At 40.0% G+C, this 59,984-nt stretch overlaps 1 protein-coding gene across 1 annotated transcript; it reads right to left on the bottom strand.

Annotated features, from left to right (window-relative positions):
- Positions 1-281: 281 nt before the first annotated feature.
- PGRMC2 (progesterone receptor membrane component 2) lies at positions 282-13,210 on the bottom strand. The gene is made up of 3 exons (XM_074905103.1): positions 12,844-13,210; positions 2,249-2,404; positions 282-1,498 (listed from the first exon to the last, which is right to left on the bottom strand). The coding sequence occupies exons 1-3, from the start codon at positions 13,208-13,210 to the stop codon at positions 1,401-1,403; spliced, it is 621 nt and encodes a 206-aa protein (XP_074761204.1). The 3' UTR covers positions 282-1,400.
- Between the last annotated feature and the right edge of the window lie 46,774 nt (positions 13,211-59,984).

The raw sequence follows: 59,984 nt of genomic DNA, 5'->3' as shown, positions 1-59,984 counted from the left end.
ATTACACAATTTCCTAAAATGCTTCTCCTTTATTTACATCACTTATTTTTTTCCACCATAGCTGCACTGGCATAGGTTTATTGTCTTAAATACAGCTTACCTGAGTAAGTCTTCAAGATTCTTCAAAAGCTGGGACTTGAAAGGCAAAACACCACCAGGAGGACAAGGAACAGTATTAACAGCAGTGGAGGGTTCACATCCAAGACTTCCTCCCCTTACTTTGTATTCCACCACATTCCAGCTCTGCTCAGCAGCTTCTACACACAGTCTGACAGCACGTGTGGTATTGTACATGCTTTATTAAAATGGTACTCGTATTTACAATATCTGCAGAAACAATCCCTCCCAAGTCTTGCATTCAGACAGACACGCACACATACACACGCGCGCAGGCCCCTCCACTCTACGGGGGTGTGAAGGCTATGCTCCCAAAAGTTAGGCAGCTTCTGGAAGAGGAGGAAGGGTGAATTTTTTTGTGTGTTTGTAATTACTTAAAAAGAAGCATGGGAGTATGCGTTTGGCCATCACAATGCTAATTTAAGTATATGGAGTATTAACATATGGCAGTAACACTGAGTATTCCTCTTTTACATTCTATACACAGAATGACATCAAGGTTTTCCAGTCAACAGAACATTCTAACTTCAGTCTCAATGCTGCTTGTAGTGACCATGAAACTGCAATTTTGGGGCTGTCCCTTAAAACAATTCAAGTCTATGTAAGCGAAATAAGGCACAATTAATATTTGATTTGATTTAGAGGATGGGAAAAGGGGGGAGAGGCAGGCTTCAGATAATAGTTGTTGCAGAGAAAACAGTTTTACCCAATCCTTTTGAGCAAAGGATGAATTTTACCCCCATCCTAATCTACATGGACTTCTCTTAGAGAACTGAAGTATTCTGCCAGGGTTCCTAACACCCACATACAAAACAAAACTGGAAATTCACATTTTAACACCAGCTTCAGTGGTCTAACCTACTGATACTGATGTACATGAGTACATCTTTCTTTAATGCTGAAGGAAAAGACACACATGAAACAAGATTCAAACCTTCCACTGAGCTTGAAGACTCATGTCTTTTAGAGGACTTGTAATATATACTAGTTGAAGGCTTCAGCTTACTGATAAAAAGGAATAGCATTTTTGCCTTTAAATCCCTGGCCCCTCTTCACTAACGAACCCTAACCAGACATTACAAATAAACTGCAACAAAAAGTTTGGCAGCACAAATAATGTCTAGTGTTCAAATCTTCATTTGTGAGTATATTATTTTCCTTGTACAAAATCTGTTGAATGTTTTTCGCAGCGGATGAACTGTACCCAAAGATGCAGGACATTCTGTGATGGGGAATAAGAGGTTGCAGTTCCGAAGGCCCCTGACTTTGGTTGTTTACAAAGTTCATTCCTGTTTAGTGTGATCCTTGGTATCTTCCTCATCTGTGTATTCTGATGGTTCCTCCCCTGGTTTTAGGAGTCTACCTACGTAGTCATATTTTTCTGAAAAAGATTTATGATTCCGTTACAATCAGATACAGCTGCATTTGCTAGTTAGCCTGCACTGCTGCAAATTCACTTTTTCTCCCACACACTAAGGTTCTGAACCTGAATCATGGATGTTGATGGCAATTTGTCAGCAAGCTCGGCCTCCTAAAACAGTCTTGCTACCGCTGCTGCTCACGTCTTTCTCTACTCTGAATACTTTGTTTCAAATCTCCCGCAACTCATCAAGTTTTATCACACAATGGCTGAAAACACAGTGCTATTCAAACCAGCACAAATTTCCCTCACCCTGTTTTGATTTCAATTAATGTAAAAAAGGACTCCCCCTCCCTCCAGAGGCATACTTCCATACTTTTGAGAAATTATTTCAAGACAAATTCGTTCAACCCTTCATTGCCAAAACAACTCTTTGGATGCTGTGGGATTACAATTAGGACCAAAGCCAGCAACCTCTGAGCAGGAATTCCATCAGCTAAGCTACACTTTGATACCAGAGTGAAATTCTGCACTGAAGAGCTAGGAAGGGAACAGCTTTCTTGTATAAAACTAAGAGGTTGAGAAAGCTGGAGTGGGGTATAGTGGAATCCTCTTTATGGAAGAAAGGCCTGGTCTTTTCCCAAGAAAGTCACACTGCATTATTAATGTTACTGGCAACGTCTCTTTAAAAGCTGCCCCGAGCCCAAAGCAGTCATTTTTATTAAAAGCATTTCCTTAAGCTAAAGATGTGCTCCTGACTTGAGAATTTACCTTTAAATTGCATTTCCCACTCTCTTACACTTTCCATCTGTACAGCATTTAAGTCCGATAGGTCATCGTATTCATCTCTGAGTGCATCTTTATCTAGACAGAAAGTTGCTAGTCCCCTGGAGGCATCTCTGCCAGCAAATATTCCATATGGACCCTCTGAAAACAAAAAGACAAAATCGATACCTTCAAGTCTTTGTTTATGGTGACCAATCTCAGTTCTTTATACAGGCTGCCGAAGCCATACATTAAACTTCTGCAGTGATGGGAACAGCAGCAGTTTCAACGCCATGGCTGTTCAACATTCAACAGCACTGCAACTCAATCTGAAGTACCGCTAGGAGATAAAGTCTGCCCAGAGAAGCAGAACCAGAAAAATAGCTTTGAAGGGATATCTGGAAAAACCCCTGCCATTTGATGCAAGTCAGCTGATGTAAACTCCAAAGGGACTGGAGGCTGGAATTCAAAAGAAACGCACTTCTATTAAGCAAAACACAGAATATTGACAAGTCAGACACGAATAAAAGCAAATTGTACAGACATCTTAATTAGAAATCCATTGCATTTAATTGATAAATAGAACTTAAGAATGCTAATGAGTAATTTCACTTCACTTACAGAACCACCACAACTTTCTACATACTTGACAGTGTGTCTTTTGACACATTCTGTGAAAATAACCTCATTTATTTTGGGCAACAGATCACCCATACACCTATCCTGTATTGTTCTTGATAACGGCACAAATCTTCATGCTAAGAACGTAAAGCTTCTTCTGTACTTTTTGACTGATGCAAAGCAGCATGAATGTGCTAGTAAAATTTTAAGCAATGACTGTCAAATATTATTACAAAGAGAACTGGATGATTTGAAAACCAACAACTTTCAGAATGAGGTTGGTAACTAGCCTTCCCAAATTTTAATTAATCTAAAGAACTTGAAACACAATGTTATCTTCAATTTTCTTGACCTAAAAACAAATACTTTAATTCGGCTCAATTAAAACAAAACAAAACAACACAACACTTTAAAGTTTTCTGCACTAACTGCAGCTGCTAAGCAACAGGGAAATGCTCAAGGCATTCTAAAGAGTGCTCCCTACAAAGACAAACAGGCCAGAACCCTTCTCTGGCTTACCTCTCAGAGGACGACAGTGGCCATCAGCCTGAAGAAAAGGCAGCACCCATGGGCAAAAATGAACACAAGCAAGCGGCAACACACCGTCTTTCACCCCCTCTATTGCCTGCTGCAGCACCTCAGACCTCTTCTGCACCAGGACGAGCCACAGGAAATCATTCAGAGAGGCTGGTTTCCTCCCAGGCCGCTTGCTCCAGCCACCACACCTATCTGCTCTTGCCGGGCATTTGACTTCAGGGTTGAGCCAGAGGCTGAATGCAGCAGGAAGAACTCCTGAGGCAGGGAACCTCAGTACCGTATGGAGTAGAAGAAACTACGTCCTCACCAGAACTGGTGCCGTCTCTCCACCCCAGAGTGCTTGGCATGGTAAGTTGCTTACAGTCAAACCTGAGAACAGAAGGGTGTCTTGTGTGCCAAAGACAATTCCCTTGTATCTCTGGAAATAAACCAACTGATTTAAAAGCAAAATTTCACAAGAAGTAGACATCAGAGAAAGAACTATCAACTGGAAGCTTGCGCTGTACAAATCTGGCCATAAGAGACAACCATGACGATGAACAGCATGTCCTTCCAGATACTGTGCTCTGGGAACAGCATTTGCAATAACTGCCTCTGGGACCGGGGGCTACATTTATGCTACTTAACAGAAACAAAGTCAAGAGAGCTTGTGAACTCTTATCTTTCCTACTTGCCTCCTGATTTAGATGTTTATTTGAAAAACAGGATTCAGAGGCTGAAATCAATCCTATACCAAGCTATTTGATCCATGCGTTTTGCATGCCCCGTCGCTTCCCATAAAACAGGATAAGAGGTAGCAATGGCCGTCATTTGCAATGTAACATAGAGCTTCTTCAACCAGAAAGTCTTGCTTCGCTCCAACACAGCCATCATTCAACTGATCTAGATTTTGATGTTCTGAGTGAAGCACATAGAAGCTATAAACAGCTCTTACAAAGACTACACACCATCAGTAAATCCTTAAGAGCAATTATAAATTGCTACCTAACCTCCCCACCAATAGTATTTTGTCCTCAGTTTTTCCTTCCTCTGAAGTGTTTAAAACAAGTATTTTCATGAACACTGCCAGCTATTTGCGTCACGCATTTTCAAAATTCTGGCTAACCAGAGTGAGAGAAGCGCACTGTTGCCCTTCCCTTCTACCCTGCAGGTAATGGTTTACAGAGTTTTACAGCACTTGCTGAGATGCCATCTCTTTGTCCACCAGCTTGATCTCAATTAATTCTATTAAAAAGAGAATTACATTATATTTATCCGTATAACCCTACCTCTCAATAATATATAGTTGAAAGCACGAATGCTTTTAGAGCCTATCAGTTTGCATTAACTGATATAAAATTTCTGCAAATATACTGTAATGTCAGATGCTACTATATCAGTATTTTTTAGTCTCTTCTAAAATTGAATCTATATGTTAACATTCCAGCACATTTACCACAGAAATATTGGGGTGTCACAGAGAAACCATCAAGCCAGGTCCAAGCACTCAACAGAATGCTAACTGGTTAAAAACAGCCTTTGGACTTGGTAGACAGCATCTCAAATTCCAGCTCTGCAAATGTAACTTAGAAATGTGTCCCATCCTTCAATCCTTTACTAAAAGGCAAATATTGAATTATGATTTTTTTTTAAAAAGCACAAGCCTGGCTTCACTGTAGTTGCAGGGTTGCTAAAGCAGAAGTTCAGAGATCTCAGTATGAGCAATCAATTTCAAGATTTAAGGCTTCCATTCAGATACTTTTACACAGAGGTTAAGTACAGTATTTTATATTAATATAGAACCTAGGTCTGGGGGGTTGCTATAAGCCCAGGTCTATTATTCACTGGTGCAAGTCTTAAAAAGGTATTTTGCGTATCAGATTTTGTTGCGCTTGGAGCATCATCTGGGAAGGTGGTAACATGGAGAACCATGGGGAGAAAAATATGCTTCAAGAACAGGATTCTGAGGTAGAGACATTAGTGCAATCCTAGACATACTCCCACAGAGCTCTTTCATGACCAGATGCAATTTACTCTACAAGCCCTACCCACAGTCCTTCTTTTCTTTCCTTTTGTCTGCCTACCTATTTAGACTGTCTCCTGTTCTAAATAATTGATTGCCCCGTGACACAATATACATACTGCAGAGATTGCAAGAGGAGATGCCATTAGGATAAGAATGTATGCCAAACTTATTTTCTGAGACCCTATCACAAAATTTTAGCCTTTTTCTTTTTGCTGTATCCCTGAATTAGTTATTTCGTGGTCAAGTGTTTCCTTAAAAAGTTCTCCTCCCACTCCTATTTGGCATCTTGAAAAAACAAAAGGAAAGCCAGTGAAGTATCAAAACCCATTAAAACATGTAGCTACCAGCCTTACATGAAGGAAAACTTTGTTCCTGGAAGAATGCTTCCCATCATTGCTTTCACATAGTAAAGCACTTTTGTTTCAGAGCCTTTGTTTATTTTAGCCCTGACACCAGTTATCAAGACCATGAATTTGCTTACATATCTCCATATCTTCACCATCACATTTATACACTGCCTTTTTCCCCCTGTATAAAGCCCTCATCTACCTTTCAACTCTACCCTGTATAAAGTATGCCCTTCTAAGCTACCTTGCTACCCACCACCTGCAGATGTTCACTTTCTTTCAGAATTCAGATAAAAATCTGGCCGTCTTGATGAATCTGACATCTTGTGTCAGCCTGACATTCATCTTTATTCACAAATGAACTGGGTAGCTTGAGAATCAGCAAAACCAAAGTCTCTTCAGCCAGTAAAATTAACTTTCCAATTCCTGCATCTCCTAGCCCTGTTCTGGTTCTCAAATGAAGATTTCACTTTGCAGACACCTTACAACAGCAGACAAGGAAAAATAACATTACAGCACTGTATTTAAAAGTTTGATATATGAAGCTGTTCAAGCTGAAGTTTTTATTTGGTGCTGCTTCCAGTCATTTGCTCCAGAACAGGCTAAACTGGATCTTGGAACAGCACGTGTTTCAATTTTCAACCGGTTTGGCCAATGGTTCCCCCAACAAAACCTATGCCTGAGTTCAACTTTTGAGCAGATGCTCCCAGTTTACCACAGCGGCTATCTGACCAGTTCTGCAGTAGCTTTGCAGAACACCCCAGACCGTTGCTCCAAGACTAGTAACAAAGGTGACCGCTGTACACTGAACTTTGGATTGCTCCAACTGTCACCACAGAGAGCCAGCGCATGTGGACTTTATATCTAATGGGCTGATTTGTAATCTAAGAACTGTGTTCATTCCCACAAGGCCCACACAAGTTCTCTGAAGAAACTGCACAGGTTAATAAGGTTCAGTTTCAAACCAGCTTTGGTTTCTTCAGGTAGGCAGAAAGCACTTCCAAGCAATCACCAAATATGCAAAGCATACCCAATGCTCTGTGCATCTGTGGGGTCCATGCAGCCACTGGAAACAAAACCCAGTTTTGTTTGATGCTCAGAAATTCATGGACAACATTTCTTAAACTGCAGACAAGAATAAAGACTAATCTCTCCTTTAATGTAAGCTAAAGGAACAACGGGAGACAGATCACAAAAATTACTGACAGCTGCACTATTCTACCACTTTACCTTTTGCATGCACTCAAAATCAAAACAAAATCTTCACTGTCTAAAATTTTTCATCTGAATCCTGACACATGTTTGTTCAGTGTTGCATCTTTTATGCGTGAATGAAAAAGTTACAAATCGGACAAAGCCGTTTTGAGATGCAACTTGCAAGCAGCAGCTTTCTAATAACGTTTATGACTGGGAATTCAAGGTGACATAGTTTTAACATTACTGCTCCAGATTTACATGAAAGGAAAGATGTGGGTCAATTTTAAGTTACAATTTGTGTGGAAAGTAAGCGTTCTTAGGAGAGAAATCCACAAAGTCTACATGCTAAGATGGGAACTGCTTAGAAACAAGGGTCTAAACCTGACCTGTTCAGCACAAAGACCAGAGGGCCTCTCTCTTGCTTGCTTCCTTTTCTACTCTGGGAAAAAAAGTGCAAGAATCAGTGACCCAATTTCAACTACACAGGCAGGCTAGGAGAGCCTGTAGCTCTGTAGTCAGAAGATTCCTGGAAAACAGCTCCATACTTGAGGAGGACCTAGATCCCGCATCTTGATTTGGTGGGAAATGCTCTGGCCACTAGTTTATTTCATAATAAAGGAAGCAACGCTGGCCAGCTCTTTGGATTAAATGAAAGGGAGCTACACTGCTGTGTTCTGGATTTAACATCTATATGTCCTTAACAATGATGTCACTATCACATCCTAATATATCTTGCTTTGAGCATACCTGCTTGATCAGGCCCCTAAAACTGCAGGTGAATGGAACCCAAATGGCTTAAATAGGAACTAGGGATTTACACAAACCTTTTATCAAACAATTGTTCAAGTTTTAAGGAATATATTCAGGTTATTAAAAAAGGAAAAAAAGAAAAAGAGAGAGCTGACAGACACACAAAGCAGAAGCAGAGGAAGACAGAGTGATGCATCTTCCTACATAAAACCGCTTTACTGACCCCTGCTCTCTGTGAACGTGGACTGAGGGTTTAGAAAAACCCCTTCATCCTGGTGGCAAGGGCGCTACTCCCTTTCGTCAGAAGTACAGAAACAATCTCTTGCCAATATGCACACATACACCCTGTTAGTTTTACTACTACCACTAGGAACTTAGCTTCTTTATCCAGAAACACTGTTTCTTTGAAAAGCTGAGTCCCAGCACCAGAGGCACCTCCATTATGCAGACAGCAAACAGCTGACAAACATGAAGAACACAGAGAAGACACACACCTTACAGGAAGCACCTCCTTCCCCCCAGTCTCATACTCTGTACTTATCCATAAACCCCTGGCCCATTGTGTTGTTAAGATAAGGCCACCCTTAACATAATTCTCCAGACACAACATATAGGATATCCCGCCTGCAACATTTCCCTCTAACCATACCCTTGTTAAGGATGTACTGAAAAGCATCAGTGCCATCTTTTAGAGACACAATCAAGTTCACAGCACTCAATTCCAAAGGAAGTCTAACAGCATCAGATTGTTTTTATACAAATGAAGGGAAAAAAATGACAGATGTTTACTACAGAATTTTTCAAAGTATTTAACATCAGACATCACAGTTCTTAACTGGATTTGCAACATGAAATAAAGGTAATTTTCCCCTCATGAAAAATGAACTATGATGGAAATTTCTGTGCAAATTACTTACTACCTAATCTATTCCTCTTGGCAAACCCAAAAGCAGAAATCTGTATGACACTTTGAAAGACAAGAGTGGAATGAGAAATGAGTTGACAGTGACAACGTATTGCAGCAAAGGAAAGTCAGGAAATTGATTTTTTAAAAATCATGAAACATTAAGAACCAAGAAGTGATGTGGAACCATTGCATACACCGGATTGCACATAATCCTGCTTTGTCATGCTCAAAGCCATACATTTTTCATATCTGTTTACAGCATTAGCTTGGCATGCCAATTTAAAGGCTAAATATTAAGGTTTGCTAACAGTACTTTTAACTCTTACTATCTCCTTCTATTGACCAATATACTACCAGAAATCTTGACACAAACAAACATGAAATTAAATGTTGTGATAAATGAACCAGTAAAAACTGTCTCTCATTATAGGGATATAAACCAACCACAGCACGCACTAAAGGTATTAATCATCAGATTCTAAGTCATGAGATGTGACTACAGATGGGGAAATCACCCCGAAACAGCTTCTGTGAGATCCTGGTTAAGTGATATTTTTAATAGTGAGCCACTAATTGTTTGCTTTATTTCTTTTAGAGTTTGCAGTGATAAAGGAAAAGACAATTAATTAAAATTAATAACGAAGCTAAGCATGCTAGGAGTCTTACTCATTCGAGCACAAACAGAGGTGGTATTTAATACAAGTAAAAGTCCAGTGTTGAAATAAAGGGTATACTCGCAGGAGAGAGGACTATCCCTGGAGGCAGCATTTTGGAAAAGAAATTGGTAAGTAAAGTTTTAAATGAAGAGTTCAGTGTAAGAGAAGTGATCTTTAGAGGCACAGACAGTTAGATGTGTGATATAACCTTTTGCTCTTAGTTAAAATGCAGTAGACATTTCAAAGACTAAATTGTGGCAAGCTTAAAGAAGACAACATGAGAAAATCCCAAAAATTTGGAAAACATTTTGATTAAATGTTCAGGAAACTTAAGTTTTCAATCATGGCTCTTTGAAAGGATGACTTCAACAATCTTAGCAATTTTTTAAAATATCTTAACTGTATGTATGTAAAGGTCTCTTGAATGAAACAGACCAAAGTATAACAGGATTCAGTGGATAGGAACTTAAAAACGGGAGAGCTTCTAATAAAGTCATAAGCTTGGTGGGAATTTTAATGGAATCTCAACTGCTAGACAAAACTCTAGACTAGATGACAGTTCTATGCATTTTTAGCTTTCTGCTCCAAGTAGAAAAGTAAGTAACACCTCTGCATCCAAACTACACTAAAGAAAAAAAAAAAAAAACACCTTAATTTCAAGACATCAGAAGACTTCTGAGACAGCCACATTATTCAACATTAACCCAGTGGTCAAAACATACTTAAGATTTGATAGTGAGCCCTCAGACAATGCTTTTTGCCACCTTCAAAGCAAACCATTACTATTTCACATCAGTACCTCAACGTAAAAAAGGCTCACAGCCCAAGCCTGAAATGTCAGCAAAGCCAGTGCTCTCAACTCTTTCTTCTGTTAAACAAAACTTGGCAACAGCTTTGTTGGTATGCTTTGCACTTTTGCTATACTCCAGCTACACGGCATAAAAATACCAAGAGAGCTGCTGTGGACATCAAGCTACTCTGACTGAAGTCCTTCTGAAAAGGTCTCAACCAGCTGTAGAAGACTTTTCCACCTAACTTCTCTCAGATCTTTTAAGGCCTGCAAACCACCTACTAGCTTTTTTTCCTTTTCAGCCACCAAACAGTTGCAAGAAAATATTCCCTGACATGCACTTGTACAGGAAACCACATCAGCACAATTCAAAAAATCAACACGTTTGTCAGAAAATACTCAGCTGGTGATGCACAGGTTGAGCAATCGCTATCCTCATGTACATGGCCCCAAGTGAGAGAGATCTGATAGACAAAGATGTTAGTTCTGTTATAAAAAGGCAATCTTTCACTACAGGCAGGAAAAAAAAAAAAGCGCACTTTTGTCCCTTTCCACAAAAAGCTGGAAGCACTGCTTTAGGGAAACCAGCTGCTGCCAGCTATCAAAAAAGCAGAGTGATGTCCTAGAACATAAACCTTTAGCTTCCTCACAATAGAGCTCCAGAGGTTGATGATGTGAACCAGTGATATCTGAGAGAGTTTCAGAGAGTTGGGGTTGTTCAGCCTGGAGAAGGCTCTAGGGAGACCTTACAGCCTCCTCCCAGTACTTAAAGGGGCTACAGGAAAGCTGGGGACTCTTTTATCAGGGGGTGTAGGGACAGGATGAGGGGTAACGGTTTTAAACTGAAAGAGGGTAGATTTAGATGAGATATAATGAAGAAATTCTTTCCTGTGAGGGTGGTGAGGCACTGCCATGGGTTGCCCAGAGAGGCTGTGGCTGCCCCCTCCCTGGCAGTGTTCCAGGCCGGGTTGGACGGGGCTTGGAGCAACCTGGGCTGGGGGAAGGTGACTCTGCCCATGGCAGGGGCGTTGGAACTAGATGATCTTTAAGGTCCCTTCCAACCCAAACCAGTGTATGATTCTATGATCTACAGTGGAGAGTCTAATTATGTTTGATACACAAAAGAGTTAAAGCGAATGTTTAGATTATGGTTCAGTATTACCTTATGGAGTAATTTATGAAGCAATCTGTCAACTGACTGGTGTTTTAAGTTTCACGTAGCATATGTATTACCTGCATTTTATATCAGCACATAGGTCTCAGTTTAAAAACCCTTAAAGTGAGACAAAATAACTAGTCCAATTAAGCGTCATGAAATCTGCAGCACACCAAACTGCATTGTCTCAGCTTCTGACATTTTTGTCAGTAAACAAAATGAGGCATGGCAAGATAGTATAGTTTAGATTCCATCGTTAACTTTTACAGTACCCAGTCAGAAAAGCATTTTGAGTCAATTATGGCAGTTTCAATTTCTGCGACTGGTAGCAGAGCTGGTATCACAAACTTTGAGGGTAACAAGTTACAAAATACTCAGCCCAGTTCAACTGTACAACTAACTGCTTGTCACTTCCCTGGTAAGAACCAAAGACCTGTAACATGCCAGTTCTGTATTTTTATTTTTGTAACCGAAGATTGTTAAAAAATAAGAATAATGACTTAATTTTAACTATTTCCGGGGGGGGAAATAGTATTCTCTCCCTCCTCCACCCCTCATACAAGGACACTTGCCATACCTACTATGAAAACACCTGCATAATTTGATTAGATCAAGTTTTCCAAACCACCATTGTTTAAGAAAGAATATTATCAGCAGTCGTAATCCTAATTTCCTTTGCCATCAGATGTGAACAGAGTGCTCACTAGTAAATTTATCCACCTCATTATTAAGAATACTGTTCAAGTACAAGAAAATATGCTGCAGTTTCACAATCCACAATATGGAAACATAACACTGCCTTTGAAGCATACTTTTCTGAACCTTTGAAGAACACATTTCTCCTCCAAAGAACTGTATTGTCTGTCTTTCTGTTTAAAAAACAGATTTCTGCACTCTTTTCAATGGCAGCAAGGTATCAGTCCCAAAGCTCTCCCTTCTTGCCTCTATCCTGATTAAAATTCCCACTCAATATGGCATTTGCACCTAAATAAGTACCCAGCCGGTTTGGGTTTTTTTCCTTTCCTGAACTGTAAGAGCTAGAATGAAGGAAGCATTGCTCAGTTGCACGTGGGAAACCTACTAGAAAAGACAGGGAAAAAAAAAAAGAATTAAACATTGCATATCCAAATGTAGGCAACCGGAAAAACGGATGTGTGACGGATGCCTGAGCAGAACCCAGACCCGTTGTGCATCATCTATGTAGCCCGCCGTTAGGCCGCGGGCGGGCAGGCCCGGCAAGGGGCTGCCGAGAGCGGCGACCAGGGCCAGGGGCCGGTTCGCACGGCCGCTTCCCGTACCACACCAGCCCGGGCGGCCGCCGGCCCCACCACGCCTGCGGACAGCCAGCACGAGGCTGCCCGCCCAAGAGACACCCGGGGGCCCGAGCGAGGCCTCCCCGAAACCCCCCGCCCGCCCTGGTGGGGCTGAGGCCCGGGGGCCGTCAGCAAGGAGCCCCCGGCGGCGGGGCAGGCCCACCGCGGCGGATCCCTGCCGCCCTCCCCGGCGCCGCCCCCGCCTCCCGGAACGCGGCGGGCAGCCGGGGGGCGGCCCCCACACGGCACGGCACGGCACGGCACGGCACGGCACGGCAGCCTCCGCCGAGGGACCCCCCCGGCCCCGGCCCCGGCGTCTCACCGGGCCCGTAGAACTTGCTGCCTTTGGTCACGTCGAAGACTTTGCCGTTGACAGCCAGGAGAATGCGGGGGTTGCGGGCCCCGTCGAACTCGCGCAGCTGCTCCAGGGAGAAATCCCGCCGCTTCATCCGCGGCAGGGCGGCGGCCTGGTTCTGCCGGGCCGCGCCCCCCGGCCCGCCTCGCGTCCCCCAGCGCAGGTACAGCCGGTAGGCCGCCAGCAGCGCCAGCGCCAGCAGCCCCACGTTCAGCAGCATCTCACCGCCCACCGCCGCCGCCGTGCCGGCCGGCGGCTCCCCCGCACCCCCGTCCCCGAGGCCGCCGTCGTTGCTCCCCTCAGTCCTCAGCCTCCCCTCCCCATCGTCCGCCATCACTGCCAGGCCAGCGCCCGCCCGCCCGACGGCTCCGCCCCGCCCCGCCCCGCCCCGCTCGCGCCCGGACAGACGCCAGGCGGCCACCGCGCCCGCGCCCGCCCAGCCCCCGCGCGCTTCCCATTGGTGCCCGGCCGAGGCGGCACCGCCCCCGACAGGCTCGCGCCTCGCGGGCGAATCGGGTGCGGACACGCCCCGCCAGCCCCGCGGGCCCCAGCTCGCGAGCGGGGCCGCCCCAGCGCGCATGCGCCGCGGCCCCGCCACCGGCCCAGGCACCCGCGCGGCCGGCGGGGGGCGTTGGCGGGAGGTGCCTGGCGCCGCGGAACCGTCACCTCGGCCGCCGCCCCGCTTCTCGCGGGAGGGAGCGGGCCCCGCCGCCTCCTGCGGGCCGCCAGCGCACGGCGCGGCGCGAGGGGCCTGGGCGGGCAGCCCGCCCCTGAGGGCGGCGGGGCTTGCGCGTTAGATCCGCGGGCTGGGTTTGCGGGACGCGCGTACTTCCGCCGCCGGGGAAAGGGTGGAAGGGCGGCGGGGCTGGCCAGCGCCGTGCGGCCACGTTGCGCAGCGCCCTGTCGGCGGTCGCGGAGTAAAGCGACACGTCTGCTCTGAGCTGTGGCGCGGCGGTGGTTGTGCCGCCCGCTTGAGGGGACACAGCGGCCGGTCTTGGAGGGAAACCTTTTGGAGGTAGCTCAGGGGACTGCTTGGTGCGCTTCACGGCTTAGGGTAAATACACCCTTCCACTTTTTGCTGTCAGAAAACGTGAGGGTTGCCAATAGTAGACTAATCCACTAGAATTATGCCTTGTGCTGTGAAATGCAGCATGGCAGCGTGTAGATGGCTCTAGTATATCTTCTGCAGCCTGTGACTGGGAGTGAGTTTGCTTGCTTATGTGAGGAGAAAGACTTAAAACTTACTATTTTCAAGAAGAGTGGGTGCACGTAGATCATCTCAGTAGAACGACACTTAACCTGCAGAGAAGATGAAGACCTGAGCCGAATTTAGCCCTTCTGTTCCTCTCATCTTGTGAATGTGTTCCTAAGCAAAACTCTGTCAGGTGATACTGAAGAGCTGCTCAACAAATGGGTTACTGGGCCTAGGGAACGTAAGCCGGGCTCAGCTACTCTCCCTGAGCTTGGCGTGTGATACAAGGAGTACTTTGGACTCAAGAAACATCATTATTCCACATAACTGTGGTGCTGAAGCATCCCTGCCTAATAATATCAGCCTTAAGAATAATTCACAATTGTGTAACTCAGTCACAAAAATTGGAAAGCACAAATGTTTTCGCGAAGGCTGGTAGACAGTGCAAGAGGCTCAAGCCAGTGGAAAATAACATTAGTGATACTTAGCATTTATATAAAGCTCTGCATTTTCAACACCCTGTGAAATGATTAGGCATTTAATCTTGTGCTCTCAGCCAGTTCAGTAATTACCTCTGTGAGGAAACAGGATGAAGGTCTTGCCAGTTAAAGACCTGTAATTAAAATACTACTACTATTCCTCTTAACCAAGCAGGTCCTATTTAATATATGTATAAGTAAGCACTGTTTAAGGTCCTTTTATCTCAGCAAGTCACAGCTTGATTGTGGTTAACAGTTTTTATCACTGGATCGTAATAAGTTTGGATTGTCGAGACACAGCTATGATGCAAGTCAGAAAAAGATGGAGTTGCACTCTTTACCTCTGGGTTTCCTTACCTCGTGAGTTTAATTTAGATTTTTCACAACATCTTACTATGTTCCCTTAACTCCCTTTGTATTTTAAAAAGGGGTTCAGAAAACAAAAACAAGTAGTAAGAGATGTTAAGTACTTTTACCCATCTTCCTACCAAGATCTTATCTCTAAATTGCTACAGACTGGCTAAGTAATTCTAGATACTTCTTTGAAAGTATGTGGTTTTCCACTGTGTGAATGTGGTGGTCTGCTGTGTGCTATAACGAATACTTTCAGAAATCCACATGACTACTGTAAGTGTTGTAGCCTTCACTGGCCTGTTCTAGATGCTGCTTTAAGTGATTATGTTGTTACCTGGGCTTGGCTAGGATACCTCAATTGCTTCTGCGAGCCTCAGGTCTAGCACAGTAAAATGGTGGCTATTTTTGATCCCCAGATAAGATCTGGAAACTAAGAGGAGTTGCAGGAACCTAGCCTGAGGAAATGAAATCATTTGAAAGACTGAATTTAGAAGAATTTTACTTGAACGAATTTAAACACTAAAAAATAGACAATTACATTACAGTACATACTCACATGCAATCTCATCTGCTGTTACTTGTTTATCCTCTAGTTCTTGGAGGTTAATAGCCATTAACTTTCATAGCAGTCTCTCTGCCATATCAGACATGATTTGTTCTAGCAACAAGGAAAAAACAGTATCTTTTAAAGTTATTTGCTCACTGGTGTTATACGTTCAATATTTATCTATACCAGTATACATTCATTCGCTTCGTCAGAATAGAGCCTTTTGTGTTACAGTGTGTCAGACACACCATGACTGACTATCGCGCCTTTGTGCTAAGAATTTCACAAATAGATCACTTGCCACTTACTTTGTTTGCTCCACGTCTGAAGTAATTCTCTAACATTTTTTTTAGAGAGAAGCAGGTTGGATGCTTCTGGATGACTTTTCCATTAGGAGGTGAATGAACAGAGTTGTGTTCTTCACTTTTTCTTTTCAAACGCTGCTTATTACAATCTCTCCAAAGAAGACTGAACTCTGTGAAGAGCACAATGAGAACACAACTTCACAAACGGAAATTGAACTGTGATGCAAGCCACTATCATGGCCGAAGGTTATTTTCCACTGATGTTGAAGCTGAAGAAACCTCTCTTATGCAAAGACAGGCTAGATTCAGGACAGATTGGAGTCAAATTGTGTGTAAAGAAATGTAGGGATGTCTTGGTAAATTTGGAATAATAGAACAATCAATCATCTCCATTGATTTTGGATATTTTTAAACCCAGCTTAATGTATGGGATGCACTGATGATTTTTTTTTTTTAAGCTGATACAGCTTGGAAATGCTTACTGTTGAGGTGAATGCAATGATTGATGTCTTATTTCAAAATAGTATCTGCTTACATTCCTTAACAAATCTTTATTGTAAATGCTGCATGTAGTCCTATAGATTTTTTTAGTATCACATCACAGGGTCTCTTAATGCTGAATGCATACATGTTATTCAGAAATTTCTTTCAGAAATTTGGAAATATAATATGAATAGCCTTAGAGCTAAATTCATATCAACACATACCATTTTGCTTTGCTAAGAAGTCTACTATTATTTCTTAGTCTTTGTAAATGGTGTGCTATCTGAAATGCCTGGTCATAATATTGCCGAAATAGATTAAGTTAATCTCTAACAAAACAGTCTGATTTTGTTCATGCATTATAAAGTTACTTTGTCTAATGATGTGCTTTACAGAAGAGTCTCCATAGTGCAGACTGGGACCAGCAGAAATCTGTGAGCACCAGACAAGTGCTGACCAGTTGAGTAACTGGGGGTGCCTTGCTACAGAGCCAAAGGTAGATTTGCTGCAACTGGAGCTCAGCTTGGCACAGGCACTGAGAGCAGCTTTCCTTCAGAGGGGGAAAGCTCAAGTTACTCTGGCTCTTGGTCTCACAGTGGTTCTGGCATATATTATTCTAAATCTGATCAGGTAAATTACTGACTTGTATGCTAGAGATACATTTTCAAAAAACATATGCCTGGGCATTTGCAAAGGCAGGTTTTTAACAAGGCAATTGATCTGGGGTATTTGCAGCTGGATATATGTGGCTGTGTTTTCTTTCCAGTGGTGGCTTCAGAACTGCAGTAATGAGGCTATAGTGAAGCAGCAGAGAAAGTACCCAGGCAGGCCTTTGGGCATAGCCATCTGTAAGAAAGAGGTGGATTTTCAATATAAATAGCGCATATTCCTACATTAGGTAACTATGTTTTCATATTTGACTCTAGATGCTTATAGGACAACTCCTAAATGCCCAGGCCTATCATTAAGTTAGACAACCTCACTGATTTGTGGGACAGACCTGCAGAAAGTGTGGACACTGTATAAGACCTGCAGAAGATTATTCAGCAGGTCTCCCTAAAGGAACACAAAATTAGCAAGTTACACAGACATCAGGGTAGCAAGCAGACGGGGGCTAAGACCTGCCTAGAGGGTTGGGAGGGAGACTTTTTGCTGGTACAGTGCAGTTCGTGAGCTGAGGTATGTGTATTCTTGTCTTAGCACTGTTAGTGTATGGCACTACAGGTAATGAAACAGTGCATGTAAAATGTAGAATTAAAGTCAGAAAATAATTTTAACTCCTTAATGCAACTGCAAATAATTTTTGTATTTCCATTCTTCCAACTCGGTTCTCGACTGTATAGGTGTGACCTTTTGCATGCTGGGCAGAACTGTACTGTGTGTATTTCACTCCAACACTGGCAAACCAAGTGCTTAAGTAACCAGATTATGTTTATCTGTGTAGTGATTGGTTAAACCCCATGAAGTTAATGAGAGCTTTTCCAGTGACTTTTACCAGTAACCTTGTCTTGGTTTTAAAAAGAGCTGAGTTGGTTGGTTGGTTTGTTTCCCCACTAACATGGACACTTTACAGTTAGTTTAAAAATACCACTGATTTAGCCCAATTTCAGTTGATGCTTTTTTTTTTTTTTTTCATTTTAACTGTTTGGGGATTATAAAATAGTGCTGTGTTTACATCTACTTTTTGTTCTGTAGTGTGATATCATTTATGATAAAAATTCCTGTAGTAATTTCCTTGGTTCACCACAGGCATCGTCTGCTAGGTTGTCTACAGGTGTCTACCTCAGCGTTGATCTTTCTATAAGTGTTAGTGTTGATACACAAGGCTGCTAGCTGTGAGTTAAAGATCACAAACAGAAGTAGGCTACTACTGGCATTCCTCCTGTTCAGCGTTCTTGTATCTCTGTCCTGCTTATCTGCCTTTCCATCTCAGTTCCATTAAGTCTTTCATGTATTTTCTATTCAATCTTAAATCACAGTGTTTTAAATGGACTATTCCAGGCTACTGTGCAGAGAGACAGCTAACGAGCGCCTGTTTTGGCAAGCCAGTCATTGACATCAGCTGACCATAGAAGCAGACCTGTGTTTGATAAGTAGTGGTGGGAAATAGACCACACACCCCAGTTTTGGATTCGCTTCAGCAATGGTTGCTAGCTACCCTAGGAGACTTCAGCAAAGAGTTCACAGGTGCCCCCGCAGGATCAAAGTGGAGTAACCAGTGCTTCAAGCTAATATACATTTTAGCCGTATCTGTTACAGTGTTGGTTTTCCTGGAGAGATTGGCTGCTGTTAAGGGCAAAAGCCATTAAAGCAGCTTATGCAGGAGTTTATTACCTCTCTACCATCCCAAAGTCCACATCGTTATTGAGGGGGGAAAATGGTAAATACACAATCAAGTGTAAATGTGTCATAGTAGTGACTTAATGATTTTAAATAGGCATAAATGACCATTCATACAGTTCGATGCCTTTTCTTTGGTGTGTTGTCATAATCTGTAGAACTACATCATTCACACATAATGGGAAACCGAGATAAAGTTGTAACTTCGGCTACTGATAACAGACCTCTTCGTTGGATAAAATGTGTCAGGGTTCAAAGTCACCAAAAGTCAGTCTGGCCTTGTAAGTCTTTTTTTTTTTTTTTTTTTTTTTTTTTTTTTTTTGTGAGGGGGGCTGTGTGAAAACTGCACACATGCAGCTCCTGTTCTTTGGCAAGCATTTATAGGAGTAAATTGCTGAAGTCCTCTGTGGCAAAGTCCGTGTTTTTCATTTTTTGCCCTTTCTTCTATTTTTCTATTTTTGATGAGAAAGGGGGAGGAAGTTCCAGAATACAGCCAGATTGTACTTGTCAGGTGGCAGCAGCTACATCAGTGACATATCAGTAGCCTTTGCTGCTTTCTAGTAATACTTACAAAGTTATTAATGCAGGCAGAATTTTGGTCGATTTGTTTAGTTAATAAGGCAAATTTTGCTGGGTTCATTCTGTTAGTAACATTCACATTCACTGATAGGTGGTATTGTCACCAGGGTCTACAAAATATTCTTTTTCTTGGCTGAAGAAATTCCTCTACTGGAACAGAATACCTTCTCCTAGTTTAAAAAGACAGCATAGCCATTGCGTTAAAATTTGTAAACGGGGGCCTTTAACACAAAGAAGCTAGGCAACTTTTTTTTTTTTTTTAAAATTTCTGGTTAGTGAATTCTCTTTCTCTAATTTTGCAGGTACTCTGAGTATGGGCAGGCCAGCTAGGAGACTGAGCAAAACCATTGCTCCAGATAGCAAACAAGTGCATCTCATTCCCAGTGACATCACTGTGGAGATGCAAAAGAGGAACACCAAATTCTGAGACTTGCTGCAGGTACAACAGGAACAAGGGATAAGAAACTGACAACTTAATGACATGAGAAAAAATTAGGAAAGAAAGCGCTTGTTAGAAGGGTAATAAATAGTTTCCAGTGTCTAAATTTTATGTGCAGATACAGATTCTATAAAGACTAATGACAAGGTCCCTGAGCAATAGCCTGTATAGTATAGCACATAAAAATTATGACAGTGCATTTATAGGCTTTATTTTCACAGATTTCACTTTAGCTTTACTTTGCACTTGACATGCCAAACTGTACTAGTTAGTTAAAAAACATGTTTTGTTAGCTGACAGAAGGTTTGATAACATTGTTATTAAGCATTTCTAATACTAATAATTATTAAACACTTCTAATATTAATAAAGTTGTTTGTTTAGACACTGGTTGTCCACTTAGTCATAAAGAAATGTCTATTATGCCAGAATGTTTTAAAGAAGAGTAGAGCAAACAATCTGTAAGATCAGATATAACAGCATCCTGCACTCACAGAAAAGTACACACCAAGATTTATATTTAATTTGACATGTAATTAAAAAAAGCAATCAACCCTTATCCCATGCAATCCATACAATTAGTAATTAGTCTGTCACTATACAACTGTACAAACTTAGAGTGACCTAACCTAAAGCTTCTTAAAGAATAAGCACCACAGGCCTCTATAAAGCCTCATAATGTGTGTGCATGGTATGTTCCAGAGCATTTTTCTAGGCAAAAGCTCCAGCTTATATATTAGCAGTATATTGCTCCATAAAATGGCTGGATCTGAATAGTTATTATCTGTCTAATTTTAGTCTTCCTAATTTCTTGTGAAAGGTATGGATGCTTCCCAGAAGTGCGTGTCAGCTCAAAACAACTACTAGCGAAAGTTTACAGGATCCAAACTTTGCCAGAATCCTCACTTCCAGATTCTCAAGTAATGGTGCAAAATGAAGTATGTCACAAACTTGCTTAAACTGTGTGTAGTATACAAGGAGGTGTTGTCTTGCCTTCCAAATGCACCTTCTACTTCAGCGGTGGCTAAGAACATAGCTGAGTCTTCTGTGCAGGCCCCACATTGTCTGGGACTTGCTTCTAAAACAATGCCAGGAGAAGGTAAATGAGGCTTACTCAAGTGTGTTAACAACTCCTAATCCATTACAAGCAATGCCACTGGTTCTGAATAAGGTGCCAGTTTGTCCAGTGTCTTGCCAATGCCTGCCACTGTTCAGTAGTGGTTTTGACATAGGTGTGACCAAATTCCGCAAAACTTTCAGAATTGGAGTTATATTTCTATTATATGATGCAGACATTAAATCTTTTCAGAGGACAGATTATGGGCCCAGCTCTTTTGTGGTGGAGTACTCCCTATGCTAGGTTATGAAGGCAAGCCTTATGTGAGAAGAGACAGCCATATCCTTTTGGGAGTAATCAAGTTCATGTGATGAGAGGAATGCAATTATTTTGCATATAATAAATACATTAAATATTTAATGATTGGAAGCACAAGTGGAAAGAAGAAGAAAGTAATTTTTGTGTTACGTTTATATATACACATTGATCTGAAAATATCTGGAGCTAGATTCTGAGTTTCTACTTCATGTAAAACAGCAACTGTAAACCTGTTAAGTAGGCACGTTTAATTGTTACTGAAAGACTCTGAAACAGGTGAACTCGATCGTTCATATTTTACAGGGAACATTTTCATGAAGGGTAATATTAACTAGTTCTCTTATTCCAATTAATCTTTTACTTATATGTTACAATGATGCAAACCTTTAATCTCTACTGCCAGAAAAAGAGAAAGCACCAAACAAAACCAAATGCTGTGTAAGCAAAATGCTCTAGTGCATGTGCTTTATGTCCCTCCCCTTGGAAGAGACAGATACCAAGACACAGAGTCGGTGATGGTAACATTACTCAGTCGGGTCTGGTGCAGCTACAGGGAGATGACAAGAGATACTCAGTCCCATGGTTGTGTCCTAGAGCAGGGTCATGCCTGCCAAGCTAGCCTGTGCTACCCCAGGACAGGGATGTTGAGTGGGAAGGGACGGAAGTCTCTTAAAGCTCACTCTGCTCTTGAATACACACTTTCCTCAGTGCATTCCTGGCAAATTTTTAGGTGCTACAGAAACAAGTGAGTTAGACTAAAATACCTTGCAAATCTTTCATTATTAAAACCTCATAGTAGTAAGTGTATAATACTAACAAATCAAAATAGGAGCCCTTGACCTGTGTTTTGCACTCACCTAGCAGGGGTGTATATGACTAAATAAAACACAAGACACTGGAAAAGCAGGCTTAATGTATATATATCCATATTTTATCTCTTTGCACCCCTATCTCCTCCTTTTCATTTTGAATAATGACCAGGGCTAGGCTGAATCTGAATGGGAAATCCACGTTCCAAAGAAGCAATACAATATTATAATTTAAAAATCAGTTTGTTAAGAGTTGAAAGCTGAAGGGGCATTAGACAGAAACAGCCTGGAGAGAGTCAAAGAGAGAGGCTGTCTTTAACACAAGAAAGAATTTAGGAACTTTCCTCTTAATGTCTATGTTCAATGCAGTCTTGCAGAAGTAGTCTTTAGAGACTAAACTTTTCCTCCAGTGGTAAGAGCAACCATGTACTTCTAGGAATTTGTGCTGAATAGGGATTCAGCTATCAGACAGTGCAAGGTGCATATGAGAGTTCAGACACAGTGTAAAGCTTGTGCAGGACTATCTCCTGCCGAAAATCAGAATAGCCCGTTTTCTCTGTTCCAGTGCTGTTACTGGCTGCAAAGAGGTGAAAAATACAAACATTTCTACATTGCACATGAGTGTATCTCCAGCAGATATACTGCCAGTCCAACATTGTTTTTACGGAGGGGTGTCACAAACTCTTTTGCCTTGAGTAAATTAGTTTTTGTTTAAACCATAAAGGTTCAAAGTCATGCACGCCAGTGTTATGAAAGTGACATTCGTGTTGTCTGGAGATGGTGCTCGGAGAACCATTATACTACAGTAGACTCACTCCATGAAAGTATTTGTCAAGCAGATTTCGAACAAACCTGAACTCTTTATTTGTGCCTATAATAAAGTAATTAAAAATCAATTAATATGCAGAAAAAAATGAAGCAATATTAGGCTGTGGTTCTACGTTAAGTAATATAAAATCTGTGCATACCGGATTTCCTGGCAGTAAAAATTTGATCTGTATTGGCATGAGCACACGACCGCATTTTTATCGAATCAGCCAGAGCATATGTTACAGTGTTTATGCAGATTTTATGCCAGCTTTCTGTCAGTTGAGGAGGATAAATTATGCCTGATCCAACATAAAGTTAGAGTGGTACAAACAGACAATATCTCATATGATGGGAACTCTCCTGGGACGAAATGATTTCTTCAAGCTATTGACTATCTCACAGAATGATAGCCTACCACCCTAATATGCTGTAAACCCGACGTAGTCCTTGGACAAATCTTTTTCAAGTCAGAGCATGTCTATATCTGATTAGCTGTAAATAGACTGACAATTTTTTCCTCAGAGGGAAAGAAGGGGAGAGTCACAAATTCAAATTATATTACCTACCTTAGGCAAATACAGAAATGTTTCAGAATATGATTTGTATATGAATCTCAAGTGTACTCGTGTAAATATAAATGATGAGATGGGGAAAAAATGAGTTGTAATGATAATCAGGAACATAATTCTTGAAATTATGGGGTTAGGTTTGGGCCCATATTATGAAAGAAAAATTTGATTTTCTGCTTCCCTCCATGTTTCTTCTTTTAAATATGCAGCTTCTGTGTCATATTATGGATCCTTGGCATTTCATTCTGAAGATGAATTGTCATGAAACTAGTTATTGGAAGTGAAGATAGAAAACAAGAACACTATAGTGTGAACCAGGTGATTTTTGAGATTTCCTAAATCGAAGGGCCAAATCCATCAGTAGGTGCATGCAGGTTTTACTATTAAGATTTTACTGGAATTTTGTTAATTGTCATTTAAATCCCATTAGAATTTATGAATTTACTTCTGTCACTGTAGTATTGTCTGTCTTTGGTATTGTAAGCAACTGCAACTCAACATTCAATGACAGTACTGCTTAACGTTGTTCAGGCAACCATGGCTACCCATTTCTGCACCTGCACTGCAGTTGTTACTAGGCTAGCACAGCATTTTTTTTGGCTGCAGAGTGGATTAGCCCATGGAACCGATTTAAATGAAGAATAGCAGGGATTATGAAAGCTGACACTGACACTGATTTTTTTTTTTTCCTCCAAACTACATAGTGTATGAAAACAAACGGAGCTGGGTACTTACAGCAGACCTGGCAAAAGGGTATGGTGGTGTGGCATAAACTGAAAGGATTGTTCCTGACAAACTCAAGATCATGCCTGTACCTCCATTCCAGGCAATAAGTTAAAGTAGAAACAGGTATCCTGATGTAGATGCAGTTATATGAATACAGAAATACTTTTGAAAAGTACAGCATGTACTGTGGGCTGTTAAATCAGCTTTGTTCTGGTACGACTACATCTATACCAATTGTGCTGGTATAACAACGTTAACAAAATGTTCTCCTAACTGACAGAGTTACATTAGTAAAACTTTCACAGGTACAAGATCCCTAAAAATTGGAATCATCAATAAATAGCACACCCATCTAATGTAAACATTGCACACCCCAAACTCAGCAAGAATTCCTATTATGAAGATCTTAGTTAGGAATTTGTAGAGCTATAATTCTGCTACGGTAGCACTTTGGGAGAACACTAAAGTTCCTTTTTGAAAGTTGAAGAGCCATTTAATTTTCTTGATACATTCCAGCAAACTTCCAAAATCATCCCTGGCACAGCTGAAGCATCTTTTAGCATTCTTCTACTACTATTTCTTCTACCACTACGACCTCTTAAAAGCTTGTTTGTTCTCAGAATGGGACCAGATTGTCCTAGAAGATTGGTGTGTTCAGTACAGTTTCCTGTGGAAGAATAACCTAGACTCTTGGCAGCATACCACTATTCAATTCATACAAAGCACCCACATCATCTACTCTAGGCTCAGGCTTGGGCTCTTGACCATTCCGATGTAATCTGTACTAGCAGTGCTATTTTAGCTGCAATCTCATTACATTATATGCAAGTACTAAACGTATACAAGAAGAAAAAAACATGCTTTGGGGTTGAATTTTGCAAAAAGTGATGCTTTGTAAAAGTTCACGAATAAAAAACATTTCCAAGAGAAAGTTCATTATACTAAGTTCAGCTCTGATGATTCATAGCAGTTTGCTACATACGTAGATACTTAATCCAAAATGTGATTTGTGTATTTGACTTCCATCTGCAAGAGAAACAACAGCCAGCCTATGTGTGATTACACCTGGGACCAGTGAACAGGTCCAGCTACTGAGCAGCAGACGTTATAGAAGCATTCTATTATATATAGGCTGTTCTGGATGCTCAGAGACTTGGGAGTGACCACAAATCCTAAAGCAAACTACTGAAGACTATTGAGTATGGTTGGCCCAGATACTGCAAGGAGGATCTGGTCTCCTTGAATGATAGGGCCTATTAATTTGTGGTGAACCAGGTGGGAACGAGAGTGATATGAGAAAAACATAATTTCTCCTGATTCAATTTCTTATAAAATAATGGCAAACTATTAAAATCATCGTTCATTTCCTCTTATACTGTCACTTCATTATAATACTCATGTAACTGTACCTACATAGGAAATTATGTTTATATTCCCCCACCTGCCACGCACATAGCTTCCACACTTGTGTAAACAACCTGCTTTTGGTTGCCACACTGAAGTCACAGTGGTTGGATTCAATGTTAAAATGTTATTTTACAGCAAGGTTTACTATATGTACACACATCTAGGAGACAGCATTTTGCTCTAGCTCTCCTTTGTGCTTCCCATAAGTGTCGTGCTGAGGTCCTAAGTCTTCTCACTCTATGGGAGAGGCAAACAGAACAAGAAAGACTGGAATTCAGACTTTTTGTGGGAACTTGTGAATTGAGCTGGGTCACAGTCAGGCTTCAGGGAACGTCACATTAGAGCAAAAGACGTGAATATCTCCAAAAAGAAGATAATTGATACATGCTGTGCCTTTAGCAGTATTCAAACTAAACAGGATATTTTTAAAAGACATTGACAACTCACTCTTCTGCTTTGGACATGGATAATGTGGAAGAGAATAGTGTGGTGTGGCTGAGGAATACTTGTATAACCATGTCTCCAAGGGATCCTTGGTACACAGAAATCTGATCCCTCAGGTATGTAAGTAGTTCTGTATTCCTTCTCCTTCCTGCTTATCTTCCTCCCAGTGACCCTATTGGTGGCTGGTCTTCTGCCCAAAGAAATACTCTGGCTGTAAGCTGCACAGTAAAAGAGTTTGTTAAGAATCATTGCTCTTACCATTGTAAGGTACTGGTATAAATGTGATGTGTACACATAGTATTTATTTTCATTTCTGTATTTTTTAACATGTTTTCTGATGTGAATTAGCTTGTGTGAGTGCTGCTCACCTCTACTTAATTTACTATCATCCTTACATGCTCTAAATGACAGTTTCTTTTCCAGTAGTAAGCCAGGAAGCCACAAACTTTTTTCCCTCTTTCATTCAAAGTTCTCTCTTCAGCCCTCTAGGCAACTGCCAGTTCTTATCACAAATGAAGACCCCTAAGAGACAGCTGATTTGCCAGTAGTTTCTGCAGTGAACTAGCCACTGTTCTTTATACTTCCATGCCAGCCTCCAGAGAACATGGCCTGTCATCAGAATGTGCATGAATAAGAACATTTTGATCACACAAGAAATAATTCATCATTATACAGTAATGTCTATAAAACCTTACCTAATGCATTTTTTTAATCAGTAAAAACCTAATGAACCTTTTTTAGATATAAATCTTTTTTAAAAAAACCCTTGCATTGCACTAGTAAGGCAGAATGCACAGAATCATTTTGCATGACACAATTTATAATTATATACAATTATTATCATTCTTATGCTGTTAACTCCCAGTGTGGTTAAATCTCATTGTACAGCAATAACAATGACACACCTAATTTAGGATTTGCCCACAGATGATAGAAAAAGAAAATCCACAAACAAAAAAATGCTTGAATAGGTTCTAATGCAAGGCAAAACCACTTTCTGATTTCTTGTGGAGGTCTCAAGACCTACCTCAAGAAAATTAGTATAATAATGTTCTTGTAAACAAGGGGTTTTTTTTTCCTTTTGGGAATATAAATCAAGGCCTTATACCTATCACAAGGCTTTAACCCTCTAAATGATTCCTGAATTACACTTAGTTATGGCCTTGTTTTCCCTGTGTCAAAGCTTCACATGAGCTCTGTAGTGTTATAAGTAATGTAAAGATTGAGAACATGCCCTGTGCCACAAACAAGCCCCCTTTTCCCTCACTGCTCTGATGCAACTACTAACAGCATCAGACCTATGGACATTTCATTGATTTCCAAAGCATATGAAATAAGAGGTGGGAAAAGAGATCCACAGTCTGGAAAGAGACTCAAAAACCCAAAATCAACACTTTCTTTACTACTATAAAAACTGAAAATTGAACAGTAACTCTTCACCTTTCCAGTTTTGCTTCTAGACTCTGAGCTTCTCAAACCCACCCGTATTATCTAGTATTTACATGGCAAATTTAAGTAGGGAATTAAATTTTTTTAAAAAAGGAAATTTTTTTGTGACCTTATGAAACACATTAAGAAAGGAGAAGGTCGAGAGAGAAAGAAAGACCTTGGGGAAATGGGTAAGTGGTAGAAGGATAGGCTGAAGGTTTGCTTGGACTGCTTGGGCTTAATCCTGACTGTTACCCAGTTTAAACCATGTTGCTTTTTGCGCTTATAACTTATCAGAGTCATGGACATGGTGCTCCTTGGTCATAAAATCACAGAATAATTTAGTTTGAAGGGATCCTGGAGGTCACTTGGTCTGACCTCGGTTCAAAGCAGGGCCATTTGAGATCAGGTTGATCAAGGCCTTGTCCTGCGGAATTCTGAACATCTCCAAGTGTGTTGGGTTTGTGTGTGGCAGGTTTTTTGGTATCAGAGGAAGGCGATACAGAGGTGGCTCCTGTGAGAAGCTTCTTGAAGCTCCCCCAACTCCCAAGTCAGACCCGCCTCCGGCCAAGGCTGAGCCAAATAGCAACAGCGGCTGCGCCTCTGTGATAACATATTTAAGAAGGGGAACCTGGCAGGAGGAGGAGTTGTGAGGGAGATAGCCTATGCCAACACTAAGGTCACTTGAAGAAAGGAGAAGGAGGGGGAGGTGTGCCAGACCAAAGAGTCCCCTGCAGCCCATGGTGAGAGGGCAGGCTGTGCCCCTGCACCCATGGAGGAGGTCACTGGTGGAGTAGATGTCCGGCTGCAACCTATGGAGGACCCCATGCTGGAGCAGGGGGCTGCACCTAAGGAAGGCCAGGACTCTCAGGGAAGCCCACACTGGAGCACTCTGTTGCTGGGAGGACTGCAGCCCACAGGAGGGACCCACACTGGAGCAGTTTGTGAAGAGCTGCAGCCTGTGGGAAGGACCCACACTGGAGAAGTTCGTGGAGGACTGTCTTCTGTGGGATGGACCCCATGCTGGAGCAGGGGAAGAGTGTGAGGAGTCCTCCCCCTGAGGAGGAAGGAGTAGCAGAGACAATGTGTGATGAACTGACTACAACCACCATCCCCTGCCCTCCTACACTGCTGGGAGGGGAGGAGGTAGAGAAATTGGGAGTAAAGCCGAACGCAGGAAGAAGGGAGGGTGGGGGGGAAGGTGTTTTAAAGATATGGTTGTATTTCTCACTGTCCTACTCTGTTTTACTGGTAAATTAGTGGTGGTGGTGTTCAAATTAAATTGATGTTCTTTCTCTTCCCCAGTTGAGTTTGTATTTTGCTCGTGACCAAAACTGGTGAGTCATCCCTCCCTGTCCTGATCTCGATCCCTCAGCCTTTTGCTTTATTTTCCCCTCCCCATCCCTGAGGGGGAGGGAGTGAGCAAGCTGCTGCATGGTGCTCAGTTGCCCTCTGGGCTTAAACCAGGACATCAAGGATGGAGTCAGTAGACACCCTTGGACAACCTGCTCCAGTGTTTGACTACTCTTGTTATGATATTTTTTTCACAATAGCTGTTCTATCTGTCCTACAGTCTGTCTATCCTACTATCCAATCCATGACCAGGAGCATTCTAGGAACTAATTTTGTCTCTTCTTCAGAATCCGCTACTCTTCCAGTCTTGGACACTGATGTTAGGGGAGCACAAAGGGCAGGAAATTACGAGTCAGGACACCATAGAGTTAGTTTGGGAAGCCTTCTGGTTCTTAACAGCCAGACATGGTCTTAGCACAGCTCCCATGAGGAAGTGAGCTGAGGAGTATCTTCTGCTGTAGTTAGTTAGTCAGGAGGATCAAGGTTTGCATGTGTACTTCAATGGAACCCAAATCTGATATGTTTTACTTTTGTTTTCCCTAAGGCTGGTGATTTGCAATCAGGTGCTAAGAACACTGCTGTTTCTCCAATCCCTGCTCAGCTCCCAGAAGGGCAGGCAAATTCCCTCACAAACACTGGGAAAAGACAACTGGTGCCTCAGTTTACTGCAGTACATAAAGTCATGGACCGTAGCCCTGGAGCTGGCCAATGCACATGCAGGTACGTGGTGCCAAGACAGACACAGTAAAGGTATTGTTCCATGCATAGTTTTCCCCGCAGCCTGTTTTAAGGCGTTCCCAGGACCCACCTCAGCTACCAGCTGTTTGTTTCTGACACCCTTTCAGCTGTGCCAACACAGCTGTTTATGTGTATGTTTGGGAAGTGAATCATGAGACTAATTCAGGTTAAACTGCCTAACAATGCTTTTTTTTCCTGATTGTTTCTTTAATACTTGTTTAATTCCCTGGGCCTGATTTGCTGTGTGGCCTTACAGACAGTTGTGTTGGTAAAAGTCATATGGCTGTCAAGAGAACAGGACAGGCAGGAAGGAAGCAAAAATTGTTGGAAGTACCTTAAATCAATATTGCTGCCAGAGGCAATGTATCTTCAAATTTACAGCTTTGTGGTGTTGCTGCTGACAGCAGAGCTAAGCTGTTGCTGTTGCTCAGAGTCCAGTGTCCATCTTATAGTCAACCTCAGCAATGTTGACACATCCGTAGGTATACTCATATCAGTTTGCTCATCAGCAGTGATAAGCTAAAGGTTAAATTAAAAGAACATAGTTGCCAACTCTGCACTATGGATACCTACTAACTTGAAGCCTAATAATCTTGCAACATCTTCTGTCAATTCTCATGGTCTCCACAGTTCAGTAGAAAATAGTTTCCAGGGTGGCATTGAATGAGGTGCAGTTTTACTGTACACTTAATACAGAGCAACCACGGGCAGCCAGTGGAAAGGGCCAATTCTACCCTTCCCCCAAACTTGTGTACATCAAGTGCTGGCATCTCTTCTCTTGCATCAGATCCAATGGTCATGCAGTGGGAGTTCCCCTTGAGAATCTGATGGATAACATTTTTTTGGGGGGTGGGAACACTGGCCTAAATTGAAGGGATTAGGAAAAGCAGAGATAATGGGCTAATTCTGCAGTGAGGATGTAGCTACAGAAACACTCAGAAAGGGATCCCTTATAACCTTGTGAAGTTTTTTAGAAGGAATTCCTTGCTCTTTGCAAACCTAGTGCTGCTGAATTTGCAAAGCAACACTCTTTGGAGTTGTGGAATAGAATCTGAATTAACAGTGTATTTAAAACTGAATTCTCATTTAATTTTTTATGTTAATTTTAGTCTGCCACTGATGTCACACAAGTGTACAGCAGGAATCATTTTACTGAAATCACAGGCACTGCTGTGTCCCTTGTGAAGTAATTTCTACCTGTGTAAAATACATATGAAATGTTACTAAATCAAGTCAGCATTTTATGTCCACTTGACACTTGTATTGCAGTGATGTAAATTACTGCAATATGAGGCATCAGTGAATAAAATTGCACTAGAATAAAAGTCTTGTGTCAGAATCTGATCCCATATAAGTGTTTTGTACTGTTGTTTTAATGGAACATTGCAAAATTGAATAATCATTAGTAGTCCTGCCAACGCTTTAGCATTTAAAAGGTCCTATTTTCCATTTCCCCATAGTCCCTTTATGCTACTCCATTAGTTTAAAAAGGCCATAAAGAGAGCACATTTAGCCACTTGGGAATATTTTCATTTCTGTGTTGCTCTTGCCTTTGGCATAGTAGATATGTTAGGTTGTGACTGAGGAGAAAGGGTCATGGCTGGCCCGCCTCTCTATTCCAGCTATTCTTGGTTGCTGGAACAGCTCCTAGGGGCCCCAGGCTGCCAATTGTACTAAAATTGCTGGTAGCCTTAAGACTATTCAAGGAGTAATTAGCTACCAAATGTGGGTAATTGTGACAGAGTCTAGCTAATACTGCTTGTGTCTGAACAGACTAATTAAAGGCTGCACACATGAGGAGAAAAACCCCTCCTCTTTTAAGGAAACAAATTATTAAGAGAGAAAATTTGATCTAGTATTAAAAAAAAAGTTCTGTTCCTTCTAGTAGGATCCTTGCAGTTTTTGATAATTAAAATTGGAAGATGAAGCACAAATACAGATTTTAAATCCTTTCACTATGGTACCCTTCATATTCTGCTTTTGATTTCATAAAAATCATCATATATTTTTTACAAAAAGGTTGTTTAGTGAAAGGACATTTAAAAATTGTTCTTGCCTATGAAAAATCAGGACTTCTATTTCTGCTATCAGAGACATCTCTAATTTAAAGAAGCCCAGTTGGAGATACAACATCACGGGTATGTAAGTTCTGTTTGTCCCTCTGAACAAAATGAGATAGGGGAAGGGGGATAATCTTCTGCTGGTCTGACAAGACTACAGTCCTCCATGCATCGGTATAGCTATGTTTGACATAATTTGTACCTGTGCTCTTATCTTCTGCTGCTCCTATAATCACTTGTGAGTAGTTCCATTCCACCCTATTTAGGTAATGTATGTCTTCAGTGGTACTTAGATATTTGCTAATGGGATCATAAAATCTCACACCTCAGCTAAATTTTCTATGCTTCTAGCTGTGCTGCAGAAAATAGCAGATTTCTTAACTGCAGGAGTCCCATAGATAGCTGATTATATCTACTTCTTTCTCTAGTCTGAAGTAGATCACAATTAGAAGAGAAGAACCAGAATGAGGCCCTCGCAAGAGCAGTGGATTCAGATGAAAGCAGCTTACTTTACTTCCTCCTGCCCAGCTAAAACAGTTTTTTAAAACACTTCATTTTATTGTAAGATGCTGCAGTATCGTTAATACCCTCTCAGCTGTTCTAAGGGTGCTGTAGCACTTCCCAGCCACCAGCCAGCTGCCTGGCCACCCTCAGCAGTCTCTGTTTCTTTCTCAGACTTAGACCTGTAAAACATCTCTCTGATATGGCAAACAACTTGCAGTGTCCTGCCTTGTGCTTTAGCCATAACTGCTAAATTTGGGGTGTTCTTTGTTTGTCTTTCTCCTTCAATCATGATGGATTGGCTGTAAACTCAAATTTAAGATGTAGTACTCTGAAATACACAAATTATCTCATTAAATACAGCAGAACTGCATCAACCTTGGTAGCTGTTAATGGCTGTAATCAGTGACCAAATGTAGAGTCCCAAGCTGTCCATTAATGCTAACTTTGCTAAGGCACAGGTAGAAAAGCTGTACTTCTATAGAAAGCAAGCCAGGTCCTCTTCTAACTGCAAAGGGGAACAAGCCATGCTGTCTTGGTCTGTCCAGAGAGCAGAGAACAGTGAACTGGCCCACGTATGCAAACACTCTGCAAAGTTCAAATCTGATTGAATTCCAGACATTTTACAACCAGGAATACAGGTGTTACCTTATTATGGCAGCTGCAATTCCTTTTTTATAGACTGCTTCAAAGAGCAGCTCATATGGCCTAGTCTCCTTCTTTAAATATCTTACTCTTATGTTCTGAAAGTGGATTAGAAATAACATATTGCAACTGTTCTTCATTCTCCAAAACGAAACAAAGCTCTGTTATTGAATACAGCCTTTAACTAGGACAGGCAGTTTATGTTTGTCTTTTCAATACAGATCTAGTGATCAGCAGACTCTGTGGCTAATGCTTGCTCTTTTCTTCTGTATCCTGTCTATCAGTTTGCACTTGGGAATTCACGTAAGTGAGATGTTCTGCACTGATGTGAGAGCTCCCATGGAAATGTGAGGACATGGTAGCTGATTCTCCTGCTCTTTGAACTAAGAATTTGGGTGACCTGACTAGCAACTCATAAAAAGACTCTTAGGTAAAGAGTAGCAGTGATACTGGTTTAGCAGGATGGTCCAATCTGAAATAGTCTTCATATTGCTTTAACTGGTTTTAAGGCCGAGGATAAAAGTTCTGTGCACGATGTGTGTGGAAGGATGTCAGAAGGCCCATGACACAGGCTTTTAAGAAGTCTCCTTGTTTACAGTCTTTATAACAGCAATACATTTTTTGTGCTCCTTGGCATTAACAACAGGAAGCATCTTAAAACTGAAAGGCAATCATTGCAGCCCAAAAGAGGGGAAAGAAGTAGAAATTGCTCTATTAGCCTCATTGCTCTTTTTTTATGGTTGAGGAAAGAAGAACCCAAAAATAGGAACAGTGATGTCTGTACCTTTTCAAAAAGTCTGACACATGGTGCTATGGCATGCATCTCTGCCACTTGACCTGGAGGCATTCTGGCTGAGACAGTGAAAATACAGTCATATAAGGTACATTTTGGAAATACGTGTCATTGTTCATCATTATTCACATAACTTTGCATAGATGGAAGTAAGGACTTCTGTGTGAGTACTAGCGTGCAGTAGAAACTGCAGGCTTGATAAAGTCAAGTAATGGGTGACACGTGACACATTCAGCTTCCATCTGGATGCATGAAAAAAGACCAGACTCTTAAAGTTTTATAAGATGAATCTGTGGTTTGGGTTGGGTTTTTTGTTTTGTTTTCTTTTTAATTGACAATAATTAGCAGCTTATATGTAAGAAAGCTAAATCTTTTTTTTTTTCTCCATACATTCAGATGCAAAGCTGTGTTTCTCATACCTGCAATTGGTCATCAGGTCATTAAAATGTGTTCTTTCTTTCTTCTTACATTAAAGGATTAGTGTCATGTCTTCAGTCTTGCCCAATGAGCCTGATACTCCCTTTTGTCTTCAAGTGACACAACTTCAAGTACCACAAGTGCCTTGACCATGTACTTTACACCAGCCCTCATCCAAGAGCAAAACGTTAGCCCGATGACCAGAGCACACCTCAGATAGATAAGTGTTTAACTGCATTTGGCCAAAGAAGGACTTGGGCCAGATTTCCAACCTCTGACCAAGGACTAATACCATTTTGTAAATCGGAGTGTTACCAGCATGATGTTCTGCCCTGCTAGATCATGTTAGCAGAGGACAATGGTCTGTCCTGACTTCCTTCTGGAAATTCTGTGTGGTGACAAACAAGTAGATGGAACAGAGCACCTGCAGCCCCACACTGAGATTTCCCTCTTAAACCACTGTAGACAAGTATTTCCTAAGACAGTGGCTTCAGGCAGCTTCCTGATCAGCTTACTAGTTGCTTTGGATTTCATTTTGAGGCATGCGGGCATCTACTATGTTAGGAGCTTAAGCATGAAAACAGATCTCTGGGTTCCAGACTCACTCACATCTCATTAATATTTAACCTTGATTCTACCTGAGACCTCTGTACAAATTGTCACTGAGTTTGCTGCTGTGTTCTCTGAGCTGGCCAGATGTAAGGTAGTTCAGGGTTGTTCAGGGAACTGCATGGCTGTGTGATGGCATAGTGGTGTTTTATGGCATAGTGCCCTGGCAAGAGCAGATACTTACAGCCAGAGATGGAGTAGATGACAGGACAGCTGCTTTCTACGACTGTGCAAACTTAGATTGACTTAAGCTGCTTGTGAAACCACAGTTACAGTCTTTAGGTATTTCTAGGGAGAAGCATTTTTCTATTTTTAGAGCAAATGACATTGCTACTCCAGTTTATCTAAGGAGTGCTGCTACACAATACTGCTATATTTAGAAATCACTGAACTCCCTAATGGAAGAACAACATACTACAAAAAAGATCACAGTATGCTTTTCCATTCTATTAGTACTACAAGTTTTATAATTTATGCTAGACCACTATAGTCCTTTTTAATTACCACATACATGAATGTACATTTTCCCTATGTAATTGTGGCATCCATTTCCATCAGTCCTTGTCTCAAGTGTACGTATAAAGACTGCTCAGCTGATTTTCAGAGTCTCCATTAGCTCTGAGGTCATCCTGAATCATGGATAAGGAAAATGCATACTGGTACATGAAATTAGTAGGCATATTGGTACATACCAATGCATATTGGTGCATGAAATTAATACCCTGCATTGTCCTACGCACTCCTCTTGAAGGAATCCATTCCTTCATTGGGATTGGATTGGATGACTAATAAGGGTGGATTTGTGGCATGCAGTCTGCACATTAGCAAGCAGTGAGAGACTCACATTTCTGAGTGAAAAGTACACTGTGTAATACGCTTTCACATCTCACAACTCATTTTCATAAGTTTAAATAAAGAACTGATTCATAAAAAGGCATGCCTCATTATAAAGCAGTGAGGATCAAAGTCAGGCACGGATAGCTGGGACACGGTACAAGGAGTCTTACAGCACTGAAGACTAGTAAAATAGGGGTAGGGTTACCTCTGGGTCAGGACTTGCTTTGTTGAGCGTGTCTACAAACTGAATTGGCCAGCTCTGGATACACATTGGCTAGCAGGGAGAGAAGTCTGTTGTTAGCAATTTCTGGCTTTAGGATTTGATTATACATAAATAAAAGTGGATGTTCTCCAGGATAGAAGGCTTGCCATTTTTTTCTTCTGTTGTTCGGGAATTGCAAATTATTATTTTTCTTTCAAATTCCTTCTTCTGTCATATTTGCATGGATATCTGCTTTTAACGAGCAAAGGCTCTGTATGTGGTGTCAGAAATTAAACCCTGAATTGAGTAGAAATGGGTTACAGAACACGTGGAAACATGCATTGATAGTCTTTATGCCTTTAAAAAGCTAACCTGAAATCAACACTGAAATGTCAGGAGATAAGAAATACCTATCAGCATGAGTACATGCAAGCACTTTGGATATGCAGAAAATAATTTGGCATGAGCTTTAGACATTTCAAATGTTGGGGTTGAGCAATGTGAGTACTGTAATCTTGTTACTTCTTCAGAACGTCACACACAAATGCCCCAAAAGAAATCAAAGCCAATTTTCTAAATTTTAAGAGATGCTACTAAAATTCCTGTGTGTCAAAGAAAGTACATGATGTTAATTAAGTGAGGGGAATTCATATTGAATGTCATGTGTCACCCACACTTGCAGCGTTCCAAGCTGTGCCTAGCCTGTGCTGCGACATAATATACGCAGTGACATTGCACAGAACAGGTGGGAATCCACAGGCCTCAACACAGACAAACCAGGCAGTCTTGGCAACAGTTTTTCTGATATTTGTCATTTGGCTGTAATAGGACAGATTTGCTATTACGCTTTCAGGTGTACAGTAACAGGAACAGATTGGTTACTAATTTGAATGATTTTAGTAGTGCATCCAACACAAATAAAGCAATTTACCAAACAATCTGTGAGTGAAAAGATTCAGAGCTTTGCATCAGCTTTGTCATTTGTGGATGTAACAACTAATTGCTTGACAGAGCTTTAATTAAAAGCAATGTTCTAGGTATAGATATTGACTTCATATTTCCTAACTAAAGTAGATTGAAAAGTTTGAGATAGAATAATGAGATATCCTGCAATTATTTGGTTTTAGAACTTTAGACAAATATTTGTAGGAATAAACAGTTTCATATTCAGTGGTTCATCTAGAATAATAAATTACTTGGATTTTCTGTCTGAAGGAGGGCCACTCCCAAACTGAGCATGTGTCTTTAAGTAGATTGAATTGTAACATGTAATTTAGGAGCACTTTAAAATCTAATTCATGTGAGCCAGTCCGCCATTATATATCCAATATCATATGTGTGTCTGAGGCTTGATAGACCAGTAAGGTAAATGATTCAGTTGATTTGCTTATTTAGGTGGTTAGATTAGTGGTACTAGTAATTCCATAGGCTGTGTCTATATTGCCCTCTGTAATATGAGGATGCTGCTCCACCCAGTTTACTGTCCCAGTTTGGAGGTGGTAGTTGATGGTACCACCTACCCTGGAAGGAAGTCTGTGACCTAATCTCTGTATGGTGGAAGATTCCCAATGCAGCGATTTAGCAAAGGCTTCCTAAATCAGCACTGGTATGAGAAGACTGCTGTTCAGTTGGTCTGGCGTGATTAAAAGCAGACCAACACCTAGTTCCAGAACAAGGTCAGGAAATTAAAGGAGGTCAGAACAAGCCAAGAATAGTAAGTCGTGCTCAGGGGCTTCGCAGGGGGAGGCATTCTTGGCTGAGGTATGATGTTTTCCAGGAGGATTTTCGCAGGGAGGCGCACACCTGTGACATGATACTGTATGTTGTGGGGAGAACAGGGAGGGGATCTCATTGCCTAGTGCGAGGTACAGGAGAACCTGATATGTCACAATTTTGCTTTTAGGCAATGATATGTGTCAGGCAGTGTCTAGAGTTGCCAGCCCCATTCCTAGTCTCTGACTCAGTCATTCAACATTCCTGTAGCCTGACTTCATTCCTGCAAGATCACTGTTTTTGTAATTGTCAGAGAGGTTGGGCGGGAAGCCGGGAAGCGGGGAGGGAGAGAGAGGAGCCTTCAGCCTGCAGTGCCAACTGCAGGGCTTCTATGCCAGATGGTATTCCCCCATCCTGAGGTCAGGACAGCATATGGCATTCAGGAGCCCTGGCATGCCAGAGACACGTTGCACTCGTTTCATGTCCAGTGAGGGGCACCATGATTATTGTAACTGTAAGAGGTGTCATTCCATCCTATTCCATGGCCTGTGTTATCATCAATTCATGGATATCAGCTCCTGACTTAGAATGGTGTCAAAGTACATCCATAACTTTAAATGTGGCTGCTAAGTTAGTTTGTTTTGGGCCCTATATCTGGCTTGGTTTGCTTTTCTAAAAAATAACAGCTATTTACAGAATATGGTAGAAAGCAGGAAGACACTGATGAGATCCAGAGTGATTTTTCTGCAGGTGTCATTTTATGCACAGAGTTGCTGTTGTACATGGTTAAGAAGTGAATTAGGATGGGGAAGAGGTTGTTAGCTGAGACATGTCTATAGTGTCCTTTCATGTTTTGTTCCAGAAGAGGACTGAAAGCGATAGACAGTAGCACAGAACCTGACCCAGCCTTCCTTCCCTGCTCACATGCTTTTAACTGTATCTCATTCATCCTGGCTATAATAGGTACCCAGTAAGACTATCCTGTGCAATTAAATAAAAAGTCAGAGGACATTCACTCACTACACAGACTCTGCATATGACCTTCACAGTACAAGGACAAAAGAAATTCAGGCATGCAGAGTAGCCTCAACTGTAGTTAGCTTTGGTGACATTCTAAATTGTTTCAGACAGAATAGGGTGATGGCAGTCAGATAAAATGATAAAACCATGCAATCCACATTTCGATCCAGTTACTGGGTGTACCTACAGGGAGGGAATGAAGGGGCCATGTTACTCACTCCGACTGCCTGCAGAATTAGAACAGCAAGTATGGGGAAATCTATGCTCTTTTTTCTCCTAGGCTCATACACGTATACTTTCATTCCCCAACTTCACTTAGTTCTCCCCACAGCAACTCTATTTACTTGGACTTTCTTTGAATTTAATTTACTGAGGTTTTCTGCCACAACTGATGCCTACTACTTCTCTTGGCCACACAACAGCAGAACACAGGGTATGGAATCACACATATATTTTATTGCTGCTGCATACACAGAAATAGTAAGTGGTCTAAAAAAGTGTATTAAGTAGATTGTACTATAGTATACTCAGAAGTAATTGCAACAGCCAGCTGTAATAAAAAAGGAAATAAATTTTTTATATTCATGGCTGATCATGGTCTTACTTAATGCAGAGCTTGTTTTATACTTACTATGCAGAGTGATTCAAACTTTCACATGGTTCTTATTCCAGAAAAAGGTAAGTTAGCTTAAGCAAATATTTGCCTAATTTATTCTTAAATAATATGAGCCTTTATTCTTAAATGAGCATTTGAAAATAGAATACGCTTTAAAAATGAAGCAGAACTTTGAATGACTATGATCTGCTTCTGTTTGCAAACTGAGCTATCAAAAAAACTCTAGCTTCTTCTTAATACAATTTTTAGTGCCATTACCCCAAAAATTTAATGCCAGATGATTACATTTGGAACTGATATATATGTTCTTCTACAAACTAATTTTCTTACCACTCTATTTGTTTCATTTCCGCAGCCTAGTTTTTCTTGGTTTGTGTTGATAAATAAGGATCGATTGAAGAAGAGAGGCTAAAATGTAGCTTGTTTTTTAGGCTCAGGCCTTTTCTACAGAAAACTTCTACTGCCCAGCAGGGAAAGTTCTTCCCAATTGCTCACCTAATCGTGTGTCTTGTCTGTAATCAAAAAATATTGACTGGCTCCGTAAGTCCATCCAGTGGCTGCATATGGGAACTGCATGTTCTAGAAGGTAAATTCCAATTTTGTGCCGTTTAGTTTATTGAGTAGTTAATGTTATTACTGGAAATAAACATGAACCAAAATGTACAACTGGAATACTTCCAGCCTTTGCTGATAGGTAGGTCTGTATCTGTAAAGTATCCTTTGAATAATACTGAGAATTGATTGTTATTGCAGCAGCAGGAACAAGATAAAAGTTGATGATTATTTATTAGTATTTAAATAAAGAGCTCAGAACAGAAACCTGCTGAGTGAAAAGCTTTAGCTTACTTTTATTCTGAAACTGAAACAACTAAGGTAACTGTGAATACAAGCTCTTGTGAGAGTTGTCCTCTTAGATCTCAGCATGCTTGTGTTTCTACTAAAGCTAACCTGTATGAAAGTACATCTGCTGTTCATTAAATGTTCTTTGTTAAATGCTGTAAGATATTATGAAAAGTAATTAAAAAACTGAATGTAAACAGGATATCTGACAGTGTGTTCCAGAAGTCATATTAAGAATTTATAACCAGACTATTTCCAGAAAATCCTACTTAAGTTCAGTATTGAATCTTGATGGGTCATCAGACTCATTCAGGCTAGCTGATTGTTTGAGAATCTGCGATTAAATATAGCATTTCCCCTTGGTGATGACAGGAATTTGAGCCTCAGTGCCTTGAGTCCTACTTCTGACATTACTTCCATTATTGCTACCAGTTGTAACTGTGCAGAATATCAATGTGATATTTTTACCAGTCAGAAAAAGTCCATTTGCTAAAAGCCTTTTAATTCTCTGTTCTTGACAAATACAGGCTTCTAAAATCTTCACCATCATTACTTGCTTTTTCTTCCCTTAAAAGTAAATGTATCTTTAATTTTGCCTTCTGGAGTGAATACATTATGATACAGTGCACAATTACATGATAGCCCATTATTTGTCTAGGGGTGCCCTGCTTCAGTTAGTGTGCATAAGCTGGGAAAGCATAAAGACAGAATGACATTTATAACACCAACCTAAATCTAGCTTTTCTTAAATTTTAAGTGCTTTATTTTGCAATCTACATAAATAAATTTTACCGGAGAAAGTTTCAGAAGTATGTCTAAGATACTGTCATGGTAGGTGCTTTGCACATGTCAAAATAACCATATAGGAACTATTGCACGCTGCGATACAAGAGTTGCCTTTATATTCTTGTTGATGTTTTTATATATTTCAGATCTTGTTTATTTTCAGTCAGTAATTGCCACTACTGAGATTGCTGGGGTTATAAACTCTTGTAGTTTCTCTCCAACAGGATACCTGGTTCTAGTAATAACATCTAAACTTAGAATATTACATTCCTTTCTTGCTGAAATGATTACTATAAAAATGAGAATGTCAATGTTTTGTGGCTATAATGCAACTCAAATATCCTGTTTTGCTACAGCAACTCTGTTTTCAGGTTTTTGTTGGGTTTGTGGGGTTTGTTTGTTTGTTTGTTTTAACTAAGGTAACAATGATTTTATACTTAATTCCAGTTGTGGCACCTTATTTGGTAACCTAAGTACTCTCCAGATCTGAAAACATAGCCCTATATTTGGGCTCCATGGGATTTTAAATTAAAATAAGATGGCTACAAAGGAACACAATGAAACTATACTTTTAGGAACATTATGAAATTAAAATAAAAAAAGCAGAAAGCATTCAACTCATCTCTGGATCCCACTCTAGCACTTTTTTGCACGGTTCCTGCTTCACAGAGTTGGCTGGTATCTTCTGGATTTACTTTCCTCTGTAAGGGTAAAGTGCTGAGGGATATAAAACCACCGAATCAGCTCCTAACTTCCTTTTCCCTGTAAGCTGTGACCCTCAGCATATTTTGAGTAGGAGCATAACATAGGTTTCCTTAGAGCTGGGTGTTTATTTTAATATTACATGTTTGACCAGCCCTCAGAAGGCTGTGGATTATAACATTGCCTTTGTCCCGTCCTTCCTTCTGAGCACAACTAGAGGAACACTTGGTTATTTTCTTTTATCTGTATTTGCCAATGTGAGGATTTTATTATTGTGTGTCAGTTATGACTGCATCATTTAGCAGAACCAAAAAGACTCAGCTTCTTAGTACATTACAGTAGCTGCAAGTCTTTCCAGAGGTGTCCAATATATTGTTTTGCTTTTGTTCCATTAAATATATAGGAAACTATTTTCCTCTAATGATTGCATGAGCTAGAAGACAAGGAATAAGCAGGACGTGTTTCTGATTTGTTCTGAGCTCCTTACTGGAGATGAGAAAAGAACTCAAGATGTGGTAGGCCTTTTGGTGAGGCTGTAGTAGAGCCCTCTTTTCTTCCCTGCCAGCTTCCATGCTTCCAGTCTGAGCTATATTAATAATGCAGTATTCTTCTGTTAATGCAGGACCCTGTGCTGTGACTGATCAATAAACCCCTATGGGAGATTACAAATAAAACTGAAATGTACACATTTAGAAAATTATTTTCAAATCAGCCATAGTTTTTTAGCTAAACAAAGCAAGATTAATAAATACCTGCATACCAAACACTTCCCACGAGTATTCTCAATAATTACAAAGCCCATGGATTCTGCTTAGAGCTAAACAGGTTTTGCAGTACACCCTTAATCCTGTACTCAGCTGATGGGTTATTACAGAGATGGGAAATGTATGGAAAAATCTGTCATGTTCTAGTTTCTCTGTCAAAAGGTCTCTAGCACTTCCAGAAGCCATGAGATCCATCGCCTACCTCAACTCACAAGAGGAAACAGTTTTCTGGTGTTGCAGGCAGCCTATTTTTCTAGAGTGAACACAACTGAATGATTTGCAGTGCCATTTTTTGGCACATTTCTCATTAATAGTGTTCTTGCTGAATGGGAAAACTTTACCATTCAATGTGTATTTAATTCAAAGAGGAAAAATGCAAAAGGAAAGAATAAACAAAATTAAAAGCTTCTCAGACAAAATAATGGTCACAGAATTGAATTTACAGGTCAACACAAACGTTACAGGCATGTTAGTGTGCTGCAATTATGAATGTCCATTTTTTCTTGCATTATGAATAAAAATAAATGTAAAAATATGCCATTTATATTTCTTAGGCCAGATTTTCTTTCATCTTTTTCTAAACCAAGCACTCCTGATCTTTTAAATCTTCCTGTGCACAACAGAGCACAATTAAGTAAGGATTGTCAAATGTCATTGCAAAACCAGGTTAATTTAGTGCCATTATGTAATTTAATAGTGTCTTTCAAATTCTAAAATAATTCTAAATATCTACTCAGGGTTTATGATGTTATGTTCTATATTTCTTATGCTTAAATCCAGAGATCTGTTTCAATTGTATTTTCACAGAGGTTTATCCAGCTAGTATATGGTTATGAGGTTACAAGTTGGTTTTGAAAAATTTGTTTCATGAATATTTACAGTCCATCTGTTTATGAACGAAGCACAGACTGAAGAGACAGCATATCACAGATGAGTCATAAACCAGTTCTTAATTATTTCAGTTTGGACGCAGTACCGAGTGGTGTGTTTGCTCTTGGCCTGCATGCAGTCCTGCAGCTGGTGGGGTAAGGTCTCCCCTTGAATTAATCTCTTGACAAAGCTGGAGGACTTTTGGGTACCCAGTCCTAAGAGCTGTTCACTCTCCCATAATCCTGCCTCCAGAACCTGATAACTGACAAATGTTTAGTGAAGGATTAAACAACAAGTGATCTTTATGTTCTGGTAATTTCTTTGACAGTTTCTTAATTTTACTGTAGTAAAAAAAGTCCGTATACCGAAGGCTGCCAGTCCTGTAACCCTTCTCGTTTTAGAAGTGTATACTTAAGGATGCAAAATTTTTTGCATGTATACATGACTAGTTATTTTTCCATCCCTGCTCTGAGGAAGGTACTACAATATGCTCATTCTACAGCTGAAGGAAGTGTGGCAGAGAGAGCAATGACTTGTTTCAGGGCACACATCAAGAGTGGTGTAGGCTCAGTCATTCCAACTCCCACTTAGAGTGAACGCTACTTCATTCTTCACAGTATAAAAACCACAGCTTACAAAAAAATAGCCCCAGTAGATCTATTGCTGGGACAGGATTTTCAGAACCCAGTGTTGGCACCCAGATGCCATCTACACCTTACTGTAATGCTTTAGTCTTTTTTTTTTTTTGGGGGGGGGGGGGTAACTTTGTGCCTTTCAAAGAGACACCTTGATACAACTAGAAGATCCAAAGCAACTAAGCTAGCTTTGAAGCAGGAGGTCTGATTGGAATAAAAAGGAAGTGGGGTTATTTTAACTAAGCAGTGTTTTAGTATAGTGAACAAACTAGAAAAATCTTATTCTTAACAAAGTACAGAATGGTCCAATGGCAATTGTTTTGTTCCTGTTGTAAGCCCTAGCTTACCTTTGAAGAAGTGTTAACAGAAACTGTTCTGCCAAGCCCATATAAGAACAAGCTTCTATTCAACATGAATAATCCTGTACTATTTTATGGATAAGATTAAAAAATTATTCTACTTTCGTGTAAGTGAGGGAAGATTTTTACAACAGAGATACAATGCTGATGGAGCATGCTCATACAAACATGCATGCCAGAAACATCCCTGGCTCGTCAGATCACTCCTCTTAGCCAAAGAACCCAGAATATGGGTTTCACTGTAGTCCCAGAGTGCTGTGTCTTGCCTCATGTTCTGTGTGCTCCCAAAAAGCTGTTAGGGACAAGTGCATTGACCTTTAATAGTCTCATTTCTTAAACTTGTGCTTGCTGATAATGGCTTTCAAAAGAGGCAGAAACTACTCAGAATGATGAAAAACAAGTAGAAAGAACATCCATGGACTCACTGGGAGAACAAGACTACTGCAACCACTGTCACAACATTACTTAAGATCACCTGAGCAGGTAGCAGCTGTGCATCTTCCCTCATTAAATGATGCCTTCACCTGGCTTTGAGGAAAGACTGAGTACATGGCCCAAAAAGTTCTGCCTTGGGGCTCAGCAGAAATCTATTAACAAAGAACTATATTAATAAAGAAAGCCAGCACTGTTTGTGCAAAGAGCAAATGTTCTTCTCATCTCTGAAGTGACTCTTAAGTTACTTTTATCTTGTCAGCCTCACTTTCCAATAGTTTTGTTTTTATGGCTAGTATTTAGCAGGCAGCTGCTATAGCTTTTGCTACATGATAAATGTTTTTGTCCAGGATATTTTCAAACCTGATTGGAGTGTGGTTACCAACACCAGACAGCTCACTGTTGGCATATAAGGGATCCATATTGACTGTCATGCATACATTCAGTAGGTCACCCATGTATAGAGTAAATGGAAGGAAACTGTTATCTACAGGGTTATAAATAAATGAAGAGTCTCTTGAGCAAAGCTTGAGTGGTTTCTGATGTCAGCAGAACCCTGAGATTAATTTAGTGTCCTGCTTGGTTTCACTGTTTGTCTATTCTCTGTGAAGCAGGGCTCCTTTATAAATATCAAGAGAAAGCCAATGGTATTTAATAGAGAAATCGAACTTGGACACTAAAATGATAACTGTAAACATTTGCAAGGTGTCTTATCCTGTCATTACCACAAACAGATGCATACCATTGTGTTTCATGGATGTAACTCAAACAGGAATTCTGAGCTTATTTGGTATAATTTACTTCATTTCCTGGCTGTAATGCTGTTGTAATTGGATGTTACATAGAACAATCTTGGGCTTGAACATACTCTTGCTATATACATTGAAGTATAAAACCAAAAACCATTTTAGTACAGTACAGATTTAAGCAGGCAAGTTAGGAAGATAATGAATATATATTATGCACTAAAGAATAACAGGATGATCTATTTTCATGGCAATGCAACAGAAAATAATTTTAAGGACTAAGAATCTTAAGATTTTCATACAATGACAATCAGCAGTAGCAAAGGAAGAGTAACCTGTGCCCAACTGTATTTGCTTCTGACCCAGAGGAGGAAAAGTTCTGGTCTGAATAAAAAAGATAAAATAACAACATGTCCTGTGTATTAGCCAAAGCTATTAGGCTTAAACTCAGTCACAGCAAATAATAACCTTGTTTCTATAGAAAGACCTTTTTTTCACGTTGTGCAGCATATTAATCTTCAGAAATCATTTGTGATCATGTTGAAGGATGTTGCCTATTTACTATAGTTAGTCTGAAGGAGCAGCTTTAAGCATGTAAACAGCATAATTTGTTTCAGAGGTTGAATGTCTGGACCAGAAAGGCAGTAGGTGCCTGGATCAAAAGCTAGTCAGAAGAACATCTGACATCTAAGTGTATGTGGAATCTATAAAACAGGGAAGACCTCTAGGCAGAAATACCTTTGTAACATTGCTAAAATGCAAGGTATGTCTTGTCTGCTAATATTTATTTTAAATAATCCAAAAATCTATCAAAATCCCATAACATGTTCTTATCTCAAATCTGAAAAATCAGATAAGAACAACAACCGTTAGGAGGATGTGATTATTCTGCACCATTAACCTTCCCTATCCTTTGTAAAGCTTTATAAAACTACAGCGTATTTTGTAGTACTGTTGCTAAAATATGTTTCCCTTGCAAAAATTAGGTGCACTATGGCTCAGCTGTGATTTCTAGGTGTGCATGGAAGTGTAGGACTGGCTAGGTGTCTCTGTTGTGCTGGAACCTAAATGACTCTAGCCCGCCTCTTGGACCTCAGGGGCATTTGCCTAACAAAATTCCTGTCACGGGAGCAAGACTGAGCCATTATGTTGGACACTGCTCCTTAGTACTAAATTTGACTCCAAAAAATGTGCTAGGCAGTTTTAGTTGCTAGTATATTGGATATCTACATCTTTTGCTGAACTTGACTACTTGGTCAAAGCTTACCTATGTTGTTATAGTATATGAAGAGAAATAAAAGAAGTTTATTTTTCTGGTGTCATTCATAGTTGATCTTCCAACAGTTCTTTTTATAGTGTATAGTGTAAAACCAGCTAGAGTTAAGTTAAACATAAGTTAGAGGTTATGGGATTACGATTAGAGGTGTTTTCTTCATGTCGTATTCTCCGTGGTAGCAACAAAAATGGTCATTAGGTTTCAGGCTAAAATGTGGAATAAGACTAAAAGTAATTACTCCTGTGTGAATACCCAGTTCTCCTTCTTCTGACGGTAAATTTATCTCAGGCTTTAAAGAAGTCTACAGGCATTGAGAATTATATTAAGCATATTCCATGTGTGTGAGAGTGAAACAGAAATTTAAAATATATTAATTTCAGCCTCAGATGGGATATAACTCTTAATATTTCCACTTGTACCCTGGACAATATCTCATAGCTCTATAAAATTTCTTATTCTAAATGCAGGTGTTTTCTTAGAGCAATTTTGAAGGCAAAAATACCAGTCCTTTCCCCTTGGAAATCTAGAATAATAACTCACAGTATAGAACAATAAATCAGTTATATCCTGGAAATGTTACTGCTTGGAAAAGGAAAAAAAAGCCTAAAAATTACAGGTTTGATATCACTTTCCAGAGTAATGCAAAAACTTGATCAAACATGTGGCTGCATTATCACGGTCTGCTTAAAACTGACAGTCACAGATGAATTGAATAGAGTGCCATCACTGGGCCCAGCCTGAATAGAAGAGAACTGGTTAACAGAGTCCCTCCAGCAGTTTGGCTCATCTCTGGTAAAATCTTTGTGGGTTACTCCACTTGGGCTTTTTTTCCTCCCACTGGATTGCTTTTTAAAAACATTAATTATGTTCATATGCACATTGTACTGTGCAGCATAATGATACTGAGAAATTTATCTGTGTAAAGTATTTAATCATATATATTAGGATGATATGTTAAAATCTAGGTCTTAATGAAATAATTGAGGTTATTTGGCTGCATTAATACAGAAATAAGCAGGCAAAAAAAAATTCCTAAAAACTTCAGGATAAACCAAATTCTTACATGTGTATTGTTTAGAAATAAAGGGTATTAATTATGACAACAGATGATACAAGTGTAGATGAACACACCTATTTTTTTCTCCTGTTTCACTCCAATGCATTTGGGAAGATCTGTGATAGAACATGCCTGCCACTTTCACTGGTAATGAGAATCTATGAAGTATCTGGCAGGATCACTTACTTTAAGGTGTGATTTCCTGCTGGAATAAGATCTGGAGGCCAAAGGGGATGTGTGGACTTTATTAATCTTAGCTGGAAGTAGGAGAGAGAGATCACATCATAAAACATTCTGTCAATGTCAGCTATATATTCTAAGATTGGAGCAGCATTTTAAAATCGTACTGTATCTGACAAGCAAGTATTTCCATTTTAAAAAGGAGAAAAAAACCTTATTGAGTCTGTATTTTTGTCAGAAATTAAAGAACTTAGTTTATTTATAAGGAATGTCTGCAAAACCAGCTGAAATTAAACTATATTTGTAGTTTAAGGAATCTTGGAAATGTTACATGAAGGGCTGTGGGTTTGTGTTTTGGGATGGGATTTTTTTTAGATAATGGCAACTGGGTCTAGATCCATCTATGCAAAAGACAGGAACAAGACATGTAAAGTTTTTCTATGTGCCTCCCCCCCAAAACACAGTAGTCAGAGCTCTTTCCTAGAGCAGACAATTTGAATATCTTGTTCTCTAGTTTGGAGCCAGAGGGAGAGGAGAAACAGTATTGATTGTGGATCCTGAAAAACAGGTAACTCACATCAGTCATGAAAGAACAAAAATCAAAGCTTCAATTTATCCAGAGGCAGATTTCAAAGATGCACCTTCCCTTACAAAAGTAAATGCTTAAACCATTAAGTTACTAAGTATTGCAAATTGTGAAACACTGTGAATCCTGTCTTCTTTTTTGTGAGGAGGGGCTGGTGAGACATACAGACCAGCTCTATAAGAGAGCCAGTAGCTGAGAATCCTGAATAAGGATAAGCCCCTAACTGCTTATGGGTGGCAAATATTAGGTCCTCTCCTTTTTTATTTTTGGCATCTTTTACCAGTAGCCTAGGTGTCAGTCCATTAAATATGCTGGTTTGAATGCCTAAATTTCCTGCATTTTATGGGGAGTATGGGCACCTTCTTTCAAGAAAGTGAATTTTATTCCAACACATCCATGATGGAAGTAAGCCAAGTTATTTTCTTCTACTCTAAAAACAACTGAGGTTTTCTGACGAAATAAAATGCCAGAGTTTTTCGCGCTCCTTCAGCATCAGGCAGAAAGCAAAAATGAGGCTTTTTTAAAATTCAGATGCGACAATTTGCGCAGAGCTCTACTAGAATGTGTAACTAAAGGAATATGAAAAGTTTTAAGCCCTGGTGTCATCTGATATGACAGACTATAATATTTCAGAGTTTGCTGCCAAATCCTAATCTAATAAAGGCAGATACATTTCCTTTAGCAAAAGAATTTCCAGTCATGTCAGAAGAAAATGTAACCAAAGCAGTGAAGGAGATTGTGATCTACCGCTGAAAACAAAGTAGTTCTTAATCTGGGTAATATTATTTTTATTACTTTATTGCAAATTATTAGATTCAGACTGGATGCTGCTTTAGTAGTTGCTGATTAGTGATGCATTTATTTTGGAAAGTATAGTAACTAAAAGCTTAGTGGACTGACAAAATAATGCCTATGCTCAGCTAAAGTGGGAATACAGAAGCATGACAGATTAGTTTTCCGTGATTTTAAATCATTATAAATCAAAATTGTTTCCCTTCCCTTTGGAGTGGAATAGGATTGTTTGAAAATAATAGGAAATCACTTCGTCAGGAAGAAAAAAAAAAAAAGAGACATATTGTCTTTCTCAGACCACCAAATTTGTGAAGTAAAACAAATCCATTTTTTTCCAGGTTTTTCAGGTACCTAGCTCACAGAGATGTTTTATGGGTAAATGAATTCTTTAAACCACACTGAATATGAAAGATGATGCCCAGATATTAATACACAATAGTAATTATATGGAAGGACAATATTAATCTCTTAGATCTCTTATTTTAGGTGTAGGGTTTTTTGTGTGTGTGGGTTTGGTGGTTTTTTTTTTTTACTGCTTTTGATACTTAAGAGTTTCTCGTAATTAAACTTCAGATTTTGGGCTGAATCTTCACGTTTTATGTTTGAGCTTTGTGGAGTGGTCGCACTCAGATTTCACATATATGTTGCCTGAAAAGACCTTGAAGACACGCAAGGATAAACATATGCAATGGTAATTAAGTAATCAGATGCCTATAAGTTGCTCTGAATGCTCTACTACATCAGAGACATAGCAGATGGAACGGGCTTTAGTTTATTTTCTGAAACGACCTGTTCTCTCTCGTCTTCTTTCCACCTTCCTTGCCTCCTCTGCTTTCTGCTAGAAACCGCTGGTGCCCACGAGATGGCACTACGCCATAGCAGGGTGTCGGGATATCAGGTCTGCAGCTCCCATTTTATAGGATGGCGATATCCCTTTTTAAACTCCAGAGATTTGTTCGAACTGTAGTTTCTTATGCCACAAATATCCTGCCTTTTGGACTCTCATCTACTGGGAATTGCAGGTGATTCCTCCTAGAAGGCTTGGGGGAATTCCAGTGTAGAAAGGGATCAAGTTACTAAAAAAGTTTGGGAAACATGTTTAGCCTAAGCTCCCTCCGTTAAAATGTTAGGTGAAGGATCCTCTTAGGAACTAGCGAGAGTGTCTCTGAGGAACACAGTTAATCAATTAAACAGGGCTTTAAAATATTTAATTCATATATTGTTGGCCTATCTTCAAACTCATATATAAGGCAAAGGTTGTTTTTTGATTAAATAAAAAATGATTAAATAATTTAGGAGGTGTACCCTTCAAATAATTTGTAGCAAGACTAGCACACAGAGAGGAAATGCCTCGTCAAGCCTCAGCCACCTGAGACCCACTGGGCTATTCAGGCCAAGTTAATTGGGTCTGGGGCAGGGTGATCTAAGCAGTGAAGAGGTACAAGATCAGCACCCCCCACCCCCCAAATGAGACACAAACAGAAAAAAATCCTTCCTGTCATGGAGCTGCTGTGCAGCTTTGCAGGGAGGAGAGCTCTTGCTTTCTGGAAGAGGAAGCAACCTTCTTTGCAGCTGTGAAACCTGAGAGAACAATGGAGATTGTGTAGACCAGCAGTTATGGGGGCTGCTTTCTGCTCTCCAGGGCTCTATGCCAGAGAGGTCCCACAGCAGCAATTTTTTCTCTGTAATAAATTCTAAACTTCTCTTGACCTTACTGCTGCACTCTGGGCTGAAATGCATCTGAACAATTGACAGGAGGCACTCCGTATCTTAAAAATTGTGGATGTATCCTGAATGCCAAGAGAACTGTTCTGGACAAGACCAAAATGTAACTGAAATAATTTTCTTCTTGTTTTCAGACTGAATTTCAACTAAGCTTTTTATTCCTGCCTTAGCCATTCACTGGAAGAACATGTCACACTGCTCAAGTCTCTTTAGGTTAGTGTGATAGAAGTAGCTCTCATTTTCCTCTATTCACTCCTGTGGTTTTTCTTTTTTGCTTTGTATTATTGAAGTCTGGTTTAACTTTTTTTTTAAAAAAAAATGAAGGAAAAGTATAACCTTCAAGCTTTTACTTAAGAAAGTCTGAAGACTTCACTTTTTGCTCTATAGAAATGTATTGTCCTTTGCCCTTCTCCACTCCCTCCAGCTTGCTGCTGTAAAATAAGTTGCTCTCAAAATTGTGATCCCTAATGAGCAGATAGGCCTTTGTGTACCTTGCACAGGCTCTCCTTTCTGTAGCGCTGGTATACTCCATAGTAACTGCCTAGAGAGGGTGGTTCCACCTTGCTGAGAGCAAAACTGTTCTAATATATCTGAGCTCATTCCCTTCAAGAAACCTTATCTATGATTGCTGTCACACACTTGAAAGAACTCTTTGTTAGGCCAGGCTGTACAGATGCATGGCTTGGCTTCAAAACACACCAGCATTCTATCCCAAAACATCCATGTCATTTATACAGGTAGGCAGCCATAATGTGTTTAAGTTGTTGCAAACTCATTCTGTTATGCACTAGAGCTAAAAGAGAAACAGTAATTTCAAAACACCTACTTCATCTCCAAAGGGTTTTACTTACCTAAAAAACACATAGTGAATTAGCTCTTTTAGTCCTGCTTTTTTTCAGGTGAAAATTGACTGCAAACATAGACAAACTGAAACCTTAAACAATTAAATACCAGACTGAAGCAATCTTGAAGGCTAGTATTATTTCTACTCCAGTATTACTTTGAAGCATCTGTATAATTTAAGGTCCTTGCTTTTATTCCAGGTTCTGGGGGGAACATGTCTAGTTGTTACAGACCCTTCTTCACTTTTTTATAAAACTACTTCTATCCATGTACATACTAACATCGTAGTTCTTCCAACTTTATGGATATGCCTAAAATCTAGTAATGTGAACTTTCCCACTGATTTTTTTTTTTCTATCATGTGCAAGTGTATAACTTGCAAGAATCGGAACCGAATTACTACTTTGTCCTCAGAGGATTAAAACCCTTAGAAATGTCTACTTCTTGCCAAATGAGACATAAGATCCATGTTTACACCATCAGTTTTCTACACATCACAAAACCAAATGTATTTAAACAATACAGTAAAATAATATGGTTCCTTGTAACATATAACAGTGGACTTCCATAGGAAGTAGCCCACAACTGTTGGATTAATATATGTAAGGAATTGTAATTTTCATTTTAAATTCTATACCAGGATGGACTGTATATTTTTAATACATATATATGTATGTGTGAGTATATAGTCTTGGATTGTAGCCAACACTATGTAAGAAATATTGCTTGTGTAGAAGCTCTGAATGGCCTCCTTCACAGTCATCATCATGCAGGCATTTTCCCTGTTTAATATCTACTACTCCTCAATGCTATTTCTTTTAGGTAACTGTATTTCTGGCTCATGTCATACTAGAAAATATTCCCTCCGCCGCCTGTCATCTACTAGGATTCATTTTAAATGAGGTAGTCACTATCCTTATCTAATGAATGATAGTACTTTGGCCAGTGCAGTTTAAGGATTGGGAGGATTTATAGATCAGCTGTCTGAACATAATACAAGATCTTCAGCAGTGAAATAAGCATTTGAAATGCAAATTTTATAAATGGGTTCTTTAAAACTATTTGATGTTTAATCACACCAAAAAAGAACTTTATTACACCAGTGGCTGTAAGACTTTTGGATGCTGTCGGTATTCATACCACACCAACACAAGAGAAATTATCATTACTTACTGAAGAAATAATCTCTGTTCTTTCTAGTTGGATTATATTTAAATCCTAGAAAATTTTGACAAAAGAGGAAGATGAAAGCTAAGGTCAGTGATAGATTTAGTCTTGAAATAGTTGAAATGTGGCTTGTGGGATAAATGGTGTTTTATATCGACTGCATGTCAGCTCTGTATAAGATGTGAGGATGACAATATCAGAGAAGATGACTACTATAATTTACTTGCATTTATGAAAACCAGTGTTGCTGGGTTACCCACACAAGGGAAGCATTATTTTGTAACTTTGGATGCTTTTCACACAACCTAGTTCAAGGCACGCGAAAGCAAGTGCCTGTGTTAGGTGATTAGGCTTCCTAGGATTCTCCATAATTGTTGGGAGAAAGAGGTTTCTACCACCCAGAGGGTAGTTCAGAGGAAAAATTCATAACAGGTAACTGAATTACTCTCCTGACGAGGCCCTCTCACCCTGCTGATACGCAGGAAGCCAACAGCAGCTAGCTTCCTACTTTATTGTATAAACAGAAGAAAAAAATAATGGCAATGTCAGGAATAAAATCAAATTAGGATAAGTATATAAGCCTGTAGTATGCCAAATGCAAGATTAGGCACTTAAGGCCAAAATTGTAATCCTGAAAATGCCTACTTATGTGGTACTCAAATTCTAGGCTTTCTAGCTTGCTCAAACTGTGCCAGGTGCCTCATGATATGCCCGGTGATGGGCATGTCTGGAACTGCTTTAGATTTGGTAGTGCTGGATAGGCAATGTATGTCATGCTTCCATGTAATCAAGGTACAGAAACTAGATGTTCTCTCCCTTAGAAGACACTTTGCCTTTTCTTTTCCTCTATTTCCTTGCCAAGACTGTTAATGATTTTTGTGGTTAAAACAATGGTTAGAAGGCTCACTCCCGTTTAAAAGTTGATATACAAGCGAGGACAATTTTAAGCATTTATAGTTAGAAATTAACACTCTGATTGCAATAGACGTTACACAGTAACAGAAGGAGAAAACTAGTTCTTACCTGAGGCAATTGTACAATGTAATAAGATTCTAAACCTTTTTTAATTCAGAATGGGAGAAAAAGTTTAATCAGGCTTGAGGAACTGGGGAATTGGCAATGCCAGCACCAGGTTGATTCCATCACTGCAGTGCAGGTTTGAAGTTTCTAGTGGAACTAAACAAAACAAAGATTATGTTATTAATTTTAAGGGGTTTTATTTCTTTATTCCTAAGAGACAGTTGAAAAAAAGGCAACAAAAATGTTTAGCAGAGTCAAGACAAATGGTGTTAATCTGTCACAAAGGAAGAGGTAGGTTGAAACTGATGTTTTATCATTCTTTTTTTTTTAAATAAATGTCCAACTACTAAAGAGACTCAGACAGGTCTGAATGAGTGTCTATAGATAGTACATTAAAAGATGTGTATGTAGCAGTGCTGTTGTAAGACTGGCCAATAATCACAGCCTACATTAATTCCAGAAAGTACACACAAATAATATTTCTTGGCTCCATTTTCAAAGCAGCATTTGGAAAGTTATGTGCAACTAATCCTGTAACAATAACATGACTTGTGTTTCCAACACAAGCATAGCTTTGAAAATGTAACCATAAAGTTCTAATGCAGCAGTCAGAAGTAATCGCTGACCTTTTACCCTCTGAGAAAAGAGAACAATTTTGCGAAAATATTTGTCACTAAACTAAAAAAATGTCCCGTACCCTGGGGAATCCTCACATGAACAGTCTCTTTCTGGCTGCAGGGATGTGAGATAATAACTAAATACAGGAGAAAGAGCAGATGCTGAAAGAACCCAAGTCTGCTTCCTACCTGTCTGAAAATCCCCAGTTACCCTCCCCATCCCCAGTGTAGTCATAGAATGGTTTGGGTTGGAAGGGACCTTTAAAGGTCATCTAGTCCAACCCCCCTGCCATGAGCAGGGACATTTTCAACCAGATGAGGTTGCTCAAAGCCCCGTCCAACCTGGCCTTGAATGTTTCCAGGGACAGGGCATCTACAGCCTCTCTGGGCAACCTGTTCCACTGTCTCACCAGCCTCATTGTATAAAATTTATTCTGTATATCTAGTCTGAATCTACCCACATCTAGTTTAAAAGCATTACCCCTTGTGTTATCATAACAGGCCCTACTAAAAAGGTTATAACCCCTGAGATGAGGAGTGGTCACTCTGAGTACTTTATGTTTTAAACTGATAAAAGTGAATATGCTGGTTTACTCTCCCGTCACCTGACAGTGCAAGGTTATGTCTGTTCTCCTTCAGTTCCTATTTCCTTTAGTCCAAGGAGTAGGACCTTTGGAAATTTTCAGAATGAGCATTTTTCTCTTCTACTTAGAAAAAGAATTGTATGTAAATCTTACATGTGGATAGGAAGTTAAGTGAAATTCAGTAATCCATGCAGGGAAGTAGCAAGTACAATCCGAAAAGGTTCAACCTGGATCTTTTTATTCAGAATTCCTGTTGACTTCAGTGGGATACAAGATGCGGCTCTTTTTCACAACAGAAAAACAATCCCCTACATTAAATATCTGTTGGAGTGAATGGGTGTCGGCAGCTTTTTGTGTCATACTGAAAGTTGTCCGTTTCTTAGGATATTGGTTTCCAGTCTTGTGGTTTAGAGCAGTGTTATTTGTTATTATTATTTGTGACACCTGTTTTAGAAGGACATATTTAATAACTCTGTTCAGGATAGCAGTATCTAAAGATTACAGTCATGTATAGTAGCATTGTTGTGAGTCTGAATAAAACTGTAATATGTTTTTATTTCACATTAATCAAACACAAAGCCTTCGCAGCATTATAACAAAAGACTACTTGCAAACCAAGAAAATGACCTAATAATCAAGTACAACAAAGGATATTAAATATCCTTCCAAATATCTCTCCATACCTCTCAGTTAAAAGAAGGGAGAGAGAATTTCCAAGACGGAAGGACTTTATGGAAAAAGAAACTAATGAGGTTTTAAAAAATAAGGAAAAGGGGTTTTGCAGTAAATGACCAAAAGGTGGCAGTACTCCATGCCCTGCCGAGTGCCTGGAGCCCTCGGAGAGAGCTATCCAGTACTCGTTCGAAGTGCTTCACATCTGCTTTTCTGAAATGTACCCAAGGAAACGATGTCCTTAAAAGAAAATAAATCCCTTTGTGGTTACATTGGGCTTTTCTACAAGTACACAAGACTACATGAAATAAAATATGTTAATGCATCTGAAAAATACTTGTTTGACCAATTTCCATTCTACTCACAGACACTCCTACATTCTGGGCAGCTGGCTCGCTCTCTCTTTCTCTAGTCTCACATGGCATGTTGCTATATCACAAAAGTCAGGCAGTTATGCTTGTGGCTTATTTGGCATCAGTCTGGATCCATAGAAAAATTTAACAAGACTAAGACTTGCTTGATACTTCTACTTAAGAAAAATCCAGGAGACAGCTCAATTAAAATCATCTTCTATTTAGAGAAGTATCTGTAGGGTACAATTCAAACAGGTTGATTCTTTACGCCTAGAGGAGTCACGCTGTAATGGAAGTAAAACTGCAGGTGTTAAGATGGCAATAGCAGTGTTTTATTTCCTGTGGCCATTATCCTCCCACAACCCTCAGACAAAATCTAGCAAATACTGGATCCTTTTTTCATGCTTGAAAAAAACAACTGAAGGATTCTTGCTATTAGCTGTGGGTGGTTACAGCATATGGTGATATACTGTAATACTGCAGTTCTAACTGTACATGATACAGTTATTAGTTCCTGCAATGCCAGGATTGTGTCTGTGCCACTAGATTTTGCTGTGCTCTATCAGTCTATGCAGCCTGGCTCTGAGCATAACAGTGCCTCTGCCCCCCCTCTATTGCCTTTCCTCTGTTCCTTTTTCCTTTACAGGGTTGAGTCTGTATTATCTCTGTGGTTGGCTGCCTTTAAGGGAAATGTTCATCTCCTTTCCCCATGGCCACACTACTGCTGCTTTTTCCTAGGAAAGGACCCAAAGAGAACTGAGCCAGCACACATTTGGTGTGAGTGTTGTGCCCTAAAAGGCAGTTATGGATGATAAGCAGTTCAGTGAGGGGACAGAGGGGCATGGAGAGAAATCTCCTCCATCTGATAAATTCCTCCGCATTGATCTTAGTCCAAAAAGCACGTTCTTAGCTGTATCACCTCACTTACTACTAACAGTGTTATGAAAGACACAAATTATATTCCTCACTACTACTACCTGTCATGGTGCAGGAGTATTGCCAGGAAGGTGGGCTTCTCTTACTGATAACCGCAATTCTTCTTTTGTTATATCCTTCATATGCAGAAAATATGGAAAGTGACAGAACTTTATTTGAAAAACTGCTAAATTCATTTGTTGGGCCAAATCTTAGAGCCAGCTCTAACTGAGCCATTGGTTATTATCTTCAGTCAGGGTGAGGCTTTGTTTTTCTTGTTCTGAGGTTGAACTGGTTTAGTGGCTTGCCACTGCTGAAAGGGTCAATTCAAGTTCCCCCTTCTCCCGGCCACACATTCCTGTTGCTTCCCTGATGCTGGCTATTGTGTTTGTCTGATCCTACCATAAGCCAGTTCCACTCACTAAACCAGAGAAAACTAATTCAGCAAATAAATGTTCTCTGTAATTTGGTGGAAGCTGAAGTACCTCTCACAGGGCTCACATGAGTGCTATAACTGGTACAAAGAAGGAGGAAGTGAATGAAGAAGCAATACAGCCACTTCAAGTACCAGAATGATGTTACATTGGCTCAGCTGTTCTGTGAAAACTCACAGTGTAAGCAATGTTGGAAAGAGTCACTAGTAGAGTTTACTTTGCAAAAATAGATAATTAATGGGCACTGAGGTATGTCACCAGTGAAGTAACTTAACTCTGTACTGTCTGAAAATACATGGATGCTAAAGGTGCAGGCTTGCAGGACATTGCTTTCCCCAAGAAAATCAATTTAAGAAACTCTGTCTCCTTCCCTTGATGACTTTTTCCAGTTAGGTGTTCAAACTGTCTGCCTCCTTGGTTCTGCCAATATGTTTTCTAGGAAGCATTTTAAACTGGATCACTGAAATGGTCTGTCTTAAAAAGCCACTTTTTGGAGTTGTTTTTTTTTAAATCCCAGATCATTTCAGTGAAGTCAGTATCTCATGAAAGTACACCTTTGGGATGAAATTAAATGATATGGCTCAATCCAGATTAGTCATCTAGTAGGACATCATTACTGAAGGACAGAAATTTCTCCCTGTGGACCCAGGAAAAATATGCAAATAGCCTCCTGTCAGAGCCATGAGTTGAATCAGCTCTTTGTGTTTGCGTGTGTGTGTATATACATGCACATAGGGATCTGAAGTGGGCCTCAGTGCAAAGTGTTAGTGGTGAAGGATGGGTGGCTGGGAATGAAAAGGAGGGAAGAAAAGCAGAATCTTTCCCTTTTGGTGGTATTAAGCTCCTATATTGGCTCAAGCCAAACCAAGTATTTTCACCTTCATGTCCATCTCAAAATGTTTCATTGATGAAATAGCACTAGCTACATTAACGGCTATACTAATTTGGGAGTCTTATAATGCTATTTTTCTCTGTTTTTTCCTTTTTCCACATGTTGTGCATTAACTCAGTTTTTTGGTGTTACGGTAACTGTATATTAATTTATTTATTTGTAAGGTCATGAAGTATTCTGAGCTCTGTTATTGATTTGCTCAGGCAGCAGCTATGCCCTTTATTTATAAAGTGCCTACTTTAGGCTGACCTACTGTCAGGCTGCCGCCCTGAGGGAGGCTGCTCTGGGTGTGTGTGTAGTGTAAATACAGAGATGGAGCAGTTGTCACCGGCCCTTATATTTGACCCGACAATACCTCTTTCGTTTCTGGCTATCTAATATGGAAAATCCCACGAAGTTATAATCTCTAAAGCATATTTATCTATTTTATCAGGTGTCAAGGAAAACCTTTTTATGATCAGCCGCAGACCCAAGCTAATTAATCACCAGAGTGAGTTCACGTAAATGAGGCAATTGTTTGCTAATCAACCACAGCTGATTTCCTCATTTTTGACTGAGACCAGCTACTTCCTTCTCTTAATGCTTGAGATAGTTATTCACTCGGAAAGAACTTTCTCCTCCTTTTTGTATGAGGGAACGTTTTGATATCTCCCTATTATCTTCTGCATGTACTTTTTAACTTATCCTTACTGAAAGCTTTAGTTCTGTCTACATGCCTGCTTGTTCTTTCATATAGTTATTAGTATTAGTTTTTAGAAGTGTTACTATCATGCTATTTTCTTAAAAGTCTGCCATTCTCTGAATATCAACAGTGAGCAGTCAGGACTATTAGCAAATATTTAACAAAACATGGAGAATAAAAAGTAGAATCTATATGGACAGCAGTGATTAATACTGATGGTGGTCCCAGTTTGATCTTATATATGACAGTGTAGAATTTGCTATATTTTTCTGAACAAACAGACAGAAATGCTCGTCTGCTTTTCTGAATTAGTTTAGGGAAGCATCTCAAAAGGTATGCTGTGATATTAAAGGCCATTTTTTATGCTTGGTAGAGTTTTCCCTTGCGTGTGCTTGGAGGCACATAGATAGTTGGGAAATCACTCAGTGATGATTCTTCTGAATTATGAGTAGCCAAAATCAGACACAGAGCTGATGAAAGAGTACAGGATGTGTTAGCAGTCCTGCTTCAAGCCATGTTTATAAGTAAATAATATTAATCCCTTCAGAGCAATGTACAACCAAATTATTAAAGCTGGTTCCTGAAGAAACTTAGACCATGGTGCTTAATAAAAATGTCATGTTCGCTGAGTTATTAGTTCCTCCCTCACTATGGAGAATAGTTTTGAGCTTTTCCTACTTTATCCAAGAATTTGTATCTTGTGAGGAAAATGCAGCCACAGTACAATCCAGACTTCAGCTGGAGAGGAACGGAAACTAAGCTGTGACAACAAAGGTTGTAGGGAACGCTCCAGTATATGAAGGAGATTTCTGAATGGCTAATGTGAAGGGGGAATTTATGTTGAAAGGGCTATCTGTTACAATGTCCAAAACCAGTGAGTTAACTCTTAAGTCTGCAGTCTTCATTATTTTCATGCCTGATTTTACCACTTAGCTTAAAACCACAAATATGTTATAATGCAATGTTAATAATTTCTCTAAGAAGTCTCATATCTGTATTGAGATATGTATAAATTGCCTCCATCTGGTTATTTAAACAAAACAAAATAAAAAGAACAAGGCTAGCTGCTCAGCTGGCAAAAAACATACTTCAGCTGAAATTAGGGGAACTATACCATTTTGTATCTGCAGAGAAACTAGCCTATAGGTGTTTACAGCAAGTACAATGCAATTACCCATATATGTTTTCTATGGCGATTTTCCATTTTTCTATGCAGCTAATACGGGAAGTGCAAAAGTAGTAATTCCATTATATTTGTAGATATTGGTATAGCATTTTTAGGTGCAAGCTAAACATGTTATTCAAAGATCATTAAGAGACAGTAAATATGCAGTTTCAGTGAAATGCTTCACACAGCCTAATTTTACAGATTTTTTAATGATGCTCCCTG

The sequence above is a fragment of the Athene noctua genome, chromosome 4, assembly GCF_965140245.1.
Source record: "Athene noctua chromosome 4, bAthNoc1.hap1.1, whole genome shotgun sequence".
Classification (NCBI taxonomy): Eukaryota; Metazoa; Chordata; class Aves; order Strigiformes; family Strigidae; genus Athene; species Athene noctua.
Note: the sequence above shows the minus strand (reverse complement) of the source record. Positions and strands in the feature narration are given on the sequence as shown.

Coding starts and splice junctions, on each gene's coding strand:
- PGRMC2 (XM_074905103.1), bottom strand. CDS start 13,210: ATGGCGGACGATGGGGAGGGGAGGCTGAGGACTGAGGGGAGCAACGAC. Junction 2,405..12,843: donor CAGCAAGTTCTACGGGCCCG/GTGAGACGCCGG, acceptor TTTTGTTTTCAG/AGGGTCCATATGGAATATTT. Junction 1,499..2,248: donor GTGGGAAATGCAATTTAAAG/GTAAATTCTCAA, acceptor AATCTTTTTCAG/AAAAATATGACTACGTAGGT.